The sequence below is a fragment of the Pleurodeles waltl genome, chromosome 3_1, assembly GCF_031143425.1.
Source record: "Pleurodeles waltl isolate 20211129_DDA chromosome 3_1, aPleWal1.hap1.20221129, whole genome shotgun sequence".
NCBI classification, from domain to species: Eukaryota; Metazoa; Chordata; class Amphibia; order Caudata; family Salamandridae; genus Pleurodeles; species Pleurodeles waltl.
The window spans coordinates 865,971,529-866,043,617 of record NC_090440.1 but is presented as its reverse complement, the minus strand read 5'-3'; the positions used below and the strand labels follow the sequence as shown (position 1 = coordinate 866,043,617).

Genomic DNA, 72,089 nt, shown 5'->3' with positions numbered 1-72,089 from the left:
TGGCAGACACCTCTGTGCCTACCCCAACTGCAGGTACAGCCACCACCCCCTGTACCACCACCGCCCTCCCAGCAGCCCCTCAGCGAGTTTCCAGTGCCTGCTCACCCAGGGGTGTGGGCATCTCCTTCGCCCCAGGCACCTCAGGTCCTGCCCAGTTCGCCCTGCTGCCCTGAGTGAGGAGGCTACTGATCTCCTGCGATCCACCTCTGTTGGGCAGTCAACCATAGTGAATGCCGTCCAGGGGGTGGCAGGCCATTTGCAACAAACAAATGCATTCCTGGAGGGCATTCACTCTGGCATGGCGGCCCAACAGAGATCAATCCAGGCTCTGGCCTCCTCCCTGATGGCAGCCATTGTACCTGTCTCTAGCCTCCCCCTCCAACTTCCTCTGCCTAGTCCCATTCCCCTCAACCTATCCCAAGCACACATTCAGACCACCATGCACCCAAGACAACACTCAGGAGTGGCTCAGGCAAACACAAGCACCACACATCATCCCACAGGCACTCACACAAACACCATCCAGATGCAGAAATAACAACACCTGCTGCCTCCACTGTGTCCCCCTCTTCCACCTCATCCACCACCCTCCCAGTAGCGTCTCCACTCACAACTGCATGCACTACATCCTCATCCACTACCCCATCACCATCAAGCCTATCACTACACACCCCTCACTGGTAGTCACCATCCCCACATCCATGCACACGTCCTCTGTGTCCTCTCCCACTGTGTCTGTGCCCCCCCTCCTAAAGTACACAAACGCAAGCACTCAGACACCCAACACCCATCCACCTCACAACAGCATCCAACCCATGCACCTGCACCCAAATACAGCAGACAGACACCTCCAACAACCACCCCCTCTTCCTCCACTCCCAAACCTTCACCCTCTTCCCGCCTGGTGTCCCTAAGAAGCTTTTCCTCTCCGCCGTTGACCTCTTCCCTACCACTCCACCCGTCCTTCACCTCAGGCCAGGGTGGTCAGAACCCAGGATAGCACCTCAGGACCCAGTCCACGGCCACAGTAGTGTCGGCAGCTACTGCAGGTGGGAGAGGCTCCAGGGAACCAACCACCAGCACTGACAGTGTGCCTGCACCAAAGAGAGGCACCACCAGCTGCCAAGGGGAAGGGCAAGGAGGCACCACCAGCTGCCAAGGGGAAGGGCAAGGAGGCCCCACCAGCTGCCAAGGGGAAGGGCAAGGAGGCACCACCAGCTGCTAAGGGCAAGGGCATGGAGGCACCACAAGCTGGCAAGGGCAAGGAGGTAGCACCAGCTGCCAAGGGGAAGGGCAAGGAGGCAGCACCAGCTGCCAAGGGGAAGGGTGAGAAGGCAGCGCCAGCTGCCAAGGGGAAGGGCAAACGGCCTGCACCTGCAGGCAGGACGGACAGGAGGCTTGGTGCTGGGACTGATTCTGAGCCTTCACCACCAACCATGGCGGTTCAGCCTTCCGAGGCTGCAGGGGAAGGGCTGGAGCCTCCCCCCACCACTGGCATCCCCGACATCAGCACCACTGCCAGCAGCAGCAGCCCCAGTGGGCAGCCGTCTGAGGCTGCAGGGGAAGGGTTGGAGCCTTCACCCACCACTGCCTGCACCGCCACCAGCACCACTGCCAGCAGCAGCAGCCCCAGTAGGCAGCTGTCCGAGGCTGCAGGGGAAGGGCTGGAGCCTCCCCCCACCACTGCCTGCACCGCCACAAGCACCGCCACCCGCACCGCCACCCGCACCGCCACCAGCACCACTGCCAGCAGCAGCAGCCCAAGTGGGCAGCCATCAGAGGCTGCAGGGGAAGGGCTGGAGCCTCCCCCCTCCACTGCCTGCACCGCCACCAGCACCACTGCCAGCAGCAGCAGCCCCAGTGGGCAGCCGTCCGAGGCTGCAGGGGAAGGGCTGGAGCATCCCCCCACCACTGCCTGCACCGCCACCAGCACCACTGCCAGCAGCAGCAGCAGCCCCAGTGGGCAGACATCTGAGGCTGCAGGGGATGGGCTGGTGCCTCCCCCTACCACTGCGAGCCCCGACACCAGCACCACCACTGCCACTACTGAGCAGCCGTCACTGCCGGCGGGCAGTGTGTATCCCTACCTGTATGGGCTGTAGTGCATCCTGGACCCTGCAAATCCTGTGGGTCTGACACCCAGGTGAGAGACTGTGACCTTGCACTCCCCAAGATCTGCATCACATGGCACAATGCCCCCCCCAGAACCAGTGAAGAAGCCATCCACTCACCCCCTCCTTGCCAGGATGAAGCACACAGGGCATAAGGCCCCCTCCAGAACCGTGGAAGAAGCCATCCACTCACCCCTCCTTGCCGGAATGAAGCACACAGGGCACAAGGCCCCCTCCAGAACCAGTGGAGAGGCCATCCACTCACCCCCTCCTTGCCAGGATGAAGCACACAGGGCACAAGGCCCCCTCCAGAACCAGTGGAGAAGCCATCCACTCACCACCACCTTGCCAGGATGAAACACACAGGGCCCCGTCCAGAACCAGTGGAGAAGCCATCCACTCCCCCCTCCTTGCCAGGATGAAGCACACAGGTCACAAGGCCCCCTTCAGAACTAGTGGAAGAAGTCACCCACTAGAGAGACTGCGGCCTTGCACTCCCCAGGACCAAGCAGTGGGCAAACCACCCACTTGAGAGACTGTGGCCTTGCACTCCCCAGGACCAAGCAGTGGGCAAACCACCCACTAGACAGACTGTGGCCTTGCACTCCCCAGGACCAAGCAGTGGTCAAACAACCCACTGGAGAGACTGTGGCCTTGCACTCCCCAGGACCAAGCAGTGGGCAAACCACCCACTTGAGAGACTGTGGCCTTGCACTCCCCAGGACCAAGCAGTGGGCAAACCACCCACTAGACAGACTGTGGCCTTGCACTCCCCAGGACCAAGCAGTGGTCAAACAACCCACTGGAGAGACTGTGGCCTTGCACTCCCCGGGGCCAAGCAGTGGGCATACCACCCACTTGAGAGATTGTGGCATTGCACTCCCCAGGACCAAGCAGCGGGCAAACCACCCAGTAGAGAGACTGTGGCTTTGCACTCCCCAGGACCAAGCAGTAAGCAAACCACCCACTTGAGAGACTGTGGCCTTGCACTCCCCAGGACCAAGCAGTGGGAAAACCACCCACTCGATAGACTGTGGCCTTGCACTCCCCAGAACAGAGTGATGGGCATGTAGCCCCCTCCAGGACCAGTGGTGTTGTACCATCTTCCGGCTGAGGTGTCCCCCATTCCCCGTCCCCCTGAGGTGCCTGTGTATTTTCGACCTGATGCCCTGGCAGTGTTCTCTCTGTGTTTTTACAGGAGTCAAGTGGGGCCTTGGCCTATGTGATGTGGCCCTGTGGCCCTGTGGCCCACGGACATTGAGGACTGGGCAGTGTCCCTCCATATGTATATATGTGTATACTGTTTTGATTTTAAATCACAAATTTCTAGTATTGTATCTTATTACATTCACTTTAATCAATTCCTTTTGTCCTTGCATTATTCCTGAGGGTTACGGGATGTATATGTAATGTTACTGCATCTGTTTGTGTGTATGGTGTTGGGGGTAGGGGTGTTGCGTGTGTGTGTCACTCTCTTTTTCCTCCCACCTCCCTTGTGTGCTAGGCGATAGTACTCGCTGTGGTCGTCTTCACCGGCGTTGATGTTCGTAGTGAATGAGGAGGTATACAATCATGGAAAATATGTGCAACTCGGGTTCCATGGCGTTGTGGTTCTTCCTTGAGTGTCCAGAGGTGAGTCCTTTGCCTTCTGTCTTCTGTTTCCGCAGTGCTTTTGATGTTATTGGTACCGCTTCGGAAAAGGTGGCGGATAGGCCTGTTATAATAGAGTGGGCAGTACATTGTCTTCCTCCTGGCTGTTGGCGGTTACTGCCGTGGTGCTTGTTGCTACTGCCGTGATGGTCGGTGTGTTAAAGTGGCTGTCTATGTGGGCGGTTTCCGCCGTGGTCATATTTCCATTTTTTTTACTGCCGGCCTGTTGGCGGTATTACCGCCGCTTTATCACCCACCGTCAGGGTTGTAATGAGGGCCATAGTGCTTTCTTGAGGAAACAAGATATCAATTGGTAGATAGGAAAACTTCCACTGTATAACAGCCCTGCCAAGTGCCACACATTGGAGGTTAGTCTAATGCATTTGTGTGCTGGTGTCTACATCACCACACTAAAATGCTATGTCACGTATGTTGACTGAAGTGCTCCGAGACCACCATGAGGCGTTCTACCAGAGTGCTCTTTTTACAGTACACTTCCTTAAAACAGCGAGTAAAGAATGTGCTGCTTGGCCCAGGTCGATGAGAGATGGTTGTAATGGCTATAGCTATCAGCCTGTGCTACTTATTTACAATATCTGAGACTGCTGTCATGCACTTTGTTACAAAGTTGCATAATTGTGGAGGAGACTTCCTTGGGCCTTCATCTCCGGCTCATCCGACATAAATGGCGTCCATCCATACTAGTGGTCGCTGCAGCTTAAGATTGAGGTGCATTGACAAAGCTCGATGCGGAGATCTATTACAGAACATGTGGGGCGAAGCAGGGTAGATATGGGAGCCCTGTTCTGAACTGCTTGTGGGTCCCAGTTCTTGATCAGGAGTTTTACTGTAGTTATTACATGTGTGCTTTGGCAAAGCTATTTGTGAGCAGTAGGAGTTGAGGATTAAGTCAGTGAAAGCTTCCTTTTGGTCGCTCATAATTGCTTTCTGCCAACATGCTCATCCAATCATTGGCCTCTCTACCAACCATTCAGGCTGATGACATGCCCTTCCTTAATGGTAGTCCATGTCAGCAATTCAGTGTTTACATTTAATATTTTAATTCATGCTACCTAGCACTATATGTTTTTCTCAGATGTGTATCTGTAGTTTTTTTATACAACATATGACTCTTGTATAGTGCATTCTGTTTATAGAGTTGCCTCTAGGTGAGTTCATGTTGTGGGTGGGTGTTCATGCTGGGAAACAATTGAGAGTTCTAGTGCTGGGACTGAAGAAAGTAAGAGTTTCTGGTCGTGCAGCCCGTGACAGTATATGGGTCATAACGTTGTTTCGACTAGATGCTCTTCATATTCTCGGCATCTCTGCAGGTCGCACAACCAACTTTTACACAAGTGCTGAGTCTATATTCTTTTTGTGAGGACTGTGAAGGAGGTACACAGCTGTGAAAATACTGACAGCGCCAAAGGAATAAAAAGAAAATGCTTTGTTTACAGGTGAGGGTGAGTGTTTATGTGTGAGAGAGCATGGTAAAGGTGCAACATAAAGAAGTAGTCTGAAAGTGGTTTAGAAGACGATGTGTGAGCTAATGAGTTTGATGATTTTAGACAAATGTGAAGAGAAAAGCAGTGTAACATTTTCATAATAAAATCACTGTTACTCTGTGATATCATTGTGCGTGTGTTTATTACTGTGTAAGTTTCAAAGCTCACAGAGAGGAAAACAAATACTTGTCATTGATGTGATTTATTTGCAAGAAACGATCACACACATGACAGTACAACGCCACAAGTTTGAGAACTTGGCAGCTATTGCTAGAGTATTTTAATAAAAAATATTATTGAATATTCATGTATTCTGAGTAATGGGTCTGGGTGAAAAAATTTAACAATATAGAGAAAAATAATGCACTCACTTGAAAATGTGTCCACGTGAGTGGCCTCCGATGTTCACGAAGTATACTTATTAATATGAAATATTTGATTAATGTAGTAGTACATCATATTAAGGGTTATGCATTATTTCTTACCTTTATTAATTGAAGGCCTCATCTTAGCGGAGGTCTTGGCCTAGTTGCACTGCCTCATGTCAAGCTGTATTGCTTAGGCGTTAATAAAATGTCTGCTTAGAGAATTAAAATTGTAATTTCCACTGTACTGTCCAAATGTGCTCATAGCTAAAAGTCTTTCTCATGAGAACCGCTTGCTAGAAGAGGCTCTTCTTGCTAAATGTCACAATAGAAGTGTAATGTGTGTATGACTGACTTTCTCAGGAGGAGAACAATGGACACACTGACTGGAGTATAAGCTGCAAAAAAAGTTGTTACCTGACGAGCCAGATGAGGCTGGAGTCTTCTTTAAAGATGGTTTCTTGTTTGCAGTTTTGGACAGAGCCGCTGTCCACAGGAGTTTCTTGGTCCTCTAGGTGCAGGTCAGTCCTCTGAGTCCTCAGAAGTCGCTGGTCCCACTGGATGTGTCGCTGTGCAGGTTCTTTGAGTCTGAAGGCAGGCCGGTAGGGCAGGGGCCAAATCAGTTGTCATCTCCTTTGTCTCTGCGGGGCTTTCAGGTCAGCAGTCCTTCTTGTTTCAGGTTGCAGTAATCTGATTTCCTGGGTTCAGGGTCACCCCTAAATACTAAATGTAAGGGTGTGTTTAGGACTGGAGGGCAGTAGCCAATGGCTACTGTCCCTGAGGGTGGCTACACCCTCCTTGTGCCTACTCCCTTTGGGGAGGGGGGGGGCACATCGCTATTCCTATTGGTCTAAATCCTCCAAAGTAAGATGGAGGATTTTCCAAGGAGGGGGTCACTTCAGCTCTGGTCACCTTAGGGGTGGACCTGGCTGAGGGGGTGACTTCTCCTTGTTTTTCTCATTATCTCCCTGGACTTGCTGCCAAAAGTGGGGGCTGTGTCCGGGGGCGGGCATCTCCACTAGCTGGAGTGCCCTGGGGCATTGTAACACGAAGCCTGAGCCTTTGAGGCTCACTGCTAGGTGTTACAGTTCCTGCAAGGGGGAGGTGTGACGCACCTCTGCCCAGTGCAGGCTTTGTTTCTGGCCTCAGAGGGCACAAAGACTCTCACCCCAGGGGGTCAGAAACTCGTCTCAGTGACAGTCTGGCACAGACCAGTCAGTCCTGCACTGAAGAATTGGGTAAAATACAGGGGGGCATCTCTAGGATGCCCTCTATGTGCATTACTTAACAAAACCAACACTGGCATCAGTGTGGGTTTATTATTCTGAGAAGCTTGGTACCAAACTTCCCAGTATTCAGTGTAACCATTATGGAACTATGGAGTTTGTTTTGACAAATTCCCAGACCATATACTTAATATGGCCACACTGTACTTATAATGTCTAAGAATGGACTTGTACACTGTAGGGGCATATTGCTCATGCAGCTATGCCCTCACCTGTGGTATGGTGCACCCTGCCTTAGGGCTTTAAGGCCTGCTAGAGGGGTGAGTTGCCTATGCCACAGGCAGTATTTTATGTGCATGGCATCCTGAGAGGGATGCCATGTCGACTTTGCCTTTTTCTCCCCACCAACACACACAATCTGCAATGGCAGTGTGCATGTGTTAGGTGAGGGGTCCCTTAGGGTGGCACATTACATGCTGTAACCCTTAGGGATCTTCCCTGGTCACAGGGCCCTTGGTACCACTGGTACCTTTTACAAAGGACTTATCTGTGTACCACGGGTGTGCCAATTGTGGAAACAATGGTACATTTTAAAGTGAAAGAACACTGGTGCTGGGACCTGGTTAGCAGGGTCCCAGCAAACTTCTCAGTCAAGTCAGCATCAATATCAGGCAAAAGGTGGGGGGTAACTGCAACAAGGAGCCATTTTCCTACAGACATGCTTTACTTTAATGCTTAAAGACTTTGCGTTTCCTGAACTTTGATGCTGAATCCTGATGCACTGCTGACCAAACTGATGTCCTAATGATGAAGACTATCTTAGCTTGCCGATCAAATTGAGGAGAGGTATACTGTTACGCATGTGTTTTGTTATGCCTATTTGCTTTTTCTTTCTAGGTACCAACTGCACTCTTTTGATAGAGCCATAGTTAGATGTTTTCTAAATTTGTGTTGACTAAAATTGTTTTGCATGAAGTCCAACATGCTAATGCTAATCTGGTGTTAGATAAGGATCCTCACTAATGAAAGTCTGCTATAGGGAGTAATAGTCGATGTTTTTCCTTTGCTGAATCTAAATGTATGAGATATCGTTTGCGCAATTGTTGTTGTTATTAATTTGCACCATAACCTTAGAACGTGTAATTGTTCAAGCTTTGATTAGATTACATTTCTTTCACAGATTTGAACAGCCAGTGATGTTTCTGTATGTTTATCATTTGATTTTGAGATTATTTTACATGACATTAGCATTGTTAATTTAGGGAAATAAATATTCTAACTTTTACTAAAAAGTGTGGTTATTCATGACTGAAAGGTCATGGTGTGTGATAAGTACTGACTCATATTGATTACTAATGCTATTGATTATTAATGTTAGTGATTGGTTACTGATTATTGATCTGCATATACCGCATCTATGGTGGGAACATCTTAAATGCAAGTCAAACGGTTCATCGACCTATTCGCATTCCCTTGTAAGTTTACTTATTAAGGTCCAACGCGCTAACAGACATGATAGCAGAGGATGGTTTGTCTCCTTAAGAGTCCATCATAGACGTCCAATATAGATTCTGGATTTATTTTTTCAATGGTACAAATTGGAGAGAAAATGTTCCCTTAAGTCCTGAAATGACTTTCCCAGAATCTCAGATCTTGCCAATGGTTGGTTGAGGATGTTCTCGGTGTTCTAGTGACAGTGTGAACGAAGTAGGTTTTGCACTTGCACAGCTTATGCAAATCGCAGGTGAGTTGTAACGTTTGTGAGTGTTTAGGGAGTTTGGGTACTCCAAATGAAGTTGTAGAAGGAGAGCACGTACTCCGCAGTGTGAGAGTAGGGAAGTTGTTGAACTTCACGTGTGTGATGCTTTGTGCTAAAAAATTGTCCGCGTGGTTGTTGATCTACGGACCCTGCGTGGTCTAAGACTCTGGAGTATATTGAAAAGTGTATGAGACACTTGGTTTTATGTTGTAATTTGTCTGGTTTAATAGGTCGATCGGGCGTGGTCGACAAGTCAGAGAGTGAGTCAAAGTAAGTAAAAGAGAATTTCGACTGAGATCTGGCGAGTCCTTTGTGCACCAGGACAGACCCACTGATCAGTTGAGAGTAAAATTTGCAGGTCAAATTTTGCTTGTGAATCAGGGAGGCTGAGAAAGAAGGAGTAACTGTAAGAGCGGGAAGAGCTGTCAGTGAAAAATCTGTAAAGTTTCTGAAGAGATTGTGTTAACTTTCCTGTAGTAAACCAACAGATTTGGTTTTTGATTTTGGTTTAGTGCTCGCAATTTTTGCATTTGTTTTGTGTGAATTGAAGTTTGGGAGGACAAGCCACTAGACTTTGTCAGCCGCAGTACATGTGAGTGTGACGTAATTGGAGCCACGCTGGGATAGGTTGGTTAGTAAGAAGGGTCGCAAACAGATTAGCAGCAGTCAGTGAGGCGCAACTGGTTGAGAAGGTGAGTGAAGAGAATTCTGGGATTAAAAGTCACTTCCTGATTTGATTTTGAATAACAAAAAGGTCGAAAAGATGACATTTTTAAAAGCTTTAAAGAGTGCTTTAAGGGGAGATACGTACATTACAACGAGTATAAGCGAGGATACACCGCCAGAAGGTACACCAGCTTATATTGTAATGGAAAAGAAGGATGGTTCACCATGTCTTTGGCTAAAGCAATGGTGCAAAGTGACAGAGAAAGATGGAAGCTTAGCATTTCCTACAAATGGATCGTTCAATTTGAGGGTTTTACAGCATTTAAGGATGGTGCTATATGAATCGAAGCCCCTTCTGAGACCAGCACAGGTTGAGGCATTAGCGATCTGGGAGCTAGTAGCCAGACTGCAACAGCAACTGATATTCGAGAGAAGAATGAGAAAGGCAGAAAAGACTTTAACAGAGGCTAGGTGGGACAGTGCTCAGGGAATTTGGAGAAACAAGACTTTGCATGGAATTAAGCTATTTCCAGCAAGTACACAAGAGACTAAGAAAGAAGGAAGGAAAGCTACTAGAAAGACTAACAGAAGCCCTTCAGAGAATAGAGAGGCTAGAAATTATTCAAAAGTGGAGGAAGAATCAGATGATGATGAATATATTTTACAGTTATTGAGAAATAGTCCACCACCATATACAGCACGAGAGTGGTCCGAGCACCAGTGCTGATCCTTCAGCTCCGATACAGGTTAATGGGACAGTGAGTCAAGCGCAGGTTAATACTGGCCTGACAGAGTCCGATGCGCCTACTACTCAGTGGTACAAAATCAGGTGCAACTGCCACAGGTCCAGAGAATTTACCCTGAGGTACCCATTATGGAAATGAGACCGATGTTGGTTCAGACAGAACAAACTCCACTTTTACTGCCCCAAGCGCAGCCACAAGTCATGCTGAAATTCACTCCAGTAACAGGGACACAGCCAGATATGTCTTCCATGACGAATCAGAACATGGGAGTTACTCTCCCACAGAACTTAAGTAGCAGCCCAACCTCAGATGCTATATCTCTACCTATTTCTGTTGGTCCAGACGTACACTTATTTGCACAAAAGAAACCCAGTGTCTGTGAACAGGATGTCAGGACACAGAATGTAATGGAGAGAGGACATAACAAAAACATCTGAGTAGTTTCTCCTGTGGGACAGACTTTTGGCAGCTTGAGATCGCTGTTAGACCTTAGTCCATTTGGAGTACTTCCAGATACTATGGTAGGGTCAAACATTAGTCAGAGCTTGAAATTACTGACACCGCAGACCCTATATGCAGTTGCGCAGCAGGTATCACCAGTCCAAGCCAGCAACATCTCGTTGCAAGGTTTGACTGCTCAGCAGTTGACTGAATGGTTAGACAAGCTGAATACCCTGAAGAGTGCGCAGAAGGGAGAGGAGTATTTGAATTACAATAGGCTAATCATGGAAGCGGGTGAGCTCATTGAGGGAACTATGGGTGTGAACAGGTTAGAATCCTACACAGAAGCAGAGTTGAGATATCTGTGCCCATAAATATGAGGGAAGTGAGCAATGTGCATCAGAAGCTAGCAGACCTGCCAGAGAAGTACGGCATAGAAATAGATAAAACGAAGCATTTGAAAAGGAGTTACAGATTAGATTTTGAGACTAAAGACTTTGAGATCTGCCGGAATGAAGGCACACCTTAGGGAATTAATTCAAAGTGCCTAGACTTGGGGAGCATTAGACAAATGAGAAGCCAGATGGGTAAAGAAAAGAGACAGGAGAAAAAGGGATTCTATGGAGCTGACTGCAAATGTGCAGCAAGACCAAGATCCAGTGAAAATGTTACCAATGAGAGAGATTCCTGGAGGGCATTTTGTTCATGTCCCTTGGAGCGGAAGTTATATTCTCTCATTCACAAATGATTATCCAAAATTGAGAGAGAAGCCAGTAGAATAGTAACTGCAAATTGATAGGTTTGTAAAACGTGCAAAGTGCCTGTGGGAGGATTTGAACACCTTATTAGAGATAGTGGTCCCAGCTGATCTGTGGATAGAGTGTAAGAGGAGTATAGATTGGCCAACAAGAGAACCAGAGAGAGATTAAATTACAGGTGCACCGTCTCCCAGGGAAATGAAATATTACTATAAAGTGATTACATTTTTGAAAGCGAGAATTTCGCTCAAGAACATTGATTGGCAGGTAATTGACAGGACAGCTCAGGAAGCAAAGGAATCGATACATGTGTATTATGAGAGATTGTTACAGGCGTTCAAGCATTACAGTGGTACAGAGACAATTGAGGAGAAGGACATGAAATTAGCCAGATGATTAAGAGTCATTTGATTTGCTACCAAGCAAAGCCGATTGATGGGGTGTTGCAGTATGCAAAATACTGTAGTGATGAAAGTGAGTTGAAGCAGAAATAGCTGAAAGAAAGGTGATGGTGATGCAGATTAAAGCTGCTCAGACAGGCATGCAAGGGAATTTTCCACAGCAGCTACCACAGCAGCAGCAGGAAAACATGGTATTTCAGCCCCACATGAGAGGTAGAGGACCTGGAGGTAATATGAATCGCAGACCAGACTTGGGTAATGTAGTAGTTCAGAATGACGTACAGGGGGCGAAGAAATTGTTGCCTTGTCATGCTTGATGAGCCGTCAGACATTGGAAACAGGAGTGTCCAATGTTGGTGAAGGAGGGTGTTGTTCAGCAAACTAATGACATCAATTCATTCCAGAACATGAGAGGACCGAAAATGAGAGGTCCTAATCCAAAATTTCAAAATAATGAGAATCAAATGCAGAATTTTCAGTCCATGCAGCATGTGCAAATGCCACGTGTACAAATGACACCGTTGTATCCAATGCAGCAGCAGGTTCCCTTGGTACCTAGACAGCAAATTCAAGTACCTCAAGCCCCAATGGAACAACAGCAAATGACGCTTTCTCAACAGGTCACAGCTTAACCAAAGTAATAACACAGTACACCAATTCCCGTTACACAGTGAGAATGGAATAAAAGATGATTGGGTGAGCGAAAGTTCAGATGAGGAACCATGTGTGCTTGCAACCTCCTTAGAAGTAGATCAGAGAGGTCCCTATGTGAAGGGAAAAGTCATGGGTCACAGAATTTCATTCTTGGTTCACATGGGAGCTACACATTCTACAGTAAGATCAGTTGAGGTTCCAAACCTGCCCCTTTCAGGTAAAACAGATCAGATTGTAGGGGTAGTGAATCAGTATTTGACCAACCCGATTACAGAACCAGTTCAGGTTAAAATTGGCAACTCCCAGGGATTGCACAAATTTGTAGTCTGTGATTCAAGTCCAGTATCCTTACTGGGAAGAGACTTGCTGTGTAAAACAAGATGCTCGACTACTTGTTCTAATGATGGGATTGAGATTCAAAAGAATATCGATGATGAAGATGACCACGCCCCAGAGACAGAATGTGAGACAATAAATGAGGAATAACCTCTCATTTAATTTTTCCCAGTATTCACAGTGAAGGAGCTCCATCCTGATTTATAGGGAATAGTTAAGGAGAAGGTGTGGGATCTGACAGGAAAAGAGATAGGTCTGATAAAGGGAGTTGTTAAGCCCGTTAAAATTTGTGAAACAAGGAGTTCTGAAGGAAGTGTTAAGCAGCCCATGTAATTTACCGATAATGGGTCTGTAAAAGCCCTGTGGAAAAGTTCAAATCATCCAGGAATTGAGAAAAGTAAATGACATTGTAGTCAAATGTTGTCCCATGGTGCCAAATCCAACTGTGATAATGTTTCAGATTCCATGTGATGCTGAATGGTTCATTGTCATTGCCTTGTCGCAAGCCTTCTTGTCTGTGCCTCTTCACAAGGACAGCCAATTTCTTTTTTGTTTCAAATTTGTGGACCCAGTTTACTGCTGGTGTCGAATTCCTCAAGGGTTTTCAGAGTCACCTTCCATATTTAATCAGATCTTGAAAAAGAATTTGGAGTCATTGGAATGCCTTTCCAATTGACCTTCGTACAGTACATTGACAAATTGCTGATTGCGTCCAAAACAAGGGACGGGTGTATGACACGATTGCCTTGCTGAACCACTTGGGAAAGAATGGTCATAAAGTGTCCCCATTTAAATTTCAATACTGTCAGAAAGAAGTTAAATACTTGGGTCATCAGATTGAGAAGGGATCGAGAAAGATATCCAGAGTAAGGGTTACAATCATATTGCAAAGGAATCCCCCAACCACACAGAGAGATGTCAGGATGTTTCTCGGGGTGGTAGGCTATTGCCGCAGATGGATTCCCAATTTTTCAGTCATTTCAAGACCATTGCAGAAACTGAATCACAAAGAAGTGTTAGACCAGGCTGGAATGAAAGCATTCAGTGAATTGAGAGAGAGTCTGTGCAAAGCTCCAGCTTTGGGTATGCGTGACTACACGAAACCTTTCACCTTGTTTTGTCATGAGCGTGATGCATGTTCTTTTTCTGTCTTGACGCAGGTCCATGGAGGTGTAAACCGCCCAGTAGATTAGTTTTCAGCTGCTTTGGACCCAGTTTCACCAGCCTTACCAGGTTGTTTGTGTGAAGTTTCAGCGCTTGGACAGAGCCTTACACAGTGTGAGGGCATTGTAATGGGACATCCCTTGACTATAATGGTCCCTCACTCTATTGAGATCCTACTTACAAAGACGAAAACCCAATATTTGACTGGTGCAAGATTGACCAGATATGAAACGAGTATTCTAGGGTCACCAAATGTGTCACTGAAAAGATGTACAGTGCTGAAATCGGCAACCTTACTTCCAAATGAAAATGTTGAAATTGAAAAATTGGAAGACGTTGAGCATGATTGTCTTGAAGTAACTGACTTGTGCACAAAACCAAGGCATGACATTAGAGATACTCGATTGGAAGAGAGTGACCAAATTATCTTTGTTTATGGTTCTTATGTAAGAGACAATACAGGGACACAGAGAGCAGGATATGCCCTGTGCACAATTACTGGTATCCTGGAAGCTTCTTGGCTTCGAAGAGTGTATTTTGCCCAAGTAGCGGAACTGGTAGCCCTTACTAGAGTGTGCCATGTTTCTGCTCAGCTGAAAGTTACCATCTATATGGATAGCCAGTATGGATTTGGAAAAGTCCATGATTTTGGCCAGTTGTGGTCACAGAGAGGTTTCATGACCTCTTCTGGTTCACCAGTGAGGAACCGTGAGAGAATTAAAGATTTGTTGCATGCCATTCAAATGCCTGAAAAGATTGCTGTGGTGAAATGCAGTGCACATCTGAAGTCTCAGGACTTTGTGTCAATGGGAAATGGATATGCGGATCAAGTCGCAAGGTTTCGCGCATTGAACTGTATATCGTTCAAAGATAAGTGGGAATTGTTACCTGAAGAAGATGAAGCATGTCCAAGTTTTGCAATGAAAGTAATTGATACATTGGAGGAATTGAAAATGTTGCAGACTAATGTTGACAGGGAGGAAAAATTTTAATGGAGCAAAATGAAATGTGTACAGCGACAAGATGAATTGTGGGCTTCAGAAGAGGGTCAATTAGTTTTGCTTAATAGTCTGTTGTCTCAAATGGCTAGGTATTATCATGGTCAAAGTTGGGAGGGATGCCATGATTCTGTTATTCAAGCACGATTGGTTCAACCCAAGGTTTAGACAGGTTGCTGAAGCAGTTTGTCATTGTTGCGGCATTTGTCAGCAAATGAATGCAGGGAAAGGGCCAGTGGTTAATTTAAGGCACATTGGAAGAGCAGGAGGTCCATTCAGCGGAATGCAGATGGATTTTATTGAGATGCCTGTGAGTGGAGGTTTGAGATATGTGTTGGTGATTATGTGCATCTTTAGTCACTGGATTGAACCATACCCTACACAAAGAAATGACAGTCTCACAGTAGTGAAACTACTGCTTAGGGAACTGATACCACGTTTCAGGTTTCCGATCTCTTTAGAATCAGATAGGGGAAGTCACTTCAACAATGAAGTAATTAAATTACTGAGTGCAGCATTGAACATTGAGCAGAAGTTGCATTGTAGTTACCGCCCTGAAGCATCAGGACTAGTGGAACAAATGAATGGTACCTTGAAGTCAAGAATTGCAAAGATGTGTGAGTCCACGAATCTGAAATGGCCCTACGCACTGCCTTTAGTTCTAATGACAATGAGAAACACACTCAACAGGAAGACAGGATTGTCGCCACATGAGATCTTTATGAGCGGAGCTATGAGGTTGCCAGCAGTGCCTGAAAATGCACTTGCCAACATTACAGATGATAAGGTGTTGGACTACTGCAAAAGGTCTGGCTGATGTGGTTTGCTCTTTCTCTCAGCAGGTGGAAGCCACCACACTGCCACCGATCCATGACCCAGGGCACAATCTAAGGGCTGGTGACTGGGTCTTGGCCTGGAAACATGTGAGGTAAATGTGTTTGGAGCCTCGTTGGAAGGGTCCTTTCCAGGTAGTTCTGACAACTACCACAGCGTGAAGTTCGCTGGAATTCCAAACTGGATCCATGCCAGTCACACTAAGAAAGTGATATGCCCGACTGATGAAGAGGCAGAGTTGTTGAAAGTACCAACAACAGCAAAACAAGTCCCAGGGCTGGAAGGAGAACAAAGGGGAACTGAGGCCGGATCTGAGCTTGTAGAGGACGGTTCAGTCACTCCTGTGAGAGACAATAGAGAAGACCTCCAGGAGGGTGACAGTGAGCCTATCTCAATTGAGGCAGCAGGAGAGCCTAGTCAAGGAGGGCTTTCCCAGAAGCAGATGATTTTGGAAGACAAACAGAGCAATTGCCAGAACCCAAGGGGGAAGGAGTTGAGGTGGATCAAAGTCACTGTGATCTGACTCCTCCTAAACCAGTTGCAGGTCCGTCAAGAGAAGACACCATAGAACAAGGAGAAGTTTCAAGTTCAACACTGAAAAGAACATTGGCCAAGGGTCCACTGAAAGGAGATAAGTGGCCAGAGTCACAATCAAAGAGAAAGGAAGTAGGTGTTGAAACAACAATCACAGAAGAAGTAGATACACCAAGGAGAGAAGATCTAAGTGAAGGAGAATTGAATGGTGGTCGAAAGTTGAAAAGAAAGAGAATAGCAAGTCCAAGATACCCAGGTCCTGAATGGGCATATGCAACTACAAGTGAATGACAGAAATAATTTTGTACTTTTGTTTTGATAGAGACATCTCAGGTCAATATTTTGGCACTTGAAGGAAACTGATGAACTGAACTGTTGAAACAATCTGAGAAAAGTTTTGAGAAAGAGACTGTTGAAAGTAACTGGAAAAGACTTTGATAACCTGATCTGACTTTTTGAAAACTTGATTTTGACAAGCTGCTTACCGATTTTGACAAGGGATCCTGGAAGAAAGACTGAGAGCTGTAAATAACTGCTGAAAGAAGATTTTTGTTTTCATTTTTGCTGCACTTTTCTAAATTTCTCTTCAGCTTTCTGATTCTTTACAGATCATGAATAACATTAGCCAGCAGGGTAGGAAAAATAGGAGCTGTAAATATGTGTATTGGTTTGGCAATTGTATGTGGGATATTGTTTGTGGTATTGATTGTGGGAATGGCTGTTCTTGAAAAGAGCAAAGCCACCCATACTTCTGCTTACGAAATAACTACTGCATTAATAGCAATAGAGAAGTTTAGGTTAGATGAGATGTATTTGCATGAGGGTACTAATGCCCAAGGGGAACTTTCTTCTAATGTCTTCTATCGCTTGCTGAGTATGTTGAGACAATGGATGCAAAGAATTGTTATGTGTGTACACAGATTCCTTCATCAGTCGAAGAAGGAGTTAGTTATCACAGTTTGCCTCTCACTTATGGGATAAGTTGTAGTCTGTTACTAACAAGATTCTATAACCAAGAGTACATCCAGTACTTTTACTCTAACCACTATATGGTGTTTTCGTTTGTCCCTGTAATTACGTATTTGAGTAGAGTAGCTAAGGAAAACGACATAGTATTAGTTAGAGGTTTCTTTGAACCTACATTAACATTTGACATGGCTTATGCACAACGCAACAACTTGACATGCTTGCTTACACCTTTAGAGAAGAGCTTCTTAGATCACACAGATGACAGGAGAAAGGCATTGAAGGAGAAGTTAGAAAAAGGCTTGCAGAAAAGGACTTACAAGAATGATTATGCTTATAGTGCAATTAAAACACAAGGGAAATTAGCTCTAGATGCGCAACACATAGGGAAGCTTAGTATATATAGGCCTAAATCACACACTGACACTTTATTTGTGGGAACGAGTGAATGTAGACATGTGTTTTTGTTTCAGAGTAAATGGACATTTATGTTGAATGGACAGGATCCAGCGATTCCTGGGATATATTACATCTGTCGTCCTAATGCTTATTACCGACTAGATGGTATTGGACATGTTATTTGGGAATAGTTTTCCCAAAGATTTTTCAAATTTATGACTTGAAGAAGTTTTCAAAAGTAACTGAATTACATCATATGAGACAGAGGAGAGAGTCTCCTTCTGGTATAGTTGGAGATATATTTGGAGCAATAATTCCTTCAGTGGGAGTTGTTCTGAATTTGATAAAGATTAGAAATCTGTCTGCTATTGTGGATAACATACTGACAAACTTTTTAGGAGCCACACTCCTGATAGATACTGAATTAGCTGCTGAAAGAGCTATGACTTCAAAATTGCCTTTCTTTAGACATTCTTTTAGCGAAGGATGGCGGAGTTTGTAGAATGCTTAATTCTAAGCATTGTTGTTCGTTCATTCCTGATAATAGTAAAGAAATCGGAAGCTTAGTTACTAATCTGACTAATAAAAGTGCTGATTTAAAAGAATTGAAAGAACCAGGTGTTTGGGAGAAAGTTGGTAAAGGTTTTACTTCAGTGGGAAATTGGCATAGCAACATTGGAGAAGGGCTATTATTGAAAATTATACAGGGGATGTTAATTATCATGGTTTGCCTAATTGGAATATGGGGGAATATGTGAATTGTATAAAAGAATAAAATTGAAGAAGTCAAAAAATAATCAGAGGAGGGAAGAAAAGAAAAGGGAAAAATTGTTTAGGGAAAATTTGGAAAGGGAAAAAAGATCTGAAGGGATTGAAATGACAGAATTTTAGCTGATGCAAAACTTTGTGAGTGATAGTTTAGTGTGATGACACATTTAGTCAACAGAGGAGGGATTGCTAGAGCAGGTGTTTTAATAAAAATATTAATGAATATTCATGTATTCGGAGTAATGGATTGCATAGAAAATTTTATAATATAGAGAAAAATAATGCACGCATTTAAAAATGTGTCCACGTGAGTGGCTGCCAATATTCACAAAGTATACTTATTAATGGCTTATTAATATTAAATATGGAGCTTATGTTGGATTAATGTAGTAGTACATCATATTAAGGGTTATGCATTATGTCTTAGCTTTATTAATTGTAGGGCTTAACTTAGTGGAGGTCTTGGTCTAGTTGCATGGCCTCATTTCAAGCTGTATTTCTGAAGTGTTAATAAAATGCCTGCTTAGAGAATTAAAATTGTAATTTTCCACTGTACTGTCCAAATGTGCTCATAGCTAAAAGTCTTTCTCGTGAGAACCGTTTGCTAGAAGACGCTGTTCTTGCTAAATGTAACAATATAAGTGTAATGTGTGTAAGACTGACTTTCTCAGGAGAACGATGGAGACACTGACTAGATTATAAACTGCAACAATATTGTTACCTGGCGAGCTGGGCGATGAGGCCATTACAATAAAATCCAATCAATGACATGTGAACCAAGTACTAGTAGAAATTATAGAATTGAAGTTTTAGTTTTATTGGACAAAGTGTGAGCATGTGATCCTTTGACCAATAGGGACTTGGGAAGTAATTTTAGGAAATCTAACTCAGCCGGACTGCACTGATGGGTGACAGCGCATTTGCCAATTTTCTTCTTGACGAAAGGCCATTACTTTACTGAGCGTCTAGAGACGTGTTTTACTTTATGCTTAAAGACTTTGCATTTTCTGAACTTTGATGCTGAATCCTGATGCCTTGCTGACCAAACTGATGTCCTGATGACGAAGACTATCTTAGCTTGCCGATCAAATTGAGGAGAGGTATACTGTTACGCATGTGTTTTGTTATGCTTATTTGCTTTTTCTTGCTAGATACCAATCGTACTATTTTGATAGAGCCATAGTTAGATGTTTTCTAAATTTGTGTTGACTAAAACTGTTTTCAGCGAAGCCCAACATGCTAATGCTAATCTGCTGTTAGATAAGGATCCTCACTAATGAAAGTCTGTTACCAGGAATTATAGTCGATGTTTTGCCTTTGCTAAATCTAAATGTATGTCATATCGTTTGTACAATTATTCTTGTTATTAATTTGCACTGTATCCTTTGAATGTGTAATTGTTCAAGGTTTGATTAGATTACGTTTCTTTTGCAGATTTGGACAGCCAGTGATATTTCTGTATGTTTAGCATTTGATTTTGAGATTATTTTAGGTGATGTTAGCATTGTTAATATTGGGAAATAAATATTCCAACTTTTACTAAAAGGTCTGGTTATTCACGACTTAAAGGTCATGGTGTGTGATAATTACTGTCCCCTATTGATTACTAATGCTATTGATTAAAATTGATTATTGGTATTGATTGGTTACTGATTATTGAACTTCATATACTGCATCTATGGTGGGAACATCTTAAATGTGAGTCAAAAGGTTCATCGAGGTATTTGCGTCCCTTGTAAGTTTATGTATTAAGTTCCGATCCGCTAACACTATGAAGCATATTCCACAATAATTTTGTTTTGAAGCGTGCGGTGACCTTTCACGCGTGAACTTCTAGGAGGAAATCTGATATCTTGTGTAGAGAACTCTAATACAACAAATACGTGTGTTTACAAAATGAACGCCGTTCTATGGGAACCAGTTACGATATTCATGCAAAACATTGTGTCCCTTCGCTTCTACACATTAACTTTCACGGACGACGGTTTGACTGGGATTTTGCAACGTCTGACTGAACATCCGGGCAAGTGGTCCTCCAGGCTGACTCAGGCAGCATGATCTACCGTGAGCCATCTGCATATCAAAAACACACCCATCGCCATTACGTAGCACAGATCACCAATCATCACTACCGCTCTGCTGTTAACTGACAGCGACCTAGCCCAATGGCGCTCAGTCTGTGCCAGTACTATGGGGCGTGGAAAACGTCGTTATTGGGTGAGCTATTCCGCCCGTTGCTGCCTTCGTGACCGTTAGGCGGAGCAACGTAATATATTTAAGACAGGAACAAAGCCCCTGACGAGTTCTCTTGTACGCCATCTTAGACGGTTGCTTTTCAAGGTAACCTCGGAAAACAGCATCCAGCCTTAGTGCAGCAGGTAAAACCTTAACAGCCACCGATCGGAGGGAGGCATGGCGCACAACCAGTTCAGAGGCCGAGGTATGGCGATGGGAAGTGGCTTCCAGCAGCGCGGCCGAGGCATGTTCAACCCCATGCAAAATTTCCGCAACCCCTACATGGGCCAGAGCCCGAACCGCGGCTACCAGGGCGGATCAGCCCCTCCGAAACCTCAGACCTCACCAGCTGCCAACAAGCCAGCACCTACTCCTCCCAAGCCGTCACCCACCACAACCCCCGCCAAGCCAGCACCGGCTTCAACCACTCCTACGAAACCCGCGACGGATACCACACCCGTTAAGCCCGCCGAGCAAACTAATACTAAGAACACTTCTGCGGCGACTACACCGACCAACTCCACCGCTACCAAACCGACCACCCCGCACTCAGCGGCGTCCACTCCTCAGAAACCAGCGACAGCTACTACTCCTGGCGCACAGAAGCCAGGTCAGACTCCTACCGGAGGGCAAAATGTAGCTAAACCCGGGCAAACGCCGAACAGCAACGCAAACTCCACCAAGCCGGCTCAGTCCCCTGCATCTCAGGCCCAGAAGCCAGGGCAGGCCTCGACACCTGGCAAGCCAGCCCAATCGCCGGCCTCTCAGCCTCCAAAACCAGCCCAATCCCCAGCAGCTCAACCGGCGAAGCCTGCACAGTCTCCTGCTTCCCAACCGGGCAAGCCTGGCCAGTCCCCAGCTGCACAGGGAGCAAAACCAGGCCAGTCGCCTAGTGCGCAGTCCGCTCAGACCCCACCCGCCTCCCAGCAAAATAAGGCTGGACAGAATCCGCAACAGAAGCCAGGTCAGAATCAGCAGAGGCCTGGTCAGAATCAAGGCCAACAAAAGCCAGGTCAAACCCAGAACCAGATGAACCAAAACCAGCAGCAAAAACCTGGTCAAAATCAAGGCCCAAACCAGCAGAAAGGCGGACAAAACCAGGCACAGGCTCAGCAGCAACAAAAGACGGCACAAAACCAAAATCAGCAACGACCAGGCCAGAGCCCTGGACAAAATCAGCAGCAGCAGAAACCGGGTCAGAATCAAGGGCCAAATCAGCAGCAGCAGAAACCGGGTCAGAATCAAGGGCCAAATCAGCAGCAGCAGAAACCGGGTCAGAATCAAGGGCCAAATCAGCAGCAGCAGCAGAAACCGGGTCAGAATCAAGGCCAGAATCAACAGCAGCAGAAAACGGGTCAGAACCAAGGTCAGAATCAACAGCAGCAGAAACAGGGTCAGAACCAGGGCCAGAATCAACAACGACCAGGTCAAAACCAAGGGCCCAACCAGGGCCAAAATCAACGCGGCGGGCCTGGCATGCAGCAGAAACCAGGTCAGATTCAGCAACAGAACCAGCAGGGCAGACCAAGGCCTAACAATCCTCAAAACCAGGCCGGGCAGAAAAGGCCCTATAGTCGTTTCCAAGACTACCCGCCCACCGAACAGCAGCAGCGGCAACACGAACAGTATCGGCAGGAACGACGTGAAGAGCGCCAGCAACAGCAGGTATACATGCAGTACGGTGGAGATGAGGAGGAAGAGCAGGAGGGGCCTGAGGAGGAGAAGCCTAAGGAAGGGGTAAGTGTCCCTGAAATTACGCACCGTGACAAGATTAAAGGAATAGTTGTGATTGTTAAAATGGTGGGTAAGATGGCGTCGATGGCGACACAAAATGGCCGCTTTGTTGGGGTCCTCGCCAGTGCGCCATGTTTTCATATACGTATTGACGACAATGACCACGCCTCCTTGCAAGACTGCGCATTCTCAATATGGCCGCCGTTAGTGTTGTGTAGTTTTTTTTAGCTGTTTTATGTAGCACGGACTCGACCCAGCGGCATTGAGGCTCTCTGCATACGCACCAGTTGCGGTACACAAGGTCAAGTTACATTTTAGGAGTAAGAAGTTTAATAGATTTGCGGGGCCTTACATGGTATACCTCTGGCCGTTAGGCGCCAATATTGAGGCCGTTTTCATGGTGCGCCATTTAGAAAGTTAGAAATGGGTGCAAAATGGCGCCGGTTCTGTGTTTCGAATATTGGTGGCGTGTTCGATTAACTCTTACATTGTGATGGTTTTCAGGGCATTGTAGCTTCGCTGTCCCTTCTGAGAAGGCCAGGAGAGAAGACGTATACACAACGTTGTCGCCTGTTTGTCGGTAATCTTCCCGCTGATATCACAGAGGAGGAGTTCAAGGGCCTCTTCGCTAAATATGGAGAACCCGGAGAAGTTTTTATCAATAAAAGCAAAGGATTTGGCTTTATTAAACTGGTACGTAGTCACGCGTAGTGACATTTGAGCATATATTTCTTATTCTATGGTAGAATGCCTCATAATTGCTTTATTCTAGACAAAAAAAGCATTTCCTGCCCCATTAAAAATGTGTTTATTTGTAGGAGTCTCGGGCGTTATCTGAAATCGCTAAGGCAGAACTCGATGACCTGCCCATGAGAGGAAGGCAGCTTCGCGTTAGATTTGCCACGCACGCAGCAGCTCTGTCTGTCCGCAACCTTTCTCCTTTTGTTTCAAACGAACTGCTTGAAGAAGCTTTCGGTCAGTTTGGCCCGGTGGAAAGGGCGGTTGTAATTGTCGATGACCGTGGACGATCGACAGGAAAAGGGATCGTGGAGTTTGCGTCTAAACCAGCAGCTAGAAAAGCTTTTGATCGATGCAATGATGGCGTTTTCCTTTTGACAACGTGAGTAACGCAGTTTACGGCTTCGTATGACATACTACGTGTGGCCCATAATATAACTTTATGAATGCAATCTTTTTTAGGACACCGCAACCGGTCATTGTTGAACCACTTGAGCAGTTTGATGAGGATGACGGTTTACCCGAGAAGCTGGCTCAGAAGCATCCCTTATACATGAAGTAAGTGATGGACCTTTGTAAACAGTGTCGGCGGCGTGAAATGAGTGACTGTGCACAGTTGATGTATGTTGTAGGAGATGTATTTACTAATTTGCACTGTTTATTCGAACAAGTGCGGAATGATACTGGGGCTTGAATAGCTCTGCCTCCTATGGAATCGTCAACAGTAGTATGCAGTGGTACGGTATTTAACAGTTGATGCGATAAATCACATTGTGCAGTGTTAGGCTTGTGCACGTCATTTAGTGTACTTTTTGATCATCTTGCGAGTATTGGCCCTTATATTCATCATTCGAATAGTTGAACCTTTGTAAGTGATGGAGATGTGCACGTTCACCCGCCCATATTGCCGTTCTATGTCTCGCTTTGCTTCTTTAACGTTCAGAGCTTGATTAATGTTCTGGTGAACAATTGCCTGCTACAGGGAGAGGGAGCACCCACCGCGTTTTGCCCAACCTGGCAGCTTTGAATATGAATATTCAAAAAGGTGGAAGTCTTTGGATGAGATGGAGAAGCAGCAAAGAGATCAAGTTGAAAAGAACTTAAAAGATGCGAAAGAAAAGCTTGAGAGCGACATGGAAGATGCATACCACGAACATCAAGCAAACCTTATGCGCCAAGGTGAGAACGTCAACGCCTTATCTTGGTATACTTTCGGTTGTCTCATCACCAGATAACTGACTGTCAATTAATTGTTCTAGACCTCATGAGGCGCCAAGAAGAACTCCGACGCATGGAGGAGATACACAATCAAGAAATGCTGAAACGCAAAGAAATGCAGATGCGGTAAGCAAGATTTTTTCACTAAGCGTCTTTGAAATGGTTGTTAGCCTGATCACCCAGCTGTTTATACAATTAAGACAAACCCGGTGTATACACGTCACGTCGAAATGACAGCTCCTGACATGTTGCTTTTAGTTTAGAACAGCACCACGGGAACCAGAGGTGTAAGGAAAACACAGTTGGGGCACCAGCAGTTCCGAACTACGCCTCCTGAACTGATAAGCATTTAAATTTCACGCCACTGTGAGCAGTCATTTTAAGTCTCGCTAGTGTAAACCAGGCATTTGTATACCTTTAGGGTGCTCTGGTTACGACTGCTAAGCAAACCTAGTCTTTTTGTTCCTATGAAGCAGACAAGTTGTACGTTTATCAGCACAAATACCGTGATCTTATAAGACTGCCTTTAATGTACAACAAGGCAGTGTTTCTTTATAGCGAGACTCTAAAACATACAAATTGTGCTTCTTTTCACAAAGTTTTTATTTTCAGGGGACTCTTTTTTTTTTTTTTTTTTTTTTTTTTTTTTTTTTTTTTTTTTTTTTTATTATTATCCCAGTCAGTTTAGAATTCTGTGCCCCCACACTCAGATTTGCTTCTCCGCGATCGTCGGATGAACGTGTTTTCCAGGTGCATTGTCATGGGGGCATTGTGTAGTGAATTAGGTATTTGATTTATTCACTCTTAACGTAATCTTTTCGACTATAACAGGCAGGAAGAGGAGCGTCGTAGAAGAGAAGAAATGATAATTCGCCAACGCGAAATGGAGGAGCAAATGCGGCGTCAACGAGAAGAAGCGTATCGTATGAGCTACATGGACCCGGTAAAGGACCTTGTACCGTCAGCTGAACATTATTCGAGTTGCGATTGCCATTAGTTGTTAAGTGTTAATTTATTTTTATTTTTTCCTTAGCGCGAGAGGGAAATGAGGATGGCTAGCAGTACCATGAACGCTGCAGGTAATGGGATTTCTTTATTTGTGGTTGATATGGGCCCGACTCATTCATACTAGTTCGCGCCACAGTAACAGTTAAACACTACCCATTATCAGAAAATACATAAGCATCTAAACACAAGGGTATGGATATCCGAGATACCGTATATTCTAAAAGCGCACGTCATCTGAGTTTTGTTCTGTAATTCAGTTGTAAAGTAAACACCTTTACTTAGATCCTTACAGCTCAGCAAGCCAACAGTATGCTATGCCTGGCCAAACCGCAACAGGCTACGAAGACAGTCCAGGAGCGACACCAGCTGTTAGTGCATCTGCCTTAGACCCAGACATGGTAACGTACAGTTAATATTTATTTTTTCATGCTACTTGCAGAGACTGCGCGTTCATTTCAGCTTAGTTGCCCTATTCTATTCACGAAGTTCACTAGTTATACCATACACTTCATGCCAGCGACTCTTATGTCGCCCATTTAAGGTCGAATGGCAGTTATTTACAGTCCGTATCTACAGCCTTGGTTGTGCAAGTCTCACAAACATTGGCACGTCACAATACAAGTAGGAGGCGTTTGCCTTAAGCAGTTTAAACTAGTATGGTAGTCGAGCCTTTTGCAGCACGAAGAATCCGTTTTGGTTTCACATTGCCGTGCATTTTTTCCATCTAGTGGCTTGCTCTGCCTTTCGAATCTGTGCTAGTGCCTTCTAAAACGCATTACGGCCATAAAACAAGCCTTTAACGTTTCTCTCCTATGACCCAACCACCGTCGGTTTAGGTGCATGGATTTGCAGCCACACAACTGCGCTGCTCCCCCTTTTACATGGTCCTCGTTGTGCTAGTGTAGAAAATCAGTTGGCGTAAATGATTAAGTAGTCTTCCGTATAGAAATCCCGTTCACAGTGCCAACCCTTAGTAGCTTCTTAATGCTACGGCGGCACTACGGTATTAGAACAACCATTTCAGCTTTGATTTTACCCATTGACACGTGCATTAGGTGGAACAGACACGAGACTGAAAACACATGACCATTTAACAAGGTTCCACTGGGACCATCCCATCTAAGTGGCTCGCGCAGAATTGTTGGTGCCATAGATAAATTGTATGCAGGTTTAGGTTCATATAATTTAAATGTTTAAATTTTGAGTAATGCAACTCTTGATGGTATTCACTTGAGCAAATATTTTGGCAGGTGATTTAGCTCATGGTTTCTAGTTGTAGCGGGACGGAGTTCTATTCCGAGGGGCGGTACAGCCAACTGCTAATGTGTGGTGTAGCCATAAAAAGTGCAATACATTAAATGTTGCTTTTGAGGCGGGGGTCCATTATTTCCACCCTAGAAAACTGGCAAAGGTATTAACGTTTAAGCTATCGTATGGCAGCAGTACATTTTAGGGCGATATTAGTTGCAAGGGATAGAACGCAAACATGCATTTTAATTAGTTTTGACTGAAGCAGATCTTATTTCCCTTCGTATATAGATGGCACTGACTAATTGCAGCACTTGCTGCTTGGAGTTGTCAATTTACCCTGCTGTAATGGAAAACGTTGGTCTCTTTCAGGCAATAGTCGGCCATATTTAGAACTGTTTCTGTAATATTGCGGGTCGGTGTTGAGAATCGGCAATTCATCACCATAAATAAGCTGATTGCAGGCATTCTATAAAGTAGTGTCCAGAATACACTAGGTGGTATTCTTAAGCCAGACTTAAGACCATGGACAGCTTAATTTCGAACATTTTGTTCGATTTCAGTTGTGATCCGTCCTAATTGGCCTTTCAAATTAATACAGGCCCTTTAAAGAATTAGGACATCTCGTGCCGAGACTGATTTCAGGAAATGTTTCAGTTAATTAAAAACGTGAACTAATGCCATAACAGCTGCATTAGATGCGAGCTCCGATGCTGTCGAATGACTCAAACGGGCCTCACCACTGAGCAGAGATGCTCTTCAGTCAAATTAACTAGTTCACATGGGAAACCATTTAAGTGAATAGGGGTGGTAAATGACTTGCATATCGGAACTACGTGGTTCCCATCTAGAAGCCTATAACACTAAAGCCATTCCTTGTCTTTTGAAGTTAGGTTACTCGTAACCCAGGTAGACATCAACAGGGTTACTTAAATTATACATTCCACCGAATTAATCTAATGGCAAATGGTTAAAGAATAAATACCAGACAGCTTTAAGTCCCACCAGATATCTGTATTCTTACAGCATATTTGTAAAATGGCGCTTGTCCCGTTTTTGTCTTATTCCATTTAAATGTGCGGATGCGTCTAGAGGAGTACGTATTCCAGCAGTTGGGAGTAATATGTCCCTTCAACGTGGTTCTTTGACCGCAGGGGCCTGTTACACAAGTAATCTGGCCACTTCGCTTGAACTGATAGTTCTCATTTGAGGGTAGCCGAGGACATTAAACATTAAATGCACTTGTACACTCCTTACACGCATCCTTATTGTCGAGGCAAATGCCGGCACGAAAGTTAGGTGTTGATCACTTAACATCTGGGGACCATATACTGCTACTTAAGCGGAGGGTGACCAACTGCACAGGTATTCTGTTTTAATCGACAGAACCGTCGTTTGCTGCTCTGCGAAAACTGCATGCTTATTTTTTTGGGTCCAGGTGGTAAGATGTTTGGTATAAGTTTTCCTTGCAAGAAGTTTGTGAGAACATGAACGCATGAAAAATTGACATTTGTGTTTTGGGTATTTTATCTAGGTCCGTGTTCAACTGCTGTAGATTGAGTAATTGGTACTCCTTTATCCTGCTCCTTCAAGATTTCGATTCCTGGGAGCGTCATGTGGCAGGCAGGGCCAGAAACTGTAGTTCACAGCCACACCATGGCTTCAGATTACTTCCTTTTTTTCACGGACCATCGGTCGGTTTTTACTGCGCAGCGGCTAATATTGGTCCCCGGCCTATTTTAAAATGTGATGGGTAATCTCAATGTTTTTTGTTTTGATATTACTTGCTTGGCTGTTCACAAATGCGTTTTGTACTCCTGCTTATTCAGACCACGGTTATGAATGTCATTTTAACCAGAGGGATCTGAAAGCAGCAAGGTTGATGTACCCAGGTTTCTAAAATGATTGCTTGAGGTGCTGTGGAGTTTATTGGGGAATGTAGACTAGACTAGACTTGTATTGAGCTGAATCGGGAAAACGTGACTAATGGTTCATCGCAGAGTATCCGGACGTTCCCAGTTCTTAAGGCAACTCGTGGTGCTTTGTTGTGTAGGTGCTCGTGGGTAAACCCTACCTGTTGAGACGCTTGCTACGGAAATCTGCTTACTGACCTCATCACCAGGTTGCTGCATGTACCTGAATGAGGTTGGCGTTAATAGATGTAAAATCCAGTGAGTTGTGCCGGTGTTAATTTTGCTCTTGTGTATACGTATCGTTTAACGGGGAACTGAGCACTTAAACAAATACGTTCGTATCTTTATGCAGTGGGAAGGGAACTGGTGTACGAATATTACCTTCGCTGGGTGCGCAGGTAATAATCCTGTGCTAGCCCATTTTGATGCTTTAAGTTAAACCCGCCCCCCGCCATTAGAAGCTGGAGGGAGCTCCCACTGTTCTGCCTGTAAACCTGCATTTGAATGAGTGACAGTTCAGCTGTTGAGGACTATATGGTTAGCAAAACTTACTCGTCGATGTGTTTTGTGGGCGTAGACAACGAGAAACTGACACTAGACTTGCTCAAATAATGCTCTGAATGATTCGGCTGTGGTGGAACTCGTTGGTCATACACGCGTGTGCCTTCCACGTGGGTTCAGATGTTATCCTGACAGGTTCTTTTAATTACAGCAGTATTTTCTCAGAATGAAACTGTCACCATGCACATCTAGAAATGCTTGCTTGTGGGGAGACACTGGTTTCCCAGTAGACTTACGTCGTGGTGTCACATTTGAAAACTGAGGGAGGGCGGGGGGCACAAACCTTACACCCAAAGCAGTCTTAGTACCTGTGCTATATATAAACCCGCAAGAACTTGCAGTATGCACAGACTTATTATGGAGGGTTTTTTAGGGTGATGTTTGTACTTGGTGCTTTAAGAACACTGGGGTGGGGTCTAACGGCTAAATGCTGCGTAATAGCACGATTGTTGTAATTATGCAGCAGGCTTATCCCTGTTAGATCACGATAAGTATTTGGCATTTTGACAAATTTGAACATCCTCTTAACAGATCCATAGATCTTAATATTAGGCAATTTGGTGCCCCTTGTAGCACAGTGACTCGCCCAGAGCTGCGAAGGTGTCCTAAGCCTTCCAAGTCTTTTTTTTTTTTTTTCCTTCTTGGTGTGATCTTCGCTATGCCACTTTACGGTTGCTCACTTCAGTTTCGAGACCTTAAAGTCTCAACGTTAGCAACTTTAGTTCTCCAGTGAATAACTTTCTACACATTATCTATATTGGGCTGGCTCTTTAGTCCAACCCTAAAGACTTGATTGTCTTACCCCGCCTTGGAGGAATTGTTAAATTAACACCGGTAAAGGCCAATAGCTCTTTCTGGCGGGCTCTGCCCGTCTCTTATTACAATATTCTAGAAAATGCGATGTCTCACTTGCGAGTTTAACTAGGGTATGGTCTGTATTTAATTTCCCTTATCAAGTACCCTGTACATGTATTACCTGCTGAAACATTGGGCCTTCCCACTTAGCCCTAACTCACCCCTGACATGGGATCATTACAGCCCCAGCAGAAATTATCTTGGATGCCTTTAGGCAACCTTGCAGCTGTAGCTACCTAGGAGTTAAAGTGGCCATGCAACACATCTCATTTGGAATGTAGCAAAATTGGTATCATTGGGCAGGTTTAAAATCTAACTGGGTGAAAATCGCCCCAAGCTACAAATACTATGTCACAATAGTGACCGCATAAGAAAAGATAGCATTAGTGGCCATCCTATGCAGGATTACCGTTAGTGATAGTGCTTCAGACAAGGTCGCCAGTTGTAATCTCAAAGGCTTCAGGTTAAAATGCTTAGCTAGTGAGCCACAGCTGCAACACAAGTTGCAGTCACTTAAAGTATCGCGAGTCTCCCAATGCCGCACGATTTATCAATGAAACGTGTAAATATATTTTGGTATATCGACCATATTTGTTACAAGCACCATCATGAGTTTTGAAAACAGCTCGTATGATAACTTGCCTATTTTCAGTATAAATTATTCTACCAAGCAGTAGCTCGCGAGCTACTGGTTGGAGAAGACTAAGCTGAGTGGCCAAATGTCAACCTCGCTAGTAGCAGTATGTCACTTGACATATTACTTATACCAACTTAAAGGTGACACGAGTGTGCTGAATGGTATTGAGAATGAGGTAGGGCAGTTCTTTGCCCCTCAAACTCGTGGATTGCAATTGATTACTAGGCTGTGGGTTTAGTCTCCCGATATCCTGTACTATATATAGTTTAACTATCCTGTACTATAGTTTAACTATTTTGTCAGTTTGCTTTTTGCATGCAAAGGCGCATGTGGTCCGCGGCATTTTTCCCCCCAAGATGCTGTACAGTTTCTGGCCCTGTCCACCAGATGGCAACACTTCTTAGGATTTGGTAATGGGAGCCTATGGGCTAGGAGTACCTTTTACTATGGTAAGTAGCGACCTTTCAACGTCTATGGCGTACAAAATCGAATAAAGCTGATATTCTCGTAGTTCTCAGGGACTTGCTCTATATGGCCGGTTTGAAAACAGTAACATCCTGGCTGACTTCTGCTGACAGACATACTGCCACACCAAATGCTATTTAGTTGCCGCTTTGTTTAACGGAAAGTTTATTCCATTTCTCATAGTATTCTTCAGAATACTTCCGCCCTCGTGTTATGCGAAAGTCTGAATTCCGGTACTACACACACAAGTCTGGTACTACACACGCATGGCATTTTGCATGGCCCTTATTCTGCGGGTCCCATGTATTTACTCAGTTGCACTTAAGTTCCATAGCTCATAGCAGTGGAATATTCTTTGTCAGTGCTTGAAATGGAAAAATTAAAGTGCCGGTACAATGTGCCAAAGTACCTGCTTGTTTCTGGGAAGTGCCGGTACACTCCAATTGAAAGTATTACGTTTTTCTTGATGTGCCGGTACTCTCCCTCTCAAAATAATGTGCCGGTACTCCGTACTGGAGAGTACCGCCCTATTTAAAGCACTGTTCTTTGTAAGGCTTTTAAAGTTTATACGCTAAACAGCATGTCACAAAGCTGGCATCCTCCATATTAAACACGAAAGCAGGTTGGCTCATAAGTTAAAAACCTGCCTCGCCTTAATACTCTAGGTATTTATCTGAGGCAAGCCGCCCCAACGTTTTTTTTTTTTTGGGGGGTGGGGGGGTGAGAGGTTAATTCCGTGGGGGCTCACGTATCCACCTGCTCACAGGTGCACGCTCCCATACCAGAGGCATGTTTGGCGCTACAATAGGGGCTCTGGCTTAAGGCTACTTGCGAGTCACTTATTGGAATGATTTCTGGCTAGTCACATCGACCAGTGCTAAATTTATTAGCACAGGGTGATGCTAGATATTCTGAGGGTGGGAGGTGCTGTTATCTGAAACATAAACATACCCTGCTATTTTAACCTAATAGACATTCACTCGAATGTATGACGAAACCCAGCTCCACAGTTTCGTTAACCCTAAAATCGGGCTATCGTAGTTTACTCCCATTTAATATTGTTACCAGGGTTAACGCAGTATGGCAGTCTAAAGAGGCATTAGAATTCACTGCACACTAACCCCTGTCATCGTGACTGGTATGTGTTCGCCAGTGGTCTGTCAGCAGAACGTAAGTCGGCTACTTTTGAGATTGCAATGCAACCTCTTCATAAAAGGCCAGTGGTTTGTAGACCAACAGTCCAACATTTGAATATATTTTCTGCATGGTCCCAAGTTGCATTTCCTTCTCGTGACTGCTTCATGCCATATCCCGAAGTGACGTCCATCAACACATGGTACATATATCTATTGATAGCATGCGCCATTCCCCCTCAATCTTTTCGGAAGGGAATCGTTTGGTATGTGGCACGAAGCAGTAGGTCAGCGAGTGAATATTAACCTGTTTCATAATTTGACAGTACGGGGGGGATGCGAGTGTTGTGTATATATCCCCTGTTATTACAAATATATGGAGTCATTTTACAGGTACGGCTTTTTTACATGTCGACACATTCGTGTTTGACTTGAGCATTGTACCATTGCTAGCCTTGGTATGTTCGATATTTTATTGGGTTAAGAATAGCTTAATCTGGTGCTAGCTTCGATCGGTACCAGTTGACATGTCAGATTTCTGCAGACAAGGTTACCCCTGCACAGAAACTTAATTTGAAGTTGGTGTTTAGGGTTATTAATAAACACACAACCATGTGTATTTGCGCAATCTTGGATTTGGATCTAAATTTGTGAGATGGGCTGTGGTTGTACACGTTACATTATAGGACTGGTCTGTTTTTGTTGAACCAGGTGTGTGGATCAAGTGGAACATACCAGAAAAGGCATGTGTAACTTAACTAATTTTCAAATTACCCTTTTTTCCTTTCTATGTTCCTGGTGCCTGTGGATCGACTCAATGGTGATTGTATCGACGAACGTTGACTGCGGATCCTTCTAAATATAATCTATGCACATATGGACGTCAACTACCTATAATGACCGGATTCTGCCCCAATAGCGTAATGAGCGCTATGCTCAGGGAAGTGCAAGTGCAGGTCCTGCAAGTACCTCGGCTCCCAGAGGAATGGGGACTGGGGCGCCAAGTGCAGTAACAGTAGCAGCTGGGTATAGTAGGGGGAGAGACGAGTACGAAGGCCCGAACAAAAAGCCCCGATACTGAGAAAAAAAATCCCCCCCTTTTTTTTTTGCATCAACATTTTTATTCTTGCATTTTAGTAAGAACATTTTTTTTTGTTCAGCCATTATCTGCAAAAGGTCTGTTTAGCGAACAGCAAGGTAATTTATGTAAATGTTCCAAATTAGCAGTTCTCATGTTCACTTCCCCATGACAATGTACTTGAGCCATATCGCTTTTATTGTACGTTGAATGACTGCAAATGGGGATAATAGGTCACAGTGCGCACCTACTTTTAAGACTGTAGACCAAGTCAATTAAATCCAGACTTGGACTTGTGTGCTTGTTACACTTAAGTAGATGACCTTAACACCCTTAAAATTTATTCTCCGGTTAACAATTTATACAGTAGATGTTTGGTCACAAAACTGACTGGAGTAAATATAAATTTCTAGACTGAGGTTATATCAGCTAAACTGTTGCGGTTATGTGAAAATTGTGATATAGAGCTCAACTTCCAGCCATTAGGGCAAAGTGCTGGCAGTTAAATGTTGACTTTTTTTTGGCATTGTATTTGTGAGCGTTTGCGGACCTTGAATGTGGAAGTTGTCCTTTTATGAAACGCTATTCCCTATTGGGTTGTATTAAATTACTTCTAAATAAAAAGAAAAAAATGTCAAACTTCAAGACTGTTTGTATTGGGGAACTAAAATGTACTTCTCATTGTGGCCGAAACTGGAGTATGAAGCAAAGTCACATTTAAAGGTATGAGCTGGTTTAGCAAGCAACATACCATGTATAATTTACCTTGGTGTTACAAGAAGCTCTGGAATCTGTATTACAGAAACCGAAGATAAACAATTCAGATTCGATGTTGAATTTGAATACGGGGGATTTTGGTAGATGCATGATTTTTGGTGCTAAACATTTTTATATTTGTGAACCATAATGTGGTTATGGAGGTAACAACATTTAAAATGTTATAGTTTACTTCACGGTGTGTGAAACTAATTTAGCAAGTAATGGAAACACGAGTAACCTGTAACTTCTCTTTTAATCTGGAAATGGTTGGTCTAAGTAGCCTATTGCTTTTCACATGAGCGATAGTGCTGGAAATGTTTGGAGGGGCAGCTTTAAACTTTTACTCGTGTAAATGATTAAACGATTTAGACCACTTCAATTGTTTGCTATGCTAATCGCGTTATGGGATTGTTCACTCAGCTTGTACTGGACCTGCATGACATTTCTTATGCAGGAAACCAGTTACATTCATGTTTACAACTTCTGTAAACAAAGCTTAATGGTGACCCGACACCCCCCCCCCCCTTTTGTGCATTTATTTATAACCCACATATGTAGAGAAGGTTTTAATTGTACCTGACTCGTTTAATTGCACATTGGCTTCGGGGCCCTACTGACTTGTTAAAATGGGTTTGGAGGTTACCCAATGTAAACTTGTGAATATTTATTGTAAAAGTGCCCTTATCACAGTACTCATATTGGTTAGATTAGTGTCCATCTTTTTTCCTATATTCACTTGTAGGTTGGCACAGCCTGAAATATTGGGCACAGTTCCTAAATAGTTGTCCAGTTTAGACTGTGGCAGTGCATGATATAGCCTGGTCAGTAATTCGCATCACGGTTTGTACCAGATAAAGGGCTTTAGAGCAAAAGTCGAAGGCAGTGTGTACTAAACCTTAAAGTTGTGCCTAGCATATTAAAGAACCTCCAAGACTTTTGCCCTTTTTGAGTGGTAGTTTTTAAAGCCAAAAGCTTTACTTTAGCTGAAGAATTAGCGGGTACACGTGGCTAAATGTGAAATGGTTCACACTAATCAACCTGTAAACTTTTGTTTCGCTTTTGGGCCCCCAATATTCCTCACCCCAGTGTCTTGCAGTATCTTGAATTGGGCAATAAATCTTGCCCTCCATTGAGGGCGCGGGGAGGCATTGCAACTATAGTAAACGTTGTAACTGCAATACATACTCAACACTGAACTGAAAAATACGTACGTTTACACTGGCTTAACCAGTGTTTACGAAAGTGTTTCGGTGTATTTAGATAGCATTTGGTTTTAATAGTGAATTCTTAGACCCGTTTTCACGCTTGTAATGTCTTAAGTGTAAAACATTTTTTTTTTTTCTAGCGCTGAGCTTCTGCAATATGCGTAATTGTATGAAGCCTGTGTTAGTCACGGAGAATCTCAAAGGTTGGAACTGCTCCCTATTATGGGTTGCCATTTTAAATTGAGTAGGGAGGTGTACACTTTTGTTTTGCAGAAACGGCCCTGGTCATATTACATTTGGATAAAAATAAGCATTCTGTATGTACTAAATTGTTTTGACAGTTCCACAAGAGGATGCTCCTTAAGGGAGCATTGGGAGGTTTGGTAGCCACTCTTGCTCATTGGCCACCTGTGGCGCACAACCTCGTTGTGGATGCGTGTCTGCCAAACGTGGTTAGACATGAGCACCTAGTCACGTGATGCCTTTCTAATGTTCAAGTTGGTTGCCCCCTACAGGTGCAATGGTGTAGCTAACTGACTCACTTAAGGAATCTCCACCAGAATGAACCAGCCAAACTTAAGACTGAAGAATAAGCCTTTGGCCTGACTTAATTATGCTAATGGTTGTCACTTTTTACACCGCACATTTTTTCATTTTTTCTGTATTCTATCAAGTTAATTGGGCACAGCTGTTAACCTACTACACTTTTTTTACCTCTTACTTCACCACACTTTTTGGTCCAAATGCTACATTTAATTTTTGCTGTCTACGCTGCCTGGCTAGTCTCTAAATGCCTGAAACTCTAATTACAATTCGAGTTATTGTGTAGTAGCATTTTAATAGACACCCCCACCCTTTGCTTTAATGCAGCACATGTTTGACATTTTTATTTTTTGCTGGAGTTCTGGAGTCAACAATTGCTGATAGTACCCATCTACGTAACTGCTTAGCCAGCCTTTCTTCAGTGCATAACTGTGAGGAACATAGTACTTCAGGTGGCAATGGACAGTAGGACCTGGATGTAGTATTCCCGCTTGCTGCAAGATTCTCATTGCTGGCTGCATGCAGGTAGGTATAAAAGCAATATCCTATAAGTTGGTCACTTTAAATTATGTAATGTGTCGTGGAATTCTGGCATCACACTTCTGACTGAAATTGCAGTGCAGCACTCGTCTGTGTGGTATGGCCAATGTCGCTTGAACCATGTTTTACCTTTGTACTTTACGGCTTTATATCTTTAAATGTGGTACGAATTGTGGGTGGGAATTAAACCATAGTGTAATTGTTTCTTTGGTGCACACTGCACCATGTGAAACTCTTGTATTCTGTACTTGCTGAACTTCACATCAGCAGGTGCAGCCCATGTTTTGCCACTTAAATAAAACGTGCAAAGAAATTTACAGTTATAAAGTGCTCTATGTGATGCACTTTGTGTACGTGTTTCTGAAGGGCCCCGTTAAGCTTGAAAAGCTTTAGGGTGCTGATCTGTTTTTTTTTGTTGGGACTGGTGTAGGTTTGTAACGTACAGGGAGGAACGGGGTTTTAACCATGCATAACTTGCCCATTTACCTCAGTATTTTTGTTATTGGATCGGCCAGTTACTGAGTGGGTTATATAGCTGCACAGCACAACGTTGATTTCGCCGTCTGATTTACACAACTAGTTTGCCTTACACAGGTGCTTTCAATGCAATATTGGATTCGTTATAAACGTTTGCTCGTTGGAGTCTTGATGACATGATGCGTTTGGCAGGACTCGCATCTCATTGTGGGTGCGCCTACAAAACCCCGAAAAATCCCCAGTCTGAATATTGGCCGACATTCAGACACCTTGTTATCGTGTGCAGTATGTGTACGTAATCATTAAGTATTTGCTGGTGGAAGCTTAAGGTGGATTTCAAAGAGGGTGTCAAATTATTACATCTTCGGTTTGGAATTTTGTACGGTGAATAATCTGCTGACCATTTCCAAGTCTTACGTTACTTTCAGCGCCATGAAAGTGCTAAGCTTGTTCTAATAGTACCTACGGCTACCATTGCCTAGGTGGCACCTGGTGTCATGTATGCATGTTATTCTGAATACTGTAAATGTATTTGTTACGTGGGTAGAAAGCCTGCAACTTTCTACTCGTGTAGCTCATGTGGATCTTAATCATTCAATTCCTTACGTGCGTTTGGAATTGATATGAATAAGTGAAATGTAAACTTAAGTGCTTGCATTGGGTTTCATTTTTTATAGTCCTAAGTTTATCAGTTTTGATAACATAGATGCTGTTCAGAAGTGTGGTGCCAGAATCTTTTGCATTTATGTCAAATACTGGTACTTTTTAGAAACATGAATGTTCTTAAAAGTATTGCAGTCATGCTTTTATAACGGATTGCTATCGTTTAATGTATTTTTGGGGAGGTAATGGGACGATTTTCTTCCTGATCCCAGATATGCATTAATTGAGCTGCCTAACAGACCAGTTATCATATGGTCTCAGTAAAGGGTTAGTAGATAGCAGCGGGCCCATGCCGCGACATGATTTTGCCCCAGTTTGAATGCTCCTTTCAAATAGTCTGGCTTGGCTGCTTTAGTAAGAATGCAAGATTTAGCCAACTGCATTTTAAAAATGGAAGAACCGCTTCCTAATCAAGACTTAGAGTAGTCCTTAAATTAAGCAGCAATGTACGTGGGGGGATATGTAAGTTGCCCTTAATGGAAAGACACTTAAGCTCCCTGAGTGTGGAATTAAGGGATAAGTTAGAATGTCACGGGTGTGGGGGGGGATCTTTATCACTAGACTTGTAAGATTTTACTTATGTTTTGACCAATAGTAATTTTGCACTTATTCTTTAGGTAACGGTACTGGGTGTTGGTTGAAATGGATATTTCATGACTTTTTGTTTCAGGTAAGCTTTACAGTAAAAACTTAAGCTTTTTGATATCGGTTGCATGGCTTACGATTTGAGGTCTTGATGGGCTGAATTGCCATCAGCAGTGTGCTCGTCTAGGGACAAGAAACAAACCTATTGTGATCGTGAAGTAGGCTACTAGTTCACTATCTGACAATCTCTCTCGTACCAACAAAATAATAAAAGTAATACCTTTGTTAACTGTTAGCTGTGCGAAATGTGTGAAAGCTCTTGAACGTTGTGCAGGCCCGCTTAGGTTTTGGGTGGAGTTGTCCTAAACGTATCGTCAAGTTTTCTGAAATGCAGACTAACATGGGTGGAAAGTGCTTGTTGCAGAGCGGAGGTAAAAAGTAAAAATCGCAGTGGGTAGCCTGAAACGTTGCAAATGTTTCGCTTTACACCTACCTGCCTTGTTCTTTACGGTGCTTTGTTTGTCGTAGTAGTTTGAAGGTTCACACTAGGTGTTTTAAATCCATACCTAATAAAACAAGTCAGTGGTGTGTATCTCGTGAGCATAGGGAAAATAAAAATTGTGGCCAGAAAAGTTGGTCTTCACATCTAGTGACAGAGCAATGCGATGTGCAATTTCAAATCTTCAGAAAGGGCACATGCAGTTAAAGGCTTTAAAGGTTACCTTAAGTAATTTGTTTTTTTTTTTTTGTGTAGGTGTAGAAATCGTAAGCACACCTTTGTGCTCGGACCTGGAAGGCCATAACATCACGGAAAAGGTAAGTTTATGATGCAGACTCCAACATTGGACGTTATTTGACAGTCTGTTTCAGGTGATGAATTTTGTTTGCAATGTAAACACCTTATCTGCAAGACAATCTCTTTGAAGATAAATAACCATATGAAAATAAGCTTAATGTGTATTTTTACGTTTGCGTTTCTAGCGGTTTTGCTCTGGCAGGGGAGAGCTGTAATCGTCACTGAAGGATCTTTTTGCTCAATTGCCAGAGGTTGAATTTGTTTTGTTGCCATGCATTTTTCCGATACCAGATGTTCGATGGCATCTGTCGCTGTAGATACGCATGTTTTGCAATAGCTCGCCATCTGGTGTTGGGCCGGAGTGTTACAAGTTGTTTTTCTTCGAAGAAGTCTTTCGAGTCACGGGACCGAGTGACTCCTCCTTTTGTCTCCATTGCGCATGGGCGTCGACTCCATCTTCGATTTTTTTTTTTTTTTTTTTTTTCCCGCCATCGGGTTCGGACGTGTTCCTGTCGCTCTGAGTTTCGGAACGGAAAATTAGCTAATTTCGGAAGATTTTCGTCGGTATTGTTGCGTTCGGGATCGGCGTACTTAGATTCAACACCGCATCGAAGATCTCCGGTGCCCTTCGGGGTAGTTTTTCGATCCCCCGTCGGGGCCTGGTCGGCCCGACCGCGTGCTGAAGAACGCCCATGGAACGGACCTCGTTCCGTTTCTGCCCCAAATGCCACAATAAATACCCCTATACAGACCAACACTTGGTCTGTAACCTGTGCCTGTCACCTGAGCACAGTGAAGACACCTGTGAGGCCTGTCGTGCGTTCCGGTCCCGAAAGACACTCCGAGACCGTCGAGCCAGAAGACTTCAGATGGCGTCCGCGCCAACAGCCCACCGAGAGTTCGAGGAGCAGGAAGAGTAAGGTACCTTCTCGATCCAAGAATCGGACTCCGAAGGATTCGACGATACACAAACCGTGAGTAAGACGTCGAAAACCACACAGAGGAAGATTTACAAGGCCCAGGGGACACCACTGCCATCAGGCCATGGCTCCACCCATAAATTCGGTGACCGACCGTCGGCACCGAAAAAGGCCCAAACAGTGCCGAGATCGTCCGACTCCGGTCGAGACACCGGCACGCAGCCTTCTCGGGACCGAGAGTGCTGGAGACCAGCCTCGATGCCGGTGTGGACACAGCTCGACACTGAGGTTTCGGCCCCGAAAAAGAAAAGTCACCTCGGAGCCGAAAAAACACGCAGACAGGGTTTCGGTGCAGAAACAAACTGCAAGCGACCCAGCTTCAGGCTCTTATACAGAAGAGCACTCGCTAACCTCCCAAATGCAAAAGCATAGGTTTGAGGAAGAGATACAATCAACTGATGTGGACCATACGCAAAAGCGTATCTTCATACAGCAGGGGACAGGAAAAATAAGCACCCTTCCTCCCATTAGAAGAAAGAAGGTTGGAGTCCTCCCATTAGAAGAAAGAAGGTTGGAGTTCCAAACTGAACAGACACCACAACCAAAAGTGGTGAAAAGAGTTACCCCATCACCCTCTCCTCCGCCCGTGATTAACGTCTCACCAGCACGAACTCCATCACACTCCCCAGCTCACACCACCATAAGCCAGGGTGACCAAGATCAAGACGCATGGGACCCATACGACGCCCCAGTGTCAGATAACAGTCCGGAGGCATACCCTACGAAGCCATCTCCACCAGAAGACAGCACCGCGTATTCTCAAGTGGTGGCTAGAGCAGCACAATTTCACAACGTAAGCCTCCACTCAGAACAGGTCGAGGATGATTTTTTATTCAACACACTCTCCTCCACCCACAGCTCATACCAAAGCCTGCCTATGCTCCCTGGTATGCTCCGGCACGCGAAATAAATCTTTAAGGAGCCGGTCAAAAGTAGGGCAATCACACCAAGGGTGGAAAAAAAGTACAAGGCGCCTCCTACAGACCCGGTTTTCATCACTACACAGCTGCCACCAGACTCTGTCGTTGTAGGGGCAGCTAGGAAAAGGGCCAACTCTCACACATCTGGAGATGCACCACCCCCCAGATAAAGAAAGCCGCAAGTTCGATGCAGCTGGTAAGTCGCAGCACAAGCTGCAAACCAGTGGCGCATCGCGAACTCCCAGGCACTACTTGCGCGCTATGACAGAGCCCACTGGGACGAGATGCAACATCTCATTGAACATCTGCCCAAGGACTTACAAAATAGGGCAAAACAAGTGGTTGAGGAGGGACAGACCATTTCCAACAACCAGATCCGCTCCTCCATGGACGCTGCAGATACAATCTAACTAACTATCAGAAGGCATGCATGGCTCCGAACGTCTGGATTTAAACCAGAGATTCAACAAGCAGTTCTCAATATGCCTTTTAATGAAAAAGAACTGTTCGGTCCAGAAGTGGACACAGCGATTGAGAAACTCAAAATAGATACGGACACTGCCAAAGCCATGGGCGCACTCTACTCCCCGCAGAGCAGAGGGAATTACAGCACATTCCGTAAAACACCCTTTCGAGGGGGGTTTTGGGGTCAGAGCACACAAGCCAGCACCTCACAAGCAACACCGTCCAGTTACCAGGGACAGTATAGAGGAGGTTTTAGGGGACAATATAGAGAAGGGCAATTCCCTAGAAATAGAGGAAGATTTCAGAGCCCCAAAACCCCTACTACTAAACAGTGACTCGCATGTCACTCACCCCCTCCACACAACACCAGTGGGGGGAAGAATAAGTCATTATTACAAAGCATGGGAGGAAATCACTACAGACTCTTGGGTTCTAGCAATTATCCAACATGGTTATTGCATAGAATTTCTACAATTCCCTCCAAACATACCACCAAAAGCACAAAATTTGACAACACACCATTCCAATCTCCTGGAGATAGAAGTGCAGGCACTATTGCAAAAGAATGCAATCGAATTAGTGCCAAACACACAAACACAGGAGTTTACTCACTGTACTTTCTGATACCAAAGAAGGACAAAACGCTGAGACCAATCCTAGACCTCAGAGTAGTGAACACTCATCAAATCAGACCACTTTCACATGGTCACACTACAAGAAGTATTGCCATTGCTAAAACTACACGACTACATGGCCACTTTAGACCTCAAGGATGCTTATTTCCATATACCAATACACCCATCGCACAGGAAATACCTAAGGTTTGTATTCAAGGGAATACATTACCAATTCAAGGTACTGCCTTTCGGATTAACAACCGCACCAAGAGTCTTTACCAAATGTCTAGCGGTAGTCGCTGCACACATAAGAAGGCAGCAAATACATGTGTTCCCATATCTAGACGACTGGCTAATCAAGGCCCATTCGTTAATACAGTGCTCAAATCACACATCATATCATACAAATCCTCTTCAAGCTAGGGTTCACCGTCAATTTCACAAAATCCCAAATTCTGCCGCGCAAGGTACAACAATACCTGGGAGCCATAATAGACACATCAAAATGAGTAGCCACTCCAAGTCCACAAAGAATTCAAAATTTCAACATCATACAACGCATGTATCCAACACAAAGGATACACGCAAAGATAGTACTACAACTCCTAGGCATGATGTCTTCATGCATAGCCATTGTCCCAAACGCAAGACTGCTCATGAGGCCCTTACAACAGTGCCTAGCATCACAATGGTCAGAAGCACAGGGTCACCTTCTAGATCTGGTGTTAATAGACCGCCAAACTTACCTCTCGCTTCTGTGGTGGAACAACATAAATTTAAACAAAGGGCGGCCTTTCCAAGACCCAGTGCCACAATACATAATAACAGATGCTTCCATGACAGGGTGGGGAGCACACCTCGATCAACACAGCATACAAGGACAATGGAACATACATCAAACAAAACTGCACATAAATCACCTAGAACTTCTAGCAGTTTTTCAAGCACTAAAAGCTTTCCAACCAATAATAGTTCACAAATACATTGTTGTCATGTTGTCGGTTTTGACGAGAATGTATTATCTAAACAAGCAAGGGGGGACGCACTCCACGCAGTTAAGCCTGCTAGCACAAAAGATTTGGCGTTGGGCGATTCACAACCAAATTCGCCTAATAGCACAATTTATACCAGGGATCCAAAATCAACTCGCAGACAATCTCTCTCGATCACCAACAGGTCCACGAATGGGAAATTCACCCCCAAATTCTGAACACTTATTTCAAACTCTGGGGAACACCTCAGATAGACTTGTTTGCGACAAGGGAGAACGCAAAATGCCAAAACTTCGCATCCAGATACCCACACAAACAGTCCCAAGGCAATGCCCTATGGATGAACTGGTCAGGGATATTTGCTTACGCTTTTCCTCCTCTCCCTCCTTACCTGGTAAACAAACTCAGTCAAAACAAACTCATGTTGATAGCACCAACTTGGGCAAGGCAACCCTGGTACACAACGCTGCTAGACCTATCAGTAGTACCCTGCATCAAATTGCCCAACAGGCCAGATCTATTGACACAGCACAACCAAAAGATCAGACACCCAGATCCAGCATCGCTGAATCTAGCAATCTGGCTCCTGAAATCCTAGAATTCGGGCACTTACAACTTACCCAAGAATGTATGGAAGTCATAAAACAAGCCAGAAGGCCATTCCACCAGGCACTGCTATGCAAGTAAATGGAAGAGGTTCGTTTGCTACTGCCATATTAATCAAATACAACCATTACACACAACTCCAGAACATGTAGTGGGTTACTTGCTTCACTTACAAAAATCTAACCTGGCTTTCTCTTCCATTAAAATACACCTTGCAGCAATATCTGCATACCTGCAGACTAACTATTCAACTTCCCTATATAAGATACCAGTCATTAAAGCATTCATGGAGGGCCTTAGGAGAATTATACCACCAAGAACGCCACCTGTTCCTTCATGGAACCTAAATGTTGTCCTAACTAGACTTATGGGTCCACCTTTTGAACCCATGCACTCCTGCGACATACAGTTCCTAACCTGGAAGGTGGCATTTCTCATCGCCATTACTTCCCTAAGAAGAGTAAGCGAGATTCAGGCGTTTACAATACAGGAACCTTTTATACAACTACACAAAAATAAAGTCGTCATAAGGACCAATCCTAAATTTTTGCCAAAGGTTATTTCACCGTTCCATCTAAATCAAATTGTGGAACTTCCAGTGTTCTTTCCACAGCCAGATACGTAGCTGAAAGGGCACTACATACATTAGATGTCAAAAGAACATTGATGTATTACATTGACAGAACAAAAAACATCAGAAAGACTAAACTATTTATTGCATTTCAAAAACCTCATGCAGGAAACCCAATATCAAAACAAGGTATAGCCAGATGGATAGTTAAATGCATCCAAATCTGCTACCTTAAAGCTAAACGACAGCTGCCCATTACACCAAGGGCACACAACAAGAAAGAAGGGTGCTACCATGGCCTTTCTAGGAAACATCCCAATGCAAGAAATATGTAAGGCAGCCACATGGTCTACGCCTCACACATTCACCAAGCACTACTGTGTAGACGTGTTATCCGCACAACAAGCCACAGTAGGTCAAGCCGTATTAAGAACATTATTTCAGACTACTTCCACTCCTACAGGCTGATCCACCGCTTTTGGGGAGATAACTGCTTACTAGTCTATGCAAAACATGCGTATCTACAGCGACAGATGCCATCGAACTGAATGTCACTTACCCAGTGTACATCTGTTCGTGGCATCAGTCGCAGTAGATTCGCATGTGCCCACCCGCCTCCCCGGGAGCCTGTAGCAGTTTGGAAGTTACCTTCAATTATTTATATATGTATCATCCCAACCTTAAATAGGTGCATACTTAGTCACTCCATTGCATGGGCACTATTACTACAATTCAACTCCTACCTCACCCTCTGCGGGGGAAAAACAATCGAAGATGGAGTCGACGCCCATGCGCAATGGAGACAAAAGGAGGAGTCACTCGGTCCCGTGACTCGAAAGACTTCTTCGAAGAAAAACAACTTGTAACACTCCGGCCCAACACCAGATGGCGAGCTATTGCAAAACATGCGAATCTACTGCGACTGATGCCACGAACAGATGTACACTGGGTAAGTGACATTTTCATTCCTTTAACTGGCGACTTGTATACTTAAGTTTTGCAGTGTGAATTGTTTTTTAATGGTTTGTTCACATGCTGTCCATTTCGCCATCTAAAGGTTGAATCCTGAATTTTTAGCATGTTGGCCCAATTTTTTGATGCTGTTAAATTTTTTTTGCCTTGCCCTTCTGCAATGGTGTGTGCTTGCCTCAGAAGTACCTTCGTGTGGCTGCGGTCTTCGGATTCTGTGCTCTCTGCCTGTCGGGAGGCAGAGCAGTAATGTGAAGATCGAAGGCTACAGCAAGTACACGAAAAGGCTTTCCGCAGGGGCTGAGTAGTATGTGGATAATCCACCTCAAGAGAAATGTACTAAGTGAACACAGCGTATGTCGGATGCTTGCGTTGTACACACTATATCAAAATGAGATAGTGTGCCGAGTCCAGTGGCTCCCCAGAGGCTAAACATGCTGAAGTAGAGGATACAAATTCTTGCTTTGTGGTAGTGTGATCAAGCAGTTGGGCTTATCATAGGGTAGTGCAAATCATTTGTTGCGCGCACACCTAGAAAATAGAGGAAGCACACCCTCAATCACTTAACTCCAGACCAATGGTTTTTATATTGCAAAAGTGTTTTCTCTTATTTTTAGGACCACAAGATTAACGTTGATAATAAGTACCTTAAGTCTCGTATTTCACACAGGTATCAACAATTTGTTTAAAATTAAGTTTTTGAATTACCAGAACAATTAAAAAAAAAAACAATGCAATTTTTAAACCGGTTTATGTGCAGTCTCAATAGTCCTTCAGACCCTGAGGAGGCTCAGGGACTCAAGACCCTGAAAGTCACTGAGTTAAAGCCTAGAATCTTAACAGACGCACTTGATAACACATGGACTCTAGCAAAGCATTTGCACTGTTAAGAGCTACCCAAACACCAAAAAATGGTAGATGGTTAACCTAAACTTGGGCAACCTTATGGGTTGAGGCCAAAGGACACTGATAAGCCCTCGGCACATGTAGAGAATGAAGGGGATGCAATATATGCTGTTAGACACCATCTTATCAACGGAGGAAAATGGTCTTTGGGGTGGGGGGGGGGGGGTGGATACAAGCCTTATTAAAAGGATCCATCATGCAGCAGAGGCAATGTGTAGGAGCAGGCTATGCTACTGTGCCTTCCACATTCAAGAGCAAATGCTTTCACCACCTTCTTCCCCAGGCTGGGGGGGGGGGGGGGTCCATCTTGTGTCTGCAGAAGGTGTTGTATATTGCAACCGTAGGCTTCAAGAATGTCTACCTACATGCCTGACTAAACAAGACTAATGAAGTTGTAAGAAGCAGTAAAACGGCAATCGGGGAGCACAAGGAACTCTCGCATTGCAAACAAATTCATAGAATGGGGTAAGTAAGCACATCTACCTCTTGGTCATAGTATCGTACACTAGGGGGTGCAAAGGGGACTTCAAACCCAAGATTTCTTGAAGGGGCTAAGAGGATAACTAAACCAAGGACAGGACCTCCAATATATAACATGGGTTTCTTTTACTTTGCCATCACGTTAATGAATTGGAAGCAAAAATCCATCTTGCAAATATACAAGTAGGGAGTGGTAATGAGGACAAAGCCAGTTATTACTAATAGTTTCCGTGCCATTCAAGCCTGATGCCAGCCTTTATTTTTAAAGATTAAAAGCTCAAGAAGAATATACTTCACATGCTGGATGTGAGGGCAGTAATTATGCACAAAATCGGAAAACAAGCCTGTGGAAATGCCTTCCTTGGCATGGTTACCTCCTAACTTTTTGCCCTTTGTTGAGGCCAGCTTTGATTAGGAGTGTGCTGGGACCCTGCTAACCAGGCCCTAGCACCAGTTTGGCTTTCCCTAAACTGTACCTTTGTTCCCACAATTGGCAGCCGTACAAGTCCCTTGTAAATGGTACCCCTGGTACCAAAGGCCCTGTGGGCAGGAAAGGTCTGAGGGTTGCAGGTCTTATGCCACCCTGGGGACCCCTCACTCAGCACATGCACACTGCCTCATAGCTTGTGTGTGTTGGTGGGGAAAAAATGACCAAGTAGACCATGCACTCCCCTCAGTGCCATGACCACCTATCACTGCCTGTGGCATGCCTTACAGCCTTAAGGCAGGATGCACTATACCACAGGTGAGGTCATAAGTGCTTGAGCACTACGTCCCTACAGTGTCTAAGCAAAACCTTAGACATTGTAAGTGCAGGGTAGACATAGTATGGTCTGGGAGTCTTGTCAATTACTAACTCCACATTTCCATAATGGCTACACTGAAATCTGGCAAGTTTGGTACCAAACTTCTCAGCACAATAAATGCACACAGCCAGTGTGGGAATTATTGTAAAATACACACAGAAGGCATCTTAGAGATGCCCCCTGAATACCAATCCGACTCCTAGTGCTAGACTGACAGTTTCTGCCAGCCAGTTGTTTCTGGCCACACGGAGAGAGTGCCTTTGTCACTTTGTGTCCAGGAAAAAAACCTGTATTGGGTGTAGGTGCTTCTCGCCTCCCCCTGCAGGAACTGGAACACCTGGCAGTGAGCCTCAAAGGCTCATGCCTTTTGTTACAGCACCCCAGCTAGTGGAGATGCCTGCCCCTGCGGCCACTGCCCCCAATTTTGGCAGCAAGGCTGGAGGAGTTGAGGAAAACATGGAGTCACCCACCAGTCAGGACAGCCCATAAGGTGCCTTAATCTGAGGTGTCCTCTGCCTTAAGAAATCCTCCATCTTGGTTTTGAAAGATTCCAGAAATGCCCCCCCCCGGGAGCGACCCTTGCCCAAGGGGTCGCTCCCTTGTGACAATTTCAGGAAAAAAAAATCCCTGGTGTCTAGTGGGGTTTCAAGAGACTTCAAAGGGAAGGAAATACTTTCTTTGCATTTCTCTTTCAATCGTGCTGGAAGCTCTGCTTCCAGCGCGATGGGGGAGGCCCCTGTGACAAATCAGCGCGTGCTGATGTCACGAGGGGGGGTCGGGGGAGGAAGGCGAAGGTCTTCCCCTTCCATCCCTGCCTTGGGGGGGGGGGGGGCGCTAGCGCTCCCGCTCCCCCAAGTTCACCTGTGCCTTGGACGAGGCACAGAAGCGGTTAAAATAGCTTAATGCAATTTTAACAAACTGTACTACTGTTTTAAATCCAAGTTCTATACTTGCTGTGTGAAGTACCTTGCATTTTATGTAACCTAAAATCTTGAATCTTGTGGTTCTAAAATAGATATTTTCTGCATAGAAACTATTGGCCTGAAGCATTTGTTGTACACAGGCCATAAATGAGGAACTCAAAGATTTAACTTAACACTACCCTCTGATAATCCTACTGGTCGACCACACTACCACAAAATAGAGCATTCGTATTTAATTTTCCTCCTCCTAAGGGGAACCCTCTGACTCTGTGCACACCATCTCACTTTGAGATAGTATATACAGAGCTAACTTCCTACAAAGCCAATTCATCTCACTAACACAAACCAGTGCATTGCTAGTACATTCTTAAGGTGCACTTGCTAAGGAAAAGGACCACTTTGGCCATTCTTTATACAAGGCATGGCTGTGGCAGTCATGTGGTCCTTGTAGGAAGTTGGCTCTGTATATACTTCTACGTGATCAGTACACAGCATGTGAATTCAGGAAACATGCTACACAACAGGTAACCATAGGAGTAGTTTTTCACCTAGAATTTTCTAGATGTACATGTGAACCTCCCTGGAAATAGGCCAATAAACAAGAAGGGTGAGAACACAGGGAGCTGGTACAGCAAGGATTAAAGTAGTCCAGGGGGTGGGAGGGCTGGATTCCGAACACTGCAACCACACAAGTTTCTCCAGGGGCAAGAGTTCTTCACAGAAGGAAGGGCAAGGCACCAAGTCAACATCACCCAAGATAAAGAGGGTCTTAAGAGAATTTCGAACCCAACCACTGGTTAGTGGAAAAAATGCACACCTCATGATTCCTGAAATCTTAAAGATGCAAAGCCACTTCTACAGGTAAGTAATCACTTTTTTTTTTTACCTGCTACAAATGTAGATCAGTTCTCACAGCTGGTTAATACATGTTCGATGGCATCTGTCGCTGTAGATACGCATGTTCTGCAATAGCTCGCCATCTGGTGTTGGGCCGGAGTGTTACAAGTTGTTTTTCTTCGAAGAAGTCTTTCGAGTCACGGGACCGAGTGACTCCTCCTTTTGTCTCCATTGCGCATGGGCGTCGACTCCATCCTCGATTGTTTTTTTTCCGCCATCGGGTTCGGACGTGTTCCTGTCGCTCCGAGTTTCGGAACGGAAAATTAGCTAATTTCGGAAGATTTTCGTCGGTATTGTTGCGTTCGGGATCGGCGTACTTAGATTCCACACCGCATCGAAGATCGAAGAGCTCCGGTGCCCTTCGGGGTAGTTTTCGATCCTCCGTCGGGGCCTGGTCGGCCCGACCGCGTGCTGAAGAACGCCGATGGAACGGACCCCGTTTCGTTTCTGCCCCAAATGCCACAATAAATACCCCTACACAGACCAACACTTGGTCTGCAACCTGTGCCTGTCACCTGAGCACAGCGAAGACACCTGCGAGGCCTGTCGTGCGTTCCGGTCCCGAAAAACACTCCGAGACCGTCGAGCCAGAAGACTTCAAATGGCGTCCGCACCGACAGCCCAACGGGAGTTCGAGGAACAGGAAGAAGAAGGTACCTTCTCGATCCAAGACTCAGACTCCGAAGGATTCGACGACACACGAACTGTGAGTAAGACGTCGAAAACCACACAAAGAAACATTTACAAGGCCCAGGGGACGCCACTGCCACCAGGCCATGGCTCCACCCATAAATTCGGTGACCGACCGTCGGCACCGAAAAAGGCCAAAACAGTGCCGAGATCGTCCGACTCCGGTCGAGACACCGGCACGCAGCCTTCTCGAGACCGAGAAAGTGCTGGAGACAAGCCTCGACACCGAGATGCCGGTGTGGACACGGCTCGACGCCGAGACAGCGGCACCGAAACAGATCGGCGCCGAGAGGTTTCGGCCCCGAAAAAGAAAAAAGTCACCTCTGAGCCGAAGAGACACGCAGACAAAGTTTCAACGCCGAAACAAACTGCAAGCGACCCAGCTTCAGGCTCTTATACAGAAGAGCACTCGCTAACCTCCCAAATGCAAAAGCATAGGTTTGAGGAAGAGCTACAAGCAACTGATGTGGACCATACGCAAAAGCGTATCTTCATTCAGCAGGGGACAGGTAAAATAAGCACCCTTCCCCCCATTAGGAGAAAGAGAAGGTTGGAGTTCCAAACGGAACAAGCACCACAACCAAAAGTGGTTAAAAGAATTACACCACCACCCTCTCCTCCGCCCGTGATTACCGTTTCACCAGCACAAACTCCATCTCACTCCCCAGCTCACACCACCATGAGCCAGGGTGACCAAGATCAGGACGCATGGGACCTATACGATGCCCCAGTGTCAGATAACAGCCCGGAGGCCTACCCTACAAAGCCATCTCCACCAGAAGACAGCACCGCGTACTCTCAGGTGGTGGCCAGAGCAGCACAATTTCATAACGTAAGCCTCCACTCAGAACAGGTCGAGGATGATTTCTTGTTCAACACACTCTCCTCCACCCACAGCTCCTACCAAAGCCTGCCTATGCTCCCTGGTATGCTCCGGCACGCAAAAGACATATTTAAGGAGCCGGTCAAAAGTAGGGCAATCACGCCAAGGGTGGAAAAGAAGTATAAGCCGCCTCCTACGGACCCGGTTTTCATCACTACACAGCTGCCACCAGACTCTGTTGTTGTAGGAGCAGCTAGGAAAAGGGCCAACTCTCACACATCTGGAGATGCACCACCCCCAGATAAAGAAAGCCGCAATTCGATGCAGCGGGTAAAAGAGTCGCAGCACAAGCTGCAAACCAGTGGCGCATCGCGAACTCCCAGGCACTACTTGCGCGCTATGACAGAGCCCACTGGGACGAGATGCAACATCTCATTGAACATCTGCCCAAGGACTTCCAAAATAGGGCGAAACAAGTGGTTGAGGAGGGACAGACCATCTCCAACAACCAGATACGTTCCTCCATGGACGCTGCAGATACAGCTGCACGGACAATTAATACATCTGTAACTATCAGACGGCATGCATGGCTCCGAACGTCTGGATTTAAACCAGAGATTCAACAAGCAGTTCTCAATATGCCTTTTAATGAAAAAGAACTGTTCGGTCCAGAAGTGGACACAGCGATTGAGAAACTCAAAAAGGATACGGACACTGCCAAAGCCATGGGCGCACTCTACTCCCCGCAGAGCAGAGGGAATTACAGCACATTCCGTAAAACGCCCTTTCGAGGGGGGTTTCGGGGTCAAAGCACACAAGCCAGCACCTCACAAGCAACACCGTCCACTTACCAGGGACAGTATAGAGGAGGTTTTCGGGGACAATATAGAGGAGGGCAATTCCCTAGAAATAGAGGGAGATTTCAAAGCCCCAAAACCCCTACTACTAAACAATGACTCACATGTCACTCACCCCCTCCACACAACACCAGTGGGGGGAAGAATAGGTCATTATTACAAAGCATGGGAGGAAATCACTACAGACACTTGGGTTCTAGCAATTATCCAACATGGTTATTGCATAGAATTTCTACAATTCCCTCCAAACATACCACCAAAAGCACAAAATTTAACAACACACCATTCCAATCTCCTGGAGATAGAAGTGCAGGCACTATTGCAAAAGAATGCAATCGAATTAGTGCCAAACACACAGATAAACACAGGAGTTTACTCACTGTACTTTCTGATACCAAAGAAGGACAAAACGCTGAGACCAATCCTAGACCTCAGAGTAGTGAACACATTCATCAAATCAGACCACTTCCACATGGTCACACTACAAGAAGTATTGCCATTGCTAAAACTACACGACTACATGGCAACTTTAGACCTCAAGGATGCTTATTTCCATATACCAATACACCCATCTCACAGGAAATACCTAAGGTTTGTATTCAAAGGAATACATTACCAATTCAAGGTACTGCCTTTCGGATTAACAACCGCACCAAGAGTCTTTACCAAATGTCTAGCGGTAGTCGCTGCACACATAAGAAGGCAGCAAATACATGTGTTCCCATATTTGGACGACTGGCTAATCAAGGCCCATTCGTTCATACAGTGCTCAAATCACACAAATCAGATCATACAAACCCTCTTCAAACTCGGGTTCACCGTCAATTTCACAAAATCCAAAATTCTGCCACGCAAGGTACAACAATACCTGGGAGCCATAATAGACACATCAAAGGGAGTAGCCACTCCAAGTCCACAAAGAATTCAAAATTTCAACACCATCATACAACGCATGTACCCAACACAAAAGATACAGGCAAAGATGGTATTACAACTCCTAGGCATGATGTCATCATGCATAGCCATTGTCCCAAACGCAAGACTGCACATGAGGCCCTTACAACAATGCCTAGCATCACAGTGGTCTCAAGCACAGGGTCACCTTCTAGATCTGGTGTTAATAGACCGCCAAACTTACCTCTCGCTTCTGTGGTGGAACAACATAAATTTAAACAAGGGGCGGCCTTTCCAAGACCCAGTGCCACAATACGTAATAACAACAGATGCTTCCATGACAGGGTGGGGAGCACACCTCGATCAACACAGCATACAAGGACAATGGAACGTACATCAAACAAAACTGCATATCAATCACCTAGAACTTCTAGCAGTTTTTCAAGCACTAAAAGCTTTCCAACCAATAATCGTTCACAAATACATTCTCGTCAAAACAGACAACATGACAACAATGTATTATCTAAACAAGCAGGGAGGGACGCACTCCACGCAGTTAAGCCTGCTAGCACAAAAAATTTGGCATTGGGCAATTCACAACCAAATTCGCCTAATTGCACAGTTTATACCAGGGATACAAAATCAACTCGCAGACAATCTCTCTCGAGATCACCAACAGGTCCACGAATGGGAAATTCACCCCCAAATTCTGAACACTTATTTCAAACTCTGGGGAACACCTCAGATAGACTTGTTTGCGACAAGGGAGAACGCAAAATGCCAAAACTTCGCATCCAGGTACCCACACAAACAATCCCAAGGCAATGCCCTATGGATGAACTGGTCAGGGATATTTGCTTACGCTTTTCCTCCTCTCCCTCTCCTTCCTTACCTGGTAAACAAACTCAGTCAAAGCAAACTCAAACTCATATTGATAGCACCAACTTGGGCAAGGCAACCCTGGTACACAACGCTGCTAGACCTATCAGTGGTACCCTGCATCAAATTGCCCAACAGGCCAGATCTGTTGACACAGCACAACCAAAAGATCAGACACCCAGATCCAGCATCGCTGAATCTAGCAATCTGGCTCCTGAAATCCTAGAATTCGGGCACTTACAACTTACCCAAGAATGTATGGAAGTCATAAAACAAGCAAGAAGGCCATCCACCAGGCACTGCTATGCAAGTAAATGGAAGAGGTTTGTTTGCTACTGCCATATTAATCAAATACAACCATTACACACAACTCCAGAACATGTAGTGGGTTACTTGCTTCACTTACAAAAATCTAACCTAGCTTTCTCTTCCATTAAGATTCACCTTGCAGCAATATCTGCATACCTGCAGACTACCTATTCAACTTCCCTATATAAAATACCAGTCATTAAAGCATTCATGGAGGGCCTTAGGAGAATTATACCACCAAGAACACCACCTGTTCCTTCATGGAACCTAAATGTTGTCCTAACTAGACTTATGGGTCCACCTTTTGAACCCATGCACTCCTGCGACATACAGTTCCTAACCTGGAAGGTGGCATTTCTCATCGCCATTACTTCCCTGAGAAGAGTAAGCGAGATTCAGGCGTTTACTATACAAGAACCTTTTATACAACTACACAAAAATAAAGTCGTCCTGAGGACCAATCCTAAATTTTTGCCAAAGGTTATTTCACCGTTCCATCTAAATCAAACAGTGGAACTTCCAGTGTTCTTTCCACAGCCAGATACCGTAGCTGAAAGGGCACTACATACATTAGATGTCAAAAGAGCATTAATGTATTACATTGACAGAACAAAAAACATCAGAAAGACTAAACAACTCTTTATTGCATTTCAAAAACCTCACGCAGGAAACCCAATTTCAAAACAAGGTATAGCCAGATGGATAGTTAAATGCATCCAAATCTGCTACCTTAAAGCTAAACGACAGCTGCCCATTACACCAAGGGCACACTCAACCAGAAAGAAAGGTGCTACCATGGCCTTTCTAGGAAACATCCCAATGCAAGAAATATGTAAGGCAGCCACATGGTCTACGCCTCACACATTCACCAAGCACTACTGTGTAGACGTGTTATCCGCACAACAAGCCACAGTAGGTCAAGCCGTATTAAGGACATTATTTCAGACTACTTCCACTCCTACAGGCTGATCCACCGCTTTTGGGGAAATAACTGCTTACTAGTCTATGCAGAACATGCGTATCTACAGCGACAGATGCCATCGAACTGAAAATGTCACTTACCCAGTGTACATCTGTTCGTGGCATCAGTCGCAGTAGATTCGCATGTGCCCGCCCGCCTCCCCGGGAGCCTGTAGCAGTTTGGAAGTTACCTTCAATTATTTCTATATGTATCATCTCAACCTTAAATAGGTGCATACTTAGTCACTCCATTGCATGGGCACTATTACTACAATTCAACTCCTACCTCACCCTCTGCGGGGAAAAACAATCGAGGATGGAGTCGACGCCCATGCGCAATGGAGACAAAAGGAGGAGTCACTCGGTCCCGTGACTCGAAAGACTTCTTCGAAGAAAAACAACTTGTAACACTCCGGCCCAACACCAGATGGCGAGCTATTGCAGAACATGCGAATCTACTGCGACTGATGCCACGAACAGATGTACACTGGGTAAGTGACATTTTCATATTCACACTTGCTGAGCATACATGCTTGTAATCTAATGTAAAGCCTGAGACTTGGTTGACTTCCTCTTCTGGGTATAACCTTGAATCACATTTTACTTTGGTCCTTTTTCATTCCACAGAAGTTGGGTTACAAGTCCTGTATCGGAGGACATATCCATGCATCTGACACCTCACTTCGGCATGCAGTAGATTTCTGTGCTTGCCTGTCTTTGCCATGCAGTAATTTTCTGTTCTTCAGTAATTTTATGTACTTTAAGATTCAAGAAATGAGGGCTGTATGTTTTCAGATAGCCTCAGAAGTTTCAAAATAAACCTTCCTGCATGCCTAACTAGAGTGTAAAAAACCATACTGCATAAACAAATCTTCACTGCTTTTTAAGGTTGTGCGAATGTCCATCCAGTTTACCACTGGAAATTGCTGGGATTTCTACATGCAGAAGAGTGTGAAGCCAATATAGTGGAAAGCAGTTCCTTTTTAGTATGGGGCAGTGTACGGTCCACTTAGCCGCTGGTTTCATTCTGTGGCTTGCTTCTTTAGGAGCATGTCTTGAGCTGTATAATTGTAATGTTTTATTTAACGGGCTGCCTTCATACTACTTTTGGGCCGCTAGCATGCCTTCATGTTAAAAATCTTTCTTTTTCTAATCTTGACGCCCATGCATGCACTTTTAGGCATTGGATGGCAATCTGTTGCAAAAGCGTTCTAAAGCAGGCTAGTACCTCACAGGAAAACCTGGACTTGTCGGTGTTGGTGTCTGTATGTTTCCATACCGCAAGCCCTGGTTTTACTTAATTTTTGTAAAGTAACTTGTAATGTTTACAACTGCCTGCAACATTGTCCAAAGGATCACAGGATGAAATAAATATTACAAATTGGAAACAAGGCTGTGTAGTTCTCAGAATTAAATTAATCCATAGACCTTGGTGGGGATACTCCAGTTCTTGAGTGATTGCATGAAGTGCTCAGTGTCTTACACTTTAATGTTTACTTGTTGTCTTACTGGCCATGTGAATTAATTTTATCAGGCTTTGAAAATAGTAGTGATGGTGGAAATTGCGTGTAGATGATAAATTGAGGATAATAAATCACCCCTTTTCCCTTTTGTTTACAGAAGCAGCAGTTTGAAGATGGCCGGTTTGGACTCTAAAAGCAGTTTTGATTTTTAAAGGGTGACAAATAAAAAAATTAAAACTGACAGTGCGTACTGTAATGTTTGACTTTGTTTAACCTGCAATGTTGTATTTTAAGACATTTCTTATTCTGCACCACAAGGGTCCGCTTGTGTAGGCTTGCTGCAAATGTGCAGCAACAAGACCAGCATTGTTGCCCTGTGTGAAGTTAAGATTGTCACATCACGAGATTAGAGTACTGAAAATAAAACCCCAAACATTGCAGTCATAACACGCTTGCTAGGGTTTATGCTTTTGTACAAAGACTTTTTGAGTGACATTAAAGGCTATACATTTACAAAGTGTGACTGAGGAGTAATTAACCCAATTCATTATTGTTCGTTCACAATTACCAAATCCTCCCCCCCCCCCCCCCCCCCCCAGCATTTAAACATTAAGAAATCACCAGAGATTCAACTCACCTGGCAATAATAAATATAGCTGGCCTGGTGTGCGGTGGACACCTATGGTGTTACCACCCTATTCCAGATATCCCTCTTAGTGAAGTGTAGGCAGTGTCTAGGAAGCCAGGGCACACTAGAGGTAGCTGTCAATGAGCAGCCAAGACCTATCTAGGAGATACGCAAAACTTATGCAAAACCACTGGTCACAAAGTATACTCACCTGGGCATATCTTAGCAAACATGTTGATCATACCCCAACGCTGTTTGTCCCCTTCGGAGGATGTATAGCTAGCAAAATGGTGCGGTTGCTGGAAGAAGCTGGTAAAACAATGTGGTAGCTGTAGGTGCACTGTCTGTTCCTGGGGTGTCTAGTTGCAATGGCCAGAAGGTTAACTAAAGAATGCGGGGGAGTCCTGCTGAAATCCTGCATGTCTGATCCGAGGACCCATCCATGACCGGCGAGCCAGAAGATTACAAATGGCGTCCACGCCGACAGGACACCGAGAGTTCGGGGAACAAGGAGAAGAGGAAGCCTTCTCTATCCATGAATCGGACTCGGAGGAATTCGACGTCCACGAAACAGTGAGTAAGACGTCTAAGCCAGCACACAAGAAAACAGACCAGGCCCAGGGGACGCCACTGCCAACAGGCCATGGCTCAACACATAGTCAGTGACCGCCCATCGGCACCGAAAAAGGCCAAACTAGTGCTGAGATCGTCCGACTCGGGTCGAGACACAGGCACGCAGCAATCTCTGGACCGAGAAAGTGCTGCCGACAAAGATAGACGCCGAGACAGCGGAGCCGAAGCTGTTCGACGCAGAGACAGCGGCACCGAGGAGGATCGACGCCGAGAAGTTTCGACTCCAAAAAAGAGAAGTCGCCTCGGAGCCGAAAACGAGTAAGGACATAGTTTCGGTGCCGAAACGACCGGCAACCGAGCCAACTACCAGCTCCTATTCAGAGGAGCAATCCCTCACTGTCCTCTCAATTGCGCAAACATAGATTCGAGGAAGAGTTACAATCCACTGAAGTGGACCACACTCAAAAGCGGATCTTCATACAGAGTGGAACAGGGAAGATCAGCACCCTTCCCCCTATTAGGAGAAAAAGGAGACTTGAGTTCCAAACACAGGAACAAGCACCACAAACAAAAGTGGTGACGAAGGTAACTCCGCCACCCTCTCCTCCACCTGTAACTCACATATCACCGGCACAGACGCCGTCACACTCACCGGCTCACACCACCATGAGCCAAGATGACCAGGACGCTTGGGACCTATACGACGCCCCAGTGTCAGACAACAGTCCGGAGGCGTATCCTACCAAACCCTCACCACCAGAGGACAGCACAGCGTATTCACAGGTGGTAGCTAGGGCAGCAGAGTTCCATAACATGTCGCTACACTCGGAACCTGTTGAGGATGACTTCCTTTTCAACACCCTCTCCTCCACCCATAGCACCTACCAGAGCCTGCCTATGCTCCCAGGAATGCTAAGGCACGCAAAGCAAATCTTCAAAGAGCCTGTCAAGAGTAGAGCAATAACACCAAGGGTGGAAAAGAAATATAAAGCACCGCCCACAGACCCTGCTTTCATCACCTCATAACTGCCACCAGATTCAGTTGTAGTAGGGGCAGCTCGCAAGAGTTAACTCTCACACATCAGGCGATGCACCACCCCCGGATAAAGAAAGCCGCAAGTTCGACGCAGCCGGAAAAAGGGTCGCAGTACAAGCTGCAAACCAGTGGCGCATCGCTAACTCAAGCGCTCCTAGCGCGATATGACAGAGCCCATTGGGACGAGATGCAGCACCTAATCGAGCATCTACCCAAAGATTTACAAAAAAGGGCGAAACAGGTGGTTGAGGAGGGACAAAACATCTCCAATAACCAAATACGCTCCTCTATGGATGCAGCGGACACAGCTGCAAGAACAATTAACACAGCAGTAACCATAAGAAGGCACGCGTTGCTACAAACATCTGGCTTTAAACCGGAGATACAGCAAGCGGTGCTCAATATGCCATTCAATGAGCAACAATTGTTCGGACCTGAAGTGGACACGGCAATTGAGAAGCTAAAAAAGGACACTGAAACTGCCAAGGCCATGGGCGCGCACTATTCCCCGCAGGGCAGAGGCACTTTCGGCACCTTCCGCAAAACAACCTACAGAGGGGGGGGGGGGGGGTTTCGGGGTCAGGCCACACAAGCCAGTACCTCACATTCAACACCGTCTACCTACCAGGGACAGTACCAAAGGGGAGGCTTTCGGGGCCAATACAGAGGAGGACAATTCCCTAGAAACGGGGGAAAATTTCAAAGCCCAAAAACACCTGCAACCAAACAGTGACTCACACGTCACTCATCCCCTCCACACACCAGTGGGGGGAAGAATAAGTCAGTATTACCAATCTTGGGAGGAAATAACCGACACTTGGGTCTTAGCAATTATCCAACATGGTTATTGCATAGAATTTCTCCAAATCCCTCCAAACATACCACCAAAAGCACAGAATATATCAAAACAGCATTCAGACCTTCTGGAAATAGAAGTTCAAGCATTACTGCAAAAGAACGCAATAGAACTGGTACCAGGTACACAAATAAACACAGGAGTTTACTCACTGTACTTTCTAATACCAAAAAAGGACAAAACACAGACCAATCCTAGATCTCGGAACACTAAACACCTACATCAAATCAGAACACTTTCACATGGTCACGCTACAAGAAGTGTTACCATTGCTAAAGCAACAAGACTACATGACCACCTTAGATCTCAAAGACGCGTATTTCCACATACCAGTACATCCCTCGCACAGGAAATACCTAAGCTTCGTATTCAAAGGAATACATTACCAATTCAAAGTATTGCCGTTCGGTATAACAACCGCACCAAGAGTCTTTACGAAATGCCTAGCAGTAGTAGCTGCACACATCAGAAGGCAGCAAATACACGTATTCCCGTATCTAGATGATTGGCTAATCAAGACCAACTCACTGAAAGTGTTCACACCACACAGATCAGGTCATACAAACCCTCTACAAACTCGGTTTCTCCGTCAACTATGCAAAATCACACATTCTGCCGTACAAAGTACAGCAATACCTAGGAGCAACAATAGACACAACAAGGGGAATAGCCACTCCAAGTCCACAAAGGGTTCAAAATTTCCTAAGTTATACAAACCATGTATCCAACACATAAAATACAGGCAAAGATGGTATTACAACTCCTAGGCATGATGTCCTCATGCATAGCCATTGTCCCGAACGCAAGACTGCACATGAGGCCCTTACAACAGTGCCTAGCATCACAATGGTCACAAGCACAGGGTCACCTTCTAGATCTGGTGTTGATAGACCGCCAAACATACATCTCGCTTCTATGGTGGAACAGTATAAATTTAAACAAAGGGCGGCCTTTCCAAGACCCAGTGCCACAATACGTGATAACAGATGCTTCCATGACAGGGTGGGGAGCACACCTCAATCAACACAGCATCCAAGGACAATGGGACGTACATCAAACAAAGCTGCATATAAATCACCTCGAACTGCTAGCAGTTTTCCTAGCGTTAAAAGCATTCCAACCCATGATAACCCACAAGTACATTCTTGTCAAAACAGACAACATGACAACAATGTATTATCTAAACAAACGGGGGGACACACTCGACACAGCTGTGCCTTCTTGCACAAAAAATATGGCAATGGGCAATTCACAACCACATTCGCCTAATAGCACAGTTCATTCCAGGGATCCAGAATCAACTTGCAGACAATCTCTCTCGATCACCAACAGGTCCACGAATGGGAAATTCACCCCCAAATGCTAAACACTTACTTCAAACTTTGGCGGAACACCTCAAATAGACTTATTTGCAACAAAGGAGAACGCAAAATGCCAAACCTTCGCATCCAGATACCCACACAGGCAGTCTCAAGGCAATGCCCTATGGATGAACTGGTCAGGGATATTTGCGTACGCTTTTCCCCCTCTCCTTCCATATCTAGTAAACAAATTGTGTCAAAACAAACTCAAACTCTTACTGATAGCACCAACATGGGCAAGGCAACCTTGGTACACAACACTGCTAGACCTATCAGTAGTACCCCACGTCAAGTTACCCAACAAGCCAGATCTGTTAACACAACACAAACAGATCAGGCATCCAAACCCAGCATCGCTGAATCTAGCAATCTGGCTCCTGAAATCCTAGAATTCGGACACTTAAACCTCACCCAAGAATGTATGGAAGTCATAAAGCAAGCTAGAAGACCATCCACTAGACACTGCTATGCAAGCAAATGGAAAAGGTTTGTTTGCTACTGCCATCATAATCAAATTCAAACATTACACGCATCTCCAAAGGATGTAGTGGATTACTTACTACACTTACAAAAATCGAACCTGGCCTTCTCTTCCATTAAAATACACCTCGCAGCAATATCTGCATACCTGCAGATTACCCATTCAACTTCACTATTTAGGATACCTGTCATTAAAGCGTTTATGGAAGGCCTCAAAAGAATTATACCACCAAGGACACCACCCGTTCCTTCATGGAACCTCAACATCGTCTTAACAAGACTCATGGGTCCACCTTTTGAACCCATGCATTCTTGCGAAATACAATTCCTAACCTGGAAAGTTGCATTTCTCATCGCCATCACATCTCTAAGAAGAGTAAGTGAAATTCAGGCGTTTACAATACAAGAACCTTTTATCCAAATACACAAAAATAAGGTAGTCCTAAGAACCAATCCTAAATTTCTACCAAAGGTTATTTCACCGTTCCACTTAAATCAAACAGTAGAACTACCAGTGTTCTTCCCACAGCCAGACTCAGTAGCTGAAAGGGCACTACATACATTAGACATCAGAAGAGCACTAATGTACTACATTGACAGAACAAAAGAAATCAGAAAAACAAACAACTGTTTATTGCATTCCAAAAACCTCATACAGGAAACCCAATATCAAAACAGGGTATAGCCAGATGGATAGTTAAGTGCATCCAAATCTGCTACCTTAAAGCAAAAAGGGAGCTGCCCATTACACCAAGGGCACACTCAACCCGAAAGAAAGGCGCTAGCATGGCCTTCCTAGGGAATATTCCAATGCACGAGATATGTAAGGCAGCCACATGGTCTACGCCTCACACATTTACTAAGCACTACTGTGTAGACGTGCTGTCCGCACAACAAGCCACAGTAGGTCAAGCCGTACTAAGAACTTTATTTCAGACTACTTCCACTCCTACAGGCTGAGCCACCGCTTTTGGGGAGATAACTGCTTACTAGTCTATGCACAACGTGTATTCGCAGCTACACATGCCATCGAACTGAAAATGTCACTTACCCAGTGTACATCTGTTCGTGGCATTAGTCGCTGCAGATTCACATGTGCCCACCCGCCTCCCCGGGAGCCTGTAGCCGTTTGGAAGTTATCTTCAACTTTGTACATTTGTAAATATATTATTTAAACCTTAATTGGTACATACTTATTCACTCCATTGCATGGGCACTATTACTAACACACACAACGCCTACCTCACCCTCTGCGGGGAAAACAATCGAAGATGGAGTCGACGCCCATGCGCAATGGAAGCAAAGAGGAGGAGTCCCTCGGTCTCGTGACTTGAAAGACTTCTTCGAAGAAAAACAACTTGTAACACTCCGACCCAACACCAGACGGCGGGCTATACACATCTGAATCTGCAGCGACTAATGCCACAAACAGATGTACACTGGGTGAGTGACATTTTCATTATTGCACTTGTAAAAAGGTAACAGAACTTGTCTGCAATGTTTACATAAGTCTAGACTTACATTGCCAACTTGATAGAATAGTTTTTTAAAATTCTGAGGGGGCCAGATTATTTTCCACGGGGGTGCGACATTAGCAAGTTTGAAGACCACTGCTCTACAGTATTTGAGATGTTGGGCGAGGGTCTCTCCTGGACCAGGACCATCAGTGGCCATAAGCAGTCATGTTAGACCTATTGTAATAAGGTTTTAGGCTATTCACCTGATTCGCCCTGTGGGGACTTCTAGGAGTGTCCAGGTCAACCAGATAGGTGAACTCTATCTCTACAATGGTGTGTGGGCCACTCCACTTGCCCTGCAGTGCCCTGGTAGCCACAGGGGCCTATACCTTCTGGTTATTCCACTGCTTCTGCAGTTCTTGGCTGGTATAAAGATTTTTTGGGTGCCCATGTATTTAGTCATTCTAGATCTTAACTCCAGGGCAAAGAGGAGGTGAGGTAATAGGACGTACCACCTACGTTTTTGAGTCCCATTATCATGCCTTTAAGGGTTTTGTTAAGTCACATCATTTGAGTGGTGAATTTATTAGTGACCACATGGTTTTAAGGTAAGCAGACCTGAAGTTTGCACCTCTGTCTGATACCACCCCTTTAGGAAACCCACCAGGGAGAAGATTACCAGGGTGGCCTTGGCCATTGCAGGAGCTGTAGTGGTCCCAAGAGGAATAGCCTCTGGATACCTGGTGGCATGGTCCTCCACCAGTGTGAATCTGGTTCCAGGCCAGTTCCAGGGGCTGTTTGAGGGTCCAGGGGGCCAACAATATCTTCCCCAACCCGTTCAAAGGGTACCACAACCACTGGTAGTGGGATTAAAGGTTGGGGGGGGGGGCGCTAAGGAATGCTACCTGCCTTTCCACTTGCTTGTCACATAAGAGTGACAAAACCCATTGTTTTCAGACGGGAGTGAAAGTGTCAAGTCTTGCTTTGCCCCTCAAATGGCCTACAAGGGGAATGTCATGGGCCAAAGGTAACAGTAATGCCTTCATTTCAGAGGGATGACCAGTTTCATGGTGTTGTACCAGTAGACCTTGTGGGTACCACTGACATCCCCTGCTGCCTTACTTTCCAGTGTGGAACAGGCTCGCTGTTCCAAACTGACTTCATCCCTACACTTTGAATCTCAACTGTCAGCTTTGAGTTCCTCTGGTAAAGGTTCCACCCAAAGAGAAGGGAGTAACTTTTTACCTTGCCTTTCTTTTTAGAAGCCTCTTGGGCCATTGTTCCAGGCCTTCCTGTTGTCTTTGATTTTTGGGCTGTGCTCTGGGCAGCGCAAAGATATGCCCAGTGTAGGAAAGGTAACTGGTCACATACCACAAAATGCTAGAAGGGTGGCCCTCCAATAGGATTTAAGTAATACACTAAGTATACATACTCCTAAACATTAATAGGCATAGAAAAGGTGGGAAAACAGTGCAAATAGCACTAAGCACTAGTGACCCTAGGGGGGAGCCCAAACCATATACTAAAAAAATGGAATGCAAACTCTGAACCCCCACCTAGGCAAGTGGGATGTGTAGAGGGGAGCTGGGAGTACTAGAAAACCAGAGGTAACGCAGTACCCCACTCCTGTGACCAGGAAAGCAGGTGTAAATCATTGGACTTATCCCAAAACGCCCAAAAGGAGACACCCCCAGACAAGGCTGTAAGAAACCAGCAGTGGATTCCTTGAGAGGAAGACCTGGGGAGAGACTGGACAAATTTCAAGTCACAGGAGTCCAGGAGGAGTAGGAGCTACCCGCTCCGGATACCCCCTATCCACCAACATGTGTCGATCTCAGACGGGAGGCCGCCAAAGAGCCGTCTCCGTCGGAGGAGCTGCGGCCACCATCTTCCCTGAGGCGGTGCCCTGAACTCCGGCCGGAGGACCAGAAAGCGAGGTGGGTGCGCGGCGGCGGGAGGGACCTGCTCATGGGGGGGGGTAGTGAGCCTACAGCTGGGCCCTGCCTTGCCCTCTGCTCTCCCCCCACCACCACCCACCAAGGATCCGGGGAATCAGCCACCCGGGACCCCTGAGGGTGCCCCCTTTTCACTGGCCACCGGCGAAGTGTGCCCCCTTCGGTAGGGCGTGGGGGCCGTAGGAGGAACCTGCTGAAACGGCCTGTAGGGCACCAGTGGCCGGACTGGACCAGGCCTAGACGGGGCGAGCGGCACCGCCCCACCATATGAGCGCCGGACTGCTGCGGGGGACCCGTTAGTGCCCGGAGCTCGCTCAGCGCATGCCCACAGGAAGGACCCTCTCCACCCCCATCTTGTTGGAGGATCTAGGGCTCAGGATTAGCTTTCAGTGGGGAAACTGGTGCCAGAACTTCTCTTGGAGACCAACAGGAGGGTTGAAATTCCCCAAAAATTGAAGTGCACACCGACATTGGCCCGAGAGGACCTGTAACCCCTCCCTGCCTGAACGGTCCGGGGAACGTGAGTGACCGTGTGGGTGCAAGTGAAACGAGGACGCACACGAAAGAGGCGAAGGTGTGCTATCAACGAGCTCAGCTGCTTGGTTGCACCTGGTGGAGCAGTATGGGGCGAAGGCCTGTGACCACCGGGAGCTCAGAGTGGCCGGAGCGGAAACCCCACCGCGGCCCAGAGCATGAGAATCGCGCCAAAATCGGGCGCGCTAAAACAAGATTACGGGGAGGGCGGAAGTGGCCCCCCCCAGTCAGCAACCCCCCCTCTCCCTTCTGGCCCCATCGTAGGGGCAACGTCGGGCGGAACCGGAAAGGAGTGGGGGGGCAACAAGGAGTAAGCAGCCAATAGGGGGAGTGCATTTTTTTAACCCAACCGGGGAGGGGGGGGGGTCACCCCCTGGGTTCTCCAAGGACGCTTAATAGGGGGCTGCCCGGCACCTTGGGACAACGCAGGTGACCGGGCAGCCAAGAGAAGGAAGACACCCACCCACACCAACAGATCAGCAGGCACCCAGAGCGTCACAGGCTGGGTTGTCAGACGAGAACAGCCACAAGAAGGCGGAAAGAAAGGAGAAAAGAACTACAAAGGCCACACCCAGCGCAGCGGGGTGGCAAGGCTACTTACCTTGGGATGCCTCACGGCAGGGTAAGGCAGTCAGGGGAGGTACTCGGTAACACGGCACTCGCAGCCCGGGTCCACTGGAGAGCGGGACACAAGGACCAAAACAAGGTAGCGAGCTAAGCCTAAACGAAAATACGAGTACCCTCCTAGCTAAAAATGACGGACAACACGGGAGAGTGATTGAAAACAAAGAGCAAGCAGCATGTATTAAGATAATTATCGTCTAATGAGAAAGTTAAGGAAAGAAATTATGACACAAATGTATAAAAGGTATAATGATTTTATTGCCCTTTACAACAACACGTACGATTGATTTATAGCCCTCATAAAAGAAGGGCTGACATGCTGTAAATAATCCCTCAAACTGCGGCCAATATGTTTCCAACAAACTACAGACTGTTGATCTTTGCGGTAATGGGCCGTCTGGAGGGGTTTATCCACTGAAGGGACAACTACGGACAAAGCAAAATGGCTGGGAAGTCCAAGTCGGCGAAAAGCCAGGACCGGAACACGCACGGACCGGCACCTGGCGATCAGCAATCTATACCTACCCTGCAGTTGCTGGAAACCACACTCCAGGCACATTCCTCACAATTCGAGAAAGTGCTACAGGCAATCATGGACACTAAATCCTCACTGGAGAGCAAGATAGACACGGTGTCGCAAGACCTGAATATCCTTAGAGTAGACCACCGCAAATTATCCGAAAAGGTGAAGTCAACGGAAGAGGCGCTAAGTGAACTGGCCCCCACAGTAGCTGACAACCAAAAACGAATTCTCCGCTTGGACACAGAAGTAAAGACACTGCTGAGAAGAGCAGAGGAGGCGGAGGGTAGATCCCGCCGTAACATCATACGGTTCCTCGGATTCCCTGAAAAATCATTGGACCAAAACTCAGAACTCTTGCTGGAACACTGGTTAATTAAAGAGGTTTTGAATGGAGCCCCATCGAAATTCTTTTCTGTAGAAAGAACGCACAGGGTCCCTGGATGACCCCCGATGCCGGGCCAACCCCCAAGACCGCTGATAGCCAGGTTCCTGAATTTCAGAGACTGCGATGCTATACTGCAACAGTTCCGTAACAAAGGCCCATTCAAATATGAAGACTCAATTGTCCACGCTTATCCAGACTTCACTCAGGAAGTGCAAAAGCAACACAACTCCTATGTCCAAATAAAGCAACGCCTCCGTGAACATGACATAAAGTACACACTATTATTCCCAGCCAAATTGAGAGTCTCAGTAGATGAACGCACCCATGTGTTCACTTCGCCTGAGGACGCTTGGACGTGGATGTGGATGCATGCCAAGGGGTTCGCCCACCTCCCCGCGATGCAACCGGCAACTCGGAAACGCTCCTAGAGGCTCCCCATGGGACAACCCACGGAGCAACAGGCCGCAGAAGAGAGCCAGGGTCCTGAAAGAAACCCCCCTGCTGACACAGAACTCCTTCGAGACTCTCCGGACACATCTGGAGGAAGAATCGGAATCGATCAGCTCGAACTCCACATTAACGGAAGCATTGAGGGGCCCGGAGCCCCCCCCCCTAGGACCGCAGATACACTTTGAACGAGTATCACCGACCTACCCCCTGTTGGGACCGGCCGCCACAACCGAGGAGTAGAACTGAACTTCACGTCCCCCATGGGAAGTGGGTGGTTATTACACCTGAACCTATGTATCCTCTTTTTTTTTTTCTACTCTTTGAAATAGTTCCCATATTCAAACTGTGCGCAGCTGGGGCACACGGGGCGAGGGGCGGGATTGGCTACCCCGGGAGCACCCCAAAACATCCGCAGAATGGGTCTGCAGAAGGATGCGAGCCCTATAACGAGCCGCACCCAGACAGTAACATTGCTCCCCCACAGATATCCACATGGACACAGTTTTGTTCGCACCCCAAGGGAGTGTCTAGTTTGTTACGAGTTCACAGTTGGGGATGGGATCCAGTTGGGGAGGGAAAGAGGGTAATCACTAGTCCGTACACTGCAGGTCTGTTCGTGCCAAGACAGGGGTGCCCAACTGCTGATGCGACCGGGGGGGGGGGGGGGGAGGAATCGGCCGGGTCCCGTTGGTGGGTGGGATGCCAGACATACCCTCACAAAATAAAATATGGCCCAACCCACAGCCTACAACACACACAAATATGATATAGTTACCTGGAATGTCAGGGGACTTGGGACCCGAGCAAAAGAGCCAGGGTGCACGCACGACTCAAACGCCAGGGCACACACATCGCAATCCTACAAGAGACTCACCTGCAAGATCCAGACCTGCAAGAACTGCGGAGTAAGTGGGGAGGTCAGATAGTAGATACATCTTACTCAACTTTTGCGAGAGGGGTTCTCATATGGATAGCGGGGAATGTCCCCTTCCTCCAAACATCACACAGGATAGACCAGGGAGGCAGGTATGTGGTAGTGGAGGGCAGACTAGACTGCAAACAACTATCACTTATAGGGATATATGCTCCCAATAACGCGCTACCCGAGTTCCTGAGTACGCTCACCCCAGCACTATTAGTGAATCCTTAAACACCTGCTATATGGTACACTGGACCCGGCGCTACAGTGGGTCAAGAGAGAGCGCGGTTCCCAAGCGCTGCAGACCCAGCTGTAGAGATCGTGGCTGGGGCCAGGGGCCACAGCACCCTGCCCCTGGGAACACTAAAACAAGAAGGAGCACAGGGCTGGTGGGCCCAGCTACAGGCCAGCACAAGGGGTGCAGATGGTGGCAGTTCCTCCTAGTGACCAGGCAGGTCAGCACAGCAGCAGCAGTCCATGGTGGTTTCCTGGTGAGTCCATTCATCAGCGTTCTGTGTCCAGTTTCAAGTTCCAGGAATGTTCAAATTGTGGGGAAAATTCCCCTGTACTTTTAGTCAGTTCTTACAGTGTTTTACAATGATAGGGAGAGGAGGTTCCAGCCAGTTACAACTGGTTCTGGGAGTGCCCCCTCTCTCCTTTCAGCACAGGCTCCAAACATCAGTGGGGGGCTAACAACCCTATTGTGTGAGGCCAGGGCATAGCCTTTAAAAATGTAGGTGTGCCTCGCCTCTCCCTTCTCTCAGCCCAGGAAGACTATTCAGTATGCAGATGCACCTCTGTGACACCTCCACCCTCCCTGTGTACAGGCTGTCTGAAAAGTATGCACAAAGCCCCAACTGTCACTCTGCCCAGACGTGGATTGGAGTCAAGCTGCAAAACACCAGTCATAAGCACAGATAAATGTGCACTTTCTAGAAGTGGCATTTCTGTGATAGTAATAAAAAATACACCCACACCAGTAACCAGTATTTATTATCACCATCACAACCATACCAAACACGCCTACGCTACCCCTCATAAATCAGACAATACCCTTTACACATAAGGCAGGGCATTTCTAATGCAATCCTATGAGAAGGCAGCACTCACAGCAGTGAGACACCAAGTTAGGCTGTTTGTCACTACCAGGACAGGCCATGCAAAATGGCACGTGTCCTGCCTTTCTTCATACATGGCACCCTGCCCATAGGGCTAGCTAGGGCGTACCTTAGGGGTGACTTACATGTAGTAAAAGGGGAGTTCTGGGCCTGGCAAGTAAGTTTAGATGCCAGGTCCCTGTGGCAGAAAACTGCGCACACAGGCCCTGCACTAGCAGGCCTGAGACAGGTTTGAAAGTCTACTTCAGTGGGTGGCGCAAGCAGCGCTGCAGGCCCACTAGTAGTATTTAATTTACATGCCCTGGGTATAGAGATACCACTGTACAAGGGACTTATAGGTAAATTAATTATGCCAATTAGGTATAAGCCAATCATACCAACTTTAGATGGGAGAGCACCTGCACTTTAGCACTGGTCAGCAGTGATAAAGTGCTCAGAGTCCTAGAGCCAACAGCAAGAGGTCAGAAAAACCAGGAGGAAGGAGGCAAAAAGACTGGGGATGACCCTGCGTAAGGCAAAAAGTCCAACAGTGGGGTAGCCATTTTACCTGTGTACTGGACACAGGTCACTAACTGTATGTAGCTTCATAATGGAAACTCCGAACTTGGTATCAAACATGTCGGAATCATACCCCAATACTGCTACCAGTATTGGTTGTATGATTCCAAGCATTCTGGGAGCTCCTTGAAGGATCCCCCAGTATTGCTCCTGCCAGCCTTCCCGGGCTTTCCAGGCAGCCTGAGCTGCTGCCACCGTTCAGACCGGTTTCTGCCCTCCTGCTGCTTGACCAACTCAAGCAGGGGAAGGCAGAACAAAGGATTTCCTGTGGGAGAGGGAGGCAACACCCTCTTCTCTGGAAATAGGTGTTACAAGGCTTGTGAGGAATAGCATCCCCAAGCCACTACTTTGCTTTGAAGGGCACATTTGGTGCCCTCCTTGCATAAGTCAGTTAGCACTAGTCCAAGTACACCCCGTGTCCCTGATGTCGTGCGATACTGGACAAACGAAATGGGTGTGACCACTCCCCAGTCCATCACCCCAGGGGTTGTGCCCAGAGCTCCTCCAGGTGGCCACTTTATTCTGCTGTTTTGGAAACAAGATGCACACGGGCCCCTGGGAGCATCTGGTTGGTCAGGGCAGGTGAAGGATGTCTGTGAACCCCTCAAAGTCACCCTGCAGAGGGACCATGATCCCTGTTAGGGCTATTTAGGGACTACCTTGCAGGAGGGTCCATCAGGACTCCTTTGTGTAGGAAGCTGGCCTGGTTTGTGGTGGGCACCTACAGTGCTGGCACCTTATTCCAGGTCCAGGCAACCCTATTAGTGGAGTGTAGGTGGTGTCTCGGAAGTCAGGGCTCTCTAGAGGTAGCTGTGGATGAGCAGCTAAGTCTTATCTAGGAGACATGCAAAGCTTATGCAATACCACTATAGTCACACAACAACTTATCACTAATGAAAGAACCACACAGTGTTACGAAATAAAGGTACTTTATTATAGTAACACAACACTAGAATACTAATAGGCAGTCTCCCCAACTGGAGGTAAGTACACTCTCTCTCTCTCTCTCTCTCTCTATATATATATATATATATATATATATATATATATATGTATATGTATATATGTATATATATATATATATATATATATATATAAATGTTCGATGGCATGTGTAGCTGGAGATACACATGCTGTGCATTATCCTGCCATCTAGTGTTGGGCTCGGAGTGTTACAAGTTGTTTTTCTTCGAAGAAGTCTTTTCGAGTCACGAGACCGAGGGACTCCTCCCTTTCGGGTCCATTGCGCATGGGCGTCGACTCCATCTGAGATTTTCTTTCCGCCATCGGGTTCGGACGTGTTCCTCTTCGCTCTGTATTTCGAATCGGGAAAGTTAGCTATTTATCGGAAAATTCGACGGTATTGTTTGCGCTCTGTACCGGTCTAGTGTTAGTTCATCGATACCGAGAGAAAAAGCGCTCTGGCGGCCCTTCGGGGCTTCCACTCTTCAGCGGGGCCTAGTCGGCCCGACTGCGTCCATCGCCGAACCTCATGGACCGGACCCCCTTCCGCTTCTGCCCGAATTGCCACGCAAAGTATCCTTATACAGACCAACACTTGGTCTGTAATCTGTGTCTATCACCGGAACACAGGGAGGATACTTGCGAGGCCTGTCAGGCATTTCGATCGAAGAAGACCCTACGCGATCGAAGAGCCAGAAGACTCCAGATGGCGTCGACACCGGCCCAACAGATCGTCGAGGAAGAGGAGAGATTCTCCATTCAAGATTCGGACTCGGACAACTCCGAAAGTGAGCAGCCGAAGGCGCAGCAACAAACTGTGAGTAAATCAGCCCCGGCCAAGACTCACTCGAAAATTATAAAGGCCCAGGGGATGCCACCGCCAACAGGCCATGGCTTAACCCGAAAATACGGTGACCAAACATCGGCACCGAAAAAGGCTTCCCAGCAGCCGAAGACATCAGACTCCGGTCGAGATACCGGCTCCGAACCATCTCGGCACCGAGGGTTCGACACCCCCAAAATAAAAAAAGGTTTCCTCTGAGCCGAAAAAGAGCGTACCGAAACCTTCGGTGTCGAAACATGCAGCCTCGGAGCCGAAAGCAGGCTCCTATACAGAAGAGCACGACCTTTCCAGCCAAATGCAAGGGCACAGATTTGAGCAGGAACTAGGCATGGGAGAGCCAGACCATACTCAGAGGAGGCTGCATATACAGAAAGACACTGGAAAAATTCAAAGTATTCCTCCAATAAGAATGAAACGAAAGCTAGCATTCCAGGAGTCAGAAATGCAGCCAAAGGCAAAGGTGGCAAGAGACAAGACACCACCAAGGGTTTCGCCACAGCCTTCACCATTGCATTCGCCACACCTGTCCCCGGTAGCAACACCCCCAATGCAGTCGCCAACACACACGGGAATGACACAAGATGACCTGGATGCATGGGACTTATATGAGGCACCGGTCTCAGACAATAGTCCCGATTGCTACCAGGCAAGGCCGTCACCACCAGAGGAGAGCACTGCATATATGCAGGTGGTATCAAGGGCAGCTACTTTCCATAATGTAGCAATGCATGCAGAGCCCATAGAAGACGACTTCTTATTTAACACCTTGGCATCCACTCACAGCTCTTACCAAAGTTTGCCAATGCTCCCAGGCATGTTAAAACACACCAAACAGGTGTTCCAGGACCCAGTGAAAGGCAGAGCCATCACGCCTAGGGTGGAGAAGAAATATAAACCTCCCCCAACGGACCCTGTGTTTATAACACAGCAACTAACACCAGATTCGGTGGTCGTGGGAGCAGCCAGAAAAAGGGCAAACTCCCAATCGTCAGGAGACGCACCACCGCCCGACAAGGAAAGTCGGAAATTCGATGCAGCAGGCAAACGGGTGGCAGCACAGGCAGCCAATCAATGGCGCATTGCCAATTCTCAGGCTCTACTGGCTCGCTACGACAGGGCACACTGGGACGAGATGCAACATATAAT

General features: G+C 45.8%; 1 protein-coding gene across 2 annotated transcripts; it reads left to right on the top strand.

Annotated features, from left to right (window-relative positions):
* Positions 1 to 20,569: 20,569 nt before the first annotated feature.
* Positions 20,570 to 55,920, top strand: SFPQ (splicing factor proline and glutamine rich). 2 transcript variants are annotated; one of them, XR_011201446.1, is made up of 12 exons: positions 20,570 to 22,253; positions 22,755 to 22,943; positions 23,069 to 23,370; positions 23,451 to 23,546; positions 23,971 to 24,167; positions 24,248 to 24,332; positions 25,038 to 25,149; positions 25,240 to 25,285; positions 25,497 to 25,612; positions 37,909 to 37,961; positions 38,631 to 38,692; positions 55,837 to 55,920. XR_011201446.1 is itself a non-coding variant. In XM_069223796.1 (10 exons), exons 1-10 carry the CDS (start codon positions 20,694 to 20,696, stop codon positions 33,105 to 33,107), a joined length of 2,865 nt encoding a protein of 954 aa, XP_069079897.1. In that variant the 5' UTR covers positions 20,570 to 20,693; the 3' UTR covers positions 33,108 to 33,749. The 2 variants fall into 2 exon arrangements, 1 of the variants encoding a protein (XP_069079897.1); XM_069223796.1 differs by lacking the exons at positions 37,909 to 37,961; positions 38,631 to 38,692; positions 55,837 to 55,920 and adding an exon at positions 32,946 to 33,749.
* Positions 55,921 to 72,089: the final 16,169 nt, after the last annotated feature.

What these genes read in the sequence shown, in the direction of transcription:
- SFPQ (XM_069223796.1), top strand. Translation starts at nt 20,694, where the DNA reads ATGGCGCACAACCAGTTCAGAGGCCGAGGTATGGCGATGGGAAGTGGC. An exon ending in GATTTGGCTTTATTAAACTG is followed by an intron (nt 22,944 to 23,068) that starts GTACGTAGTCAC and finishes GTTTATTTGTAG; the next exon opens with GAGTCTCGGGCGTTATCTGA. An exon ending in CAGTACCATGAACGCTGCAG is followed by an intron (nt 25,286 to 25,496) that starts GTAATGGGATTT and finishes ACCTTTACTTAG; the next exon opens with ATCCTTACAGCTCAGCAAGC.